At 45.9% G+C, this 71,796-nt stretch overlaps 2 protein-coding genes and 1 long non-coding RNA gene across 5 annotated transcripts in view; 1 reads left to right on the top strand and 2 right to left on the bottom strand.

Annotated features, from left to right (window-relative positions):
* The window catches only part of Adam17 (ADAM metallopeptidase domain 17), a 49,269-nt gene extending 46,238 nt beyond the window's left edge, over positions 1-3,031 (bottom strand). For all 3 annotated transcript variants that reach the window (XM_036170993.1, XM_036170992.1, XM_036170991.1), the window contains exon 1: positions 2,728-3,031. Coding sequence is in view for 1 of the 3 variants with exons in the window: in XM_036170991.1 (XP_036026884.1) it covers positions 2,728-2,824 (97 nt within the window). In the remaining 2 variants the exon portion in view is untranslated. The remainder of the gene's footprint in view (positions 1-2,727) is intronic.
* Positions 3,032-16,400: 13,369 nt separating this feature from the next.
* On the bottom strand, positions 16,401-44,661 carry Ywhaq (tyrosine 3-monooxygenase/tryptophan 5-monooxygenase activation protein theta). Its single transcript, XM_036171212.1, has 6 exons — positions 44,576-44,661; positions 43,852-44,186; positions 22,799-22,922; positions 20,441-20,604; positions 19,707-19,802; positions 16,401-17,468 (listed from the first exon to the last, which is right to left on the bottom strand). The coding sequence occupies exons 2-6, from the start codon at positions 44,143-44,145 to the stop codon at positions 17,409-17,411; spliced, it is 738 nt and encodes a 245-aa protein (XP_036027105.1). The 5' UTR covers positions 44,146-44,186; positions 44,576-44,661; the 3' UTR covers positions 16,401-17,408.
* Positions 44,662-59,485: 14,824 nt separating this feature from the next.
* The window catches only part of LOC118571378, a 14,789-nt gene continuing 2,478 nt past the window's right edge, over positions 59,486-71,796 (top strand). The window contains exons 1-2 of the long non-coding RNA XR_004943357.1: positions 59,486-59,545; positions 60,927-61,039. This is a non-coding gene — a long non-coding RNA (uncharacterized LOC118571378). The remainder of the gene's footprint in view (positions 59,546-60,926; positions 61,040-71,796) is intronic.

Here is a 71,796-nt window from a genome sequence, read left to right as displayed (position 1 = left end):
TAATAATGAGCTGTAAAATGGGGCTCCAGCCCAGGGCCTTGTACGGAAACGCTGGCACGCACTGTCCTACTGAGTTATATCACCACCCTAGATTTTTATTAATTGGGTAGAAAAAATGAGTCTCAGAAGAATGCAGTGATTTGTCCTGAGATGAACATAAAAATAAAAGCCTTGTGGACATTTCAAGAACAGCTTTTTTGTTTGTTTGGCAGTTCATGATATTATTTGTTGGTTAACCTAACCCAACAATTATTTAGACATGCTTGTTCAAGACCAACAAATAGTTTCATAGTTTAAAGACACAGGGTTTTATTGTTTTGTTTTGTTTTTTTCATTAACCTGCTTGGTTCTATATTTAGAATATAAATGTACTAAATATTCATTGGGTATATAATTTCCTGAGGGGCAAAAAGTACATAATAAACAGAAACTTGGCTTTTAAAGTATTCTGTAGGTCACCAAGAATGATTTCAGGAACTGTTATGAATTGCATAATTTAGGAAAGTTATGAGTCACATGAGCTTAGTCATGATATCATAGTGAAGTTGCAGCTGGGGTGCATAAGTCTCACTCTGATTTCAAAACTGTTTTTCCTTTGTGTTACTCCGAATAAAAGAGGATGTAGTGGGAGGAAGAAGTAGGTCACAGATTCTGTGTCTGAAACATTTTGAAATTTACCTTGAGTTTATCAGCAAGACACACACACACACACACACACACACACACACACACACACTTGCCATAAGCACATCCTAAAGCACTCCCTGTGATTTCAGATGTGTCTGTTTAGGTCTCTGAATGAGTCTCTTCCCATCAAGCCATCAACTTTGAAAGTGGTTATCATTTAATCTTTGTATCTCAATACCAGGCGTAATTCCTGACAGCCCCAATATGAGTCCTTCAAATTTTAGATCAAGAGATTATACCTATGGGTTTTGATTTTTGTTTTGTTTTTCTGGCATAGATGTGCTATATTTTGCTACTAAATTAAAAAAAAAAAAAAAGAAAGAAAGAAAAAGAAAAAGAAAGCAAGTAATCCAAGCATTCTGGAGGCAGAGGCAGATCTATGAGTTCAATACCAGCCTGGTTTGCATAACAAGTTCCAGGACAGTCAGAGCTATCTAGTGTGACTCTGTCTTAAAAATATTTAAAAGTCCTATGATCTGCAAATGTTACTGAGAATATATCTAGAAATAATGTAGTTTTCCTCTACATTGTATGATTCCCTAGGATTCATGCTTTTCTTTCCACCTGCAGATGGAAGAATGGTAATAAGTGATCAGAGTGCTGCAAAAATCACCTCAGTGACTCCAATGCAAGTTTATTCTTAATAGCATCCTTAAAATGCAGCATGGCCTTTATGCTTCGCTATCCATCCTGAAAATTTTTCCTTCAGTTAGTTTCAACTTAGATTTCAGCACTTCCTAACTAGCTCCTTTACCTTTCTTTAAAGCTGTCACTTGTAATTCATTTTAAAATGCAAACACACACAAGAAAGTTATTTGGATAAAAATAAAATACATTCAATGTCTGCATCTGTCAATTACAGCATCTGTTCAGTAAAATAAAACACAAACACAAGATCAAAGAACTAACAAGGCTGGGAGTGATGGTGTAAAGTCTTTAATCCAGCACTCAGGAGGCAGAAGCAGACAGAGCTCTCTGAGTTGGAGTACAGCCTGGTCTACATAGCAAGTTCCAGGCCAACCAGGGCTGCATAGTGAGGCCGTCTCAAAACAAGCATAAAGAAAACTCACAGGGTTTCAATCTGCATAACAAAATACTATAATGACAAGATCTTAACGTCACACAATGGGGAATGCACTGTTTCACACTTCGTTACTGATAAACAGAAATGTCTTAGATGGCTCCACTGGCAAACTAAAGTGCCCTAAAATACCCGGTAAGTCCCTATCACCAAACTTGACACCTCTAGCGCATGTCCATCCCTACCATCCGATCTCTCTAGAAAAGCTAAGCAGGAACCCTCTAGTTTCTAGGCTCAAAACTGTTTAAATAAGTCAGCTCTGGTAACTTGTTTAAAAGTGCAATAAAAGCATTCATGATGGCCAGTCTATTCAAAAGTTGGATTAGGAAGTTTTAGCCTCGCTGTCTCCACCAAGCACCTCTCCAAGAAAGTGCTTGGGATGATCTGGAAATCCAACTCCAAGACTCCAAATCCAGTCCGAAAATGCAAATGAAACTACTTCAGTCGGCGCCTTCCAGCCAGATTACTGCTTAAGTACCTCCTCCTTACAGAAGAAATTCAAGTTAGCCTTCGAGAGCCAGCCAGCGGTGTGGAGCTGTGGGCCCGTCCTTTCTTCCAGGGTCTTGCTTTTGGCAGAAACACCTAACACCTGAGATTCACTTACTAGCAAGCAAAGGATCTCGACCTCTCACGCTCCACACACGAACCATCCACATGCCTGCTCCTCTTTTCTGAACACATTCCAGAAATACAAACCTAGGAGACCTGACCCCTCCCGGGCCCTCGGTCCCTGGGAGAGACCCCGTCCAGGATGTCCTTCCTCACAGACGCACAAGCCCACCCATCCATCCATCTCTTTTCTCCAGCTAAAAGCCGACAGCCACACCCCCTTCCCACACTGGAAACTCGGGGCCGCGCCACTCTCGCCCAATACCCCGCCCCCAGCGCCCCCCAGCGCCCCTCCGGGCTCTCTGGGGCCAGCCTTAGCCAGTTTGTTCCCCCCGCACCCCGGCTCTTACCAAGTCTCGGGTGGGAGCCAGAGCCCGGTTCGTCCGGAGGTCGGGGCGCCAGGACCAAAGACACCAAAGTGGTCAGGAAGAAGAGACGCTGCCTCATGTTCCCGTCCGCCACCTCTGCGGGCAACCTTCTCCTGAAGCGTGTTCGGGCAAACTGCTCACATTGGGGAAGAGGCGCTGACCCTCCCGGCGCGGCCCCGCAAACTTCTCTTCCCTCCCGCGCCGCCTACAGGGAAGAACTAGAGCCAAGCTCCAGGCCCCGGAAGTGCAGGCGGTGCTCACCGAGAAGGAGCTCAGCCCGCTTCCGGCCGCAACCACAGAGCCCCCGGCTGCCCACAGCCGGAAGAGGGGGGCACCGCACGGCATTCTGGGAGGCGTGGCCCGCCCCGCCCCGCCCCGGCGCGGGCTCGCCGCCATCTTGTCGGCTCTGTTCCTTTCCTGGTCCCTCTGGGGCCTGCCTGGCGCCTGCCTGGCCCTCAGCTCGCGACGTCCTGACTCGACCCGGCCCCGTCTCGCCTCTGTCCCCGGGTGACCGCGGGGAAGGAAGGTGGGAGCCGATGGGCAGGCCCTGGGGCGCGTGCGGCCTCCTTCGTTTGCATTAGCGTCCCCTTGGGCGCCGTCATTAAAGGGGCCGTGCAGCCTGAGGTCGCAGGCGCTGGTGACCGGATGGGGGCGTGAAGCCCGCCAGTGCCCGGGGGGCTAGCCGCCCCACGCGGGTCCGGTGTGCACTTCAGCATCGTGCTGCCGGAGACCAGGCTCCACTGCCACTGAGCATGGTGCATTGGCTCCAGGCAGAGGGTCTCCAGGAACCGGAAGCCTAGCAAGTGAACGAGAGCGGCCGTCTACCCCCTAACTCGTGTGCACATGCTCGACCCCCCGAGTTTGGAGTCGTTTTCTGTTTGGTTAAGTTCTGTGTAGTGTACTGTTTGTGGTGCTGAATGTTATTAGCCCCGGTCAGATTTCAAGCTGTCTTCCTGAGAAAGATGAACTGTGATTTAAATTTGCTCGTTGTGGAATGTCCCAGTTAAATTCTTGTGTCGTGCTGGAGTGGTGGCTCAGAGGTTAAGAGCACCGACTGCTCTTCCAGAGGTCCCCAGTTCAATTCCCAGCACCCACGTGGTGGCTCACGACCATCTGATGCCCTCTTCTGGTGTGCAGGCATACATACAGACAGGACGCTGTATACATAATGGATAAATAAGTTTTTTTTTTTTTAAAAATCATGCATCATTTTCAACAGTTACTGAGTTTGTGCTTTTTTTTTTGGCGTGTTAGCTAAACCTCGCCTGTACATCCGAGGTATAAGATGCTTTCAACTACACATACACATATACATTCATGGCTTACTAAGCAAAAAGTAAGAAAAACAAGTTTGCCGGGCGGTGGTGGTGCACACCTTTAATCCCAGCACTCAGGAGGCAGAGGCAGGCGGATCTCTGTGAGTTCGAGGCCGGCCTGGACTACAGAGTGAGTTCCAGGAAAGACGCAAAGCTACACAGAGAAACCGTGTCTGGAAAAACCAAAAAAGAAAAAGAAAAAAAAAGTTCACCTCACAAACTTGGTATGACATCTGTGTATAGCTTTTTAATAATAGAACTCTTACAATATTTCTTCCTTTGAGTATCCAGGCTCCATATCCTCAAGTTTGTAACGTTAGTACACTGTAGATTCTGTTTGTGTCCCTTGCAATGCCCTGCTCAAAAAAGGCATTGAGCTATGTTTAGTAAATGTTAGTTGGTGGTTCTCGACCTTCCTAATGCTGCGACCCATTAATACAGTTCCTCAGGTTGTGGTGACCCCCAACCGTAACATTATCTTGTTGCTACTTCATAACTGTTAATTTTGCTACTGTCATGAAATGGTAATGAGGATATCTGAAATGCAGCACCCAAAGGGGTCACAACCCACAAGCTGGGAACTACTGCTGGGGGTTTTGTTTTTTGTTTTTGTGGGTGCCCACAGTTTTCCTAGTTGAGATCGGAGCTTGCTTCACACAGCAGAGCTGCATTAGGGGATGGCTGGACCACGTGCATGGTTACCAGGTGCCAGGGATGGTCTGCACTTGGCTGTGCTGGGGAAGGTCTTTTGCTCCACTGCTTAGCGTTCCTTTAAAAAGCCTTTTAGTAGACACAGAAGGGGCTGGTGGGTTTGATCCCAGGCCCTCCTGAGGCTATCCTGCAGTCTCTCCTCTATACTTTCACCTACATATTCCTCATTTCTCTCTGCTCAAGGGTACCCTGGGGGAATAAGAGGGAGCTGGTCTCGTTTTTTAAAAGCTCCTGATCCACTTTATTATGACGGGAAGCCCTATGTTTCTAGGGCAAGTCCTGATTTCAAGTAATCTTTTGACAGTCACAAGTCGGGATTGGAATTCTGATTCTAATTTGAAGTTCATCTTTGATTTAGCGGTAGTTGCCATACCTTCAGAATAAAAGAGCTCCTCTGGGGAACTGAAGGCCAGTGGACAGAGGGCCATGCTGCATGGAAGATGTGCTGGCCGGGACCTGTCAGCCCAGCGCTAGGAGGCTGACACACAACAACAGGCGGGGCTGTGGAGAGACTCTGAAAATCGGAACACTCACAGTCCAGTCTGGGCTTCAAGGGGTCATGGTTTGGGCATTTGTTTGGTCTGGGCGGGAGGGGAAGGTAACAGTTTGGTGTACTGTCTGAGCTAGGTTTATTTTGTGACCCTGCCCAGGCGTTCCTCCCTCAGCCTCCCAAGTGCTGATGACAAGGCATGAGCCACCACACTTGGCTTCACGCTTTTATTCTTTTATTCTCCGAGATTTTTAGAAATACGTTCCCACTAGGTAACTTTTTCATTATAAATGTAACTGGTTGCAACATTTGAAATTCCCTTCGTAAATGTACATACACTTAACTGCCAGGTCATCCTTTTACTGTTTGCCAGTAAAAGATAAATACTCCAGATCCACACCACTGTTGGATCCTCCAACACTGTCCAGTGACCCTTTTTATAGTCAGCCACCTCCTACACTGGTCATCCCCTTGCACTGTCGCTCTGTGTGACATACGGCATATCATATACATGCAGTAGAAATAATGGCATGAAGTCATTTCCACAGTTAGGTTTTGACATACTCTTCCATCTCACCTTCCTCCGTCTTTATTGTTACTGTTTTTTTTGTTGTTGTTGTTGTTGTTTTAAGATTTATTTATTATGTATACAGCATGTATGACTGCAGGCCAGAAGAGGGCACCAGATCTCATTACAGATGATTGTGAGCCACCATGTGGTTGCTGGGAGTTGAACTCAGGACCTCTGGAAGAGCAGCCGGTGCTCTTAACCTCTGAGCCATCTCTTCAGCCCGTTACTGTTTTGAGTCTTAGTCGTTCTGGGTAGTCTCAAAACTAAGATCCTCCGGTCTCAGCCTCGCTGGTGTTCTAATACTCCAGGTATATGCCACTGAGAAAAGCCAATATTCATGCTCTGACAGGAAACTCACAGAGGGATGGATAGGAACACAGGCCACCAGCCAAAGGTTTGAGTTTGACAAGAATTCTACAGCTGCAGCAAACTTCTGAGACCATTGCAGCCACACCTTATCTTCAGAAACAAGATCAGAAATGTTTACTGGGATGCAGAGATGCTCCACAGGTGAGAGACCCTCATGGTAGCTGACAACCAGTTTTAGGGAATCCGATGCCTTCTCAGCTCCAGACACCAAGCACACACATGGTGCACAGACACAATGCAGACAAAACACCCATAAAATCAACTGTAAAAAGATTTACTGTTTTATTATCCTACTTAAGATAATTGGATATAGACATTACCATGTTGTCTTGATCTGGGTCCATCTTAACATCTGAAATAGCTTTTACGATTTAATGAAGGAGCCTCTAAGCCAGGAGTGCTGGGAGGCAGAGAAAGCGGATCCCTGAGTTCAAGGCAGCCAGGGCTACACAGAGACACCCTGATGCTGGAGGATGTCTTTCTATATGCTGTGAATATATGTTGTTCCCATTGGTTAATAAATAATGGCAAGGCAGCTTAGAGACAGGCAGGAAATCCAAGGAGAGAGGCAGGAAAGAGAAAGGCGGGGTCTAGAAAGAGGCCAGCCTGCAGCCCACAGAGTAACATGCCAGCAGACCGGTAAAGCCACAGAACACATGGCAAAACATAGATTAATAGAAATAGGTTAATTCAAGATGTAAGAGCTAGCTAGCAGGGTTGGGGATTTAGCTCAGTGGTAGAGCACTTGCGTAGCAAGCACAAGGCCCTGGGTTCGGTCCTCAGCTTCCGCGGGGAGCGGGGTAGGCTAGCTAGCAAGAAGCCTGCTATAGGCCATACAGTTTGTAAATAATATTAAGCCTCTGAGTGATTATTTTACAAGTGGCTGTGGGGCCAGGCGGGACTGGAGAAAACCTTCCAGCTACACAGACTCAAAAAAAAAAAAAAAAAAAACCACTAATGAGGACAAGTAAAAGATTACTTGAAATTTGCTGATCCTACTCTATGAAATGAATTACTCAGTTAACAGACTGCAAGTCAATTTAAGTAGTACTTGTTAGATACCACATATATGTTCTGAATATATACCCCCACAAATACTCAACACTGATTTAAAAAACCTCTATCTAAATGAGCTCTAAGAGACCTGAGGATGTAGCTCAGTGCTTGCCTGGCATACATGAAGTCCTGTGTAACACAAATCTTAAAAGGTCTTACTAATAAAAACAAACCCAGAGCCAGGTATTGGGGTGAATGCCGAAAGATCTGAGAAACAGAACATGTCAGCCAACCTCACCTTGCCAATTCCTCAGCTGATCTCATTTCCTCAAACTAGAAGCTTCTGTGTCGTCATCCAAATGGATCTCAGCTGAACTGCTGCTAAAAGCTAAAAGCTTAAAAGGGCTCTAGTTCCTGGTCCTCATGCCTTATATACCTTTCTGCTTCCTGCCATCACTTCCTGGGATTAAAGGTGTGTGTCACCATACCTAGCTGTTTCCAGTGGGGCCTTGAAATCACTGATATCCAAAACGATCTCTGCCTCCAGAAAGCTAAGATTAAAGGTGTGTGTGCCAACATTTTCTGCCCTCTATGTATCTATTGTCTGTTCTGTTTGTTCTCTGACCCCAGATAAGTTTATTAGGGTGCACAATATATTAGGGAACACCATACCACCACAGTCTTGACCTTAAAAACCACTGCATTAACCAGGCCTGGTGGCAAATCCTACAATCCCAGCATTTGGGAAGGGAAAGCAGCAATCAGTCCAAGGCCATGCTGGGTTACAAAGGGAGTCTGAGGCCATCCTGGACATCTTGAGACCCTGTCTCCAGAAAAAAAAAAAAAAAAACAAACCCTAGAGAACTAGCTGGTGTAACATTTGTGTACCCACAAGATGCATGCATGTGGAAGAGAACTGCGTGGCTGTGGGGATTAACCTCACTGGGACAGTGAGGGAATGAAAAGATGACAGACTAAAAAGCTGGGGTTGAGTGGCCTGGGCTTTCTGATGGAGAAGCCACAGCATTACAAAAGTGCAGTGTAGGGGGCTGGAGAGATGGCTCAGAGGTTAAGAGCACTGGCTGCTCTTCCAGAGGTCATGAGTTCAATTCCCAGCAACCACATGGTGGCTCACAACCATCCGTAATGAGATCTGGTGATATCCTCTGACCTGCAGGTTTATATGCAGACAGAACACTGTATACATAATAAATAGAACTTTAAAAAAAGTGCAGTGTATTTATTACATACAGCAGAACAGGGAGGCAGGTTTAGCTAGTCTGTCAGAACAATTTCTGTCAGAACAATTTCTGTAAAGATGCCGGAAACATTGGCGGGATTGTGGGGGCTACCGTGGGTATTTTCTGCACACAGTCAACATTTGCACTCAAAAAACCTAAGGAAGGTTTTGTCACTCAAATGGGACTAAAGCATTGAGGTCCTTGACATGGACAGGCCTATGTCAACAACACCTTCACTCGGGATTTTACTTGCTCCCTACAGAGAACAAGTGGGTTCATGTGCATCATGAGAACCAAACTCATCTTATCAGGCTTGATAGCAAGTATCTACCAATGAGCCACCTGAAGCCCCACTTCTATGTCTTACCCTACCTGTCATAGAGCCTACACTATTTCTAAGATGCTAACTATTCCTTAATCTGGATGCATATTTTTTCTTTGCTGCTGAATAAAGTTGGTATGAATTCTCAAATCTCAAAGATGCTACTTTTAAATATGACTATACAGAGTTCATGTAACAAGAACTTATTTCCAAGGTTTTAAAGATTTATTTATTTATTATGTATACTGTGTTCAGTTTGCATATATCCCTGCAGGCCAGAAGAGGGAGCCAGATCTCATTACCGATGGTTGTGAAGCACCATGTGGTTGCTGGGAATTGAACTCAAGACTTCTGGAAGAACAGCCAGTGTTCTTAACCTCTGAGCCATCTCTCCAGCCCCTATTTCCAAGGTTTTAATTCAGACAGTTCATATATAACTGTAAGATCCTTTTAGAAAGAAAACTAGAAAACAAACATGGTACAAACTGTTCAAGGAGCCTGACTGACAAGCACATTATTCTCTGAGAGAACTTTCTTGAGACAGGGTTTCCTGGGTCCTATCCCTGCTCTTGTCCCTGCCTCTGCCTCGTGAGTAAGATGACAGGTGAGGTGTACAGTGCCCCATTTATGTGATGTGGGGTCATCCAGGGGTCAAACCAGAGCTTCCTTCGTGCATGCTAGGCAAGCACTCTACCTATGGAGCTACATTCCCAACATGGAAGTTTTTTAATGGATCAGTAAACCAGACCAACTGGAACTGGAGTCACATTTCTCTTCAAATTGGAAAAAAGAAAAATAAGTCATTTTATTGTGAAATGAGGCATAACATTATTTCAAGAAGGTCCATCTCTAAAATTTGAGCTTTGTATCACCTCCCCTTACACATTTTACAGAATCACCTGCAATGCATCCCCTTCTGAAATGCCTGTTTCCTTGGGAGCTCTGAGTAATTGGACCACATGAGAACTAAGCATAAGAGAGTAAATGGGAAGGAGCTTGATCGAAATTACTTAAGGTCTAAAGTGGCCAAGTTCTGACTTGGATTGATTGGCCCCACAGAAGAGACTAATTCTCCAGACAGTGGCCCAGGACCTTAACTGAAAGCCTGTTTCCAACATTCAGAATCTGCTAATATGAAAGAGACCCAGATCGTATCTTTGCCCTGATTCATTCCGGTTGGTTTGTGACAGGGTCTCCTGTAGCCCAGGTTGGCCTGGAACTCACCAGGTAGTTGAGATGGCCTTGAATATGCTCCTGCTTCTACCACGCCAATGCTGGAAATACAGGTATGCACCACACCTGGTTTACACGATGCTGGGAGAACCCAGTACTCCACACAGAGCAGACAAGCACTCACCATTCCTGCCAGAGCAGCAGGGTATTTACAGGAAGATCAATATAAACTAACAAAAGCTGGAGAGATGGCTCCTCTTGAAAGGACCTGAGTTGGTTTCCCAGTCCCCACAAATGGGTGAGTGGCAGGAACAGCCTGTAACTCCGCCTGCAGGGGATCTGACACCTGGCCTCCATGGGCACTTACACTAGCATACATATCGACATACACATAATTCAAATTGAAAAAAGAATAAACCCAACACAAATGAAATAACCGCTTTCTTAGAAAGCCAGGTCAAGCCTGCTTTTTTCTTTCACTGGGCAGTGGTGGCACACACTTTTTTTTAAAAAGCACACCTTCGATCCTAGCACTTGGGAGGCAGAAGCAGTCAGATCTCCAAGTTTGAGGCCAGCCTGTTTTACAGAGTGGGTTCCAGGACAACCAGGACTACACAGAGAAACTATGTCCCCCCCCACCCCCCGCCCAAAAACCAAAAAACAAAAAAAAAACAAAAAAAACCCTTCATTTTTGCATAATTGTACAGGAGAGCTAGAGCATTGCATTGTATTCCAGTTTGCTAATCACCTAGCATCCCTAATATGTGTGTACATGTAATATATATTGTCAAAACTAAGAAATTGGAGGTTGGAGAGGTGGCTCAGCAGTTAAAAATACTGGTTCTTGCAGGAGCCCAGTCCCAGGGGATCTGACACCTCTGCTGGCCTCCAAGGGCACCAGGCACACATGTGGTACACAGACATACATGAAAGCACAACACTCATACACAGAAACTAGAAAGGGAAAAGCAGCACTCGTATAAATGAACTGGGAAGTCTGATTTAAGGCCCCGGGTTGTGGCAGTTATGGTAGCCCCAGGACACTAATACACTGCTGAGTTCCCTCACACCTCTGCCTGCCTATATACATAGGCAGAGAGTCATGTTTCTACGGTGCAAATATTTGGGCTTTCAAACCCATTCTGACAGGATGATGCCAGAGACAGCAGAAAATGGGAATGTTTGCATGTTTCTCCTAGTTTCTGAATCCTGAGGCTACATCTCTTGTGATTAGTTTTGACGGAGTACAATACAACCTCTAAGTCCAATTGTTGCCCAGCAATTTAACCTCCTTCCTCTTGGTCCAAGGCTACTGTCAAGTAGCTCTGTCTGTCCTTCCCCTTCTCATTCTGCCCACTGGCAGAGAGCCCTCCTTAAGTCATAAGACATCAGCTAACACGTGCCAGGAGATGGAAAGAGGAACAACAAATTAACCACAAGTTTTAGTAAAGGGCCCTTCCAAAAACAGACCAGAATCTCAAAGGGCTTTTACATTTAACATCAGATGTTTTAAACAGATGTTGACTTGGAGCCAGAGGGGTGGTGATCCTCCCACTTTAATGCTCAGTAAATTTGGTGGAAGTGTAGAAATTCCTGGCTACTGGCATACAAGCCCATCCATCGATTCAAAAACAGTTTACTCCTAAGGACAGGATCGGGGAGCATCTGCTGCTGTAGACTCCCTGGTCAAGCAGTGCAGCATTTCCATTATAGCTGACATGGGAAGTACCACCAGAATTAACCAGGATTTGCTCAAGAAAGCATGTAGGATTTAAACTAGGCAAAAGCATTCAATGTGTGTTCAGACTGTGCATGTGACACAGAGAAAAACCCACACTTAGTGGGCCTTGGAGTCCCTTAATTCAGGTCCTGTGTTATCTGTGCAGTGTGGTGCTTTACTTTAGACTTACCAACCACCTAGTGGAGAGCCTTGGATAGATACTACCATTTATGTATTGGCTTACTTAGAAGAGTTACAGATCAGACAAATTCATGAAGAAGTAGACCATTGACTCATTACCTGTATAAGGGGCAGTCCTTGGTATTTGATCATTCTTTGATTTGTTGACATTTTAGAATATAAAAGAACAGTTGAGGGCGGTGGTGGTGCACACCTTTGATCCCAGTACTCTGGAGGCAGAGGCAGGCAGATCTCTGTTAGTTCGAGGCCAGCCTGGGCTACAGAGTGAGTTCCAGGACAGGCACCAAAGCTACAGAGAAACCAACTCGAAAAACTAAAAAAAGAATGAATTAAAGAAAAAAAAAATAGCTGGAAGGCCAGTCATCCACTAATGTCACCTCTACCACCTCATAACAGGTCATTCAAGTTAAGCACTTAATGTAGAAGTCTAATGAGATCTATTTTGGGAGATGTGAGAGCAGCCATGCTCTTAACAGTCAAGAGCTCTTAAAGAGGTAGAGGACTATATGCCCTTGAGATCTGTCTTAAAATGGAGTGGGAATAGGCTAAGTTAGATATGAAATGTCATCCAATTTTAAAGACTAATCAATGTGCATCTCATTGAAATGTGTACATTAGGCTCTTTGAGTTTTGTCAAATGCGGGAAGTTGCGCCTCTCTTCCTGTAACTAAACGGAGTCTTTCCATCCACTTCACAGTTTAGAGCTCTTGCAGAGAACCTGGGTTCAGTTCCCAGCAACTGCCTAAAACTCCAGGTCCTCTCCTGGCCTCCATGTGCAATGCTCGCACTCTACACAATACACACATAGGCAAGATACCCACACAGAAGTAAAAATAAAATCCTGTCTGGATTTTGTTTGTTTGTTGGAGACAGGGTTTCTCTGTGTAGTTTTGGGGCCTGTCCTGGAACTCTCTGTAGACCAGGCTGGCCTTGAACTCAGAGATCCACCTGCCTCTGCCTCCCTAGTGCTGGGATTAAAGTCTGTGCGCCACCACTGCCCAGCTCAAGATAGATTTTTTATTGCCTTCATAATTTGAAGTCTCTGGAAAAAACTTGACAGTCTACAAATACTGGGAAAAATTTATCTTTTATCATCTAATTTAAGCAGTTTCTCAGGTACCAATGTCCTCCCTTCAGCCTCTCACGATACAACCCAGACTGGAATCACTGTATCTTCTTCCCAGCTGTGGGGATACAGGCATGTGACACCATGCTCAGCCATCTATGAGCTGTTACCTGGTACCCAATACATACAACTCGTTTTTTAAACAGGGTAGCCTGTAGCCTTGGCTGTCCTGGAACTCTACATATACTAGACTGGCCTCAAATGCATAGGTATCCACATACTTTTGCCTAAGTGCTAGGATCATAGAGATGCACCACCATGTCCAGCTCAACACTTAACTCTTTGATAACTGCCTTGAAGAGTGTTTTGTAGCTCAGGACATCCAGGTCAGTGTTTACTACACATATTAGCTACGCAGAATGGAGTTATATGTTCACCATAGAGAATATATAGTAAGAACTAAACACACACACAATGTGTGTGTATATATATGTTTGTGTGTATGGGTAGATTAGACAGAAACTCATGGTGGGGTGTGTGTGTGGGGGGGGGGGGGGTGAGGACTAGAGATGGCTCAGTGGTTGAGCACTGCCTGCTCTTCCAGAGGACCAGGGTTCAATCTTAGCACCCACATCACAGCCCACAACTGTCTGTAACTCCACTTCCAGGGGATCTGATACCCTCACAAAGACATGAATGCAGCAAAATACCAATGCATGTAAAAATATTTTTAAAAATCTCATTATTAGGGGACAAACTTGAAATCATTTTCATTACTAACAGCTACAACAGTGGGTGCCCCTCCCTACCTCTTGAAAACAGTCTCTGTGCAATCCAGTCTGAGCCTTCTAAGTGATAGTATTTACAGGTCTGTGCTAATGTAAGACACGTAAACTTTTTGCTGTTTTCGAGACAGGGTTTCTGTGTAGCCCTCACTCTATAGACCAGGCTGGCCTCAAGATCTGCATGCCTGATTTTTTTCTAACTTAGCAACAGAACTTTCTCCTAGTTTTCCATCAGAGGACGCTAATTAGAAGCAAAATCACTGCTTAATAGTTTTGTTTTTTTTTTTTAAACCTTTCATTCCCAAGTTACAGTCACTTTCTGTGTCTATGTCCTTGACAATCTAGGGCAATAGGTCTGCCTGGTACAGTAGCCAGTTTCCACTTTATTAGAACCCTCTATTCTAATTCAGGCTGTCCTGATATACCCAAGACTTGGCATGGAGGAAATCCTGAGATTCACTGCCAGCCCTTTTATTTTGAGCAGCACTTACTTTTTTCAGACAGGAGGGTCTCATGTATCCCAGGCTGGCCTGGAACTCATTACGTAGTTAAGGATGGTCTCTGCCTCCAAAGTACTGAGATTATACATGTGCCACCTGGCTCAGAATGGGTCTTTCGGCCTCTGCTTGAGTAACTGGAATTACAGGTGCTTGCTACCTGCTCAAACTATTACTCCTCCGTTCTAACACCCACAATCCTCCACACATCTGGAAATTCTGATTAAGTCACAGGCAGGAGAGGTTGTGCAGGATAAGGTGGCAGCTGTGAAGCTGGGTGGATCAAGTTCTGATACCTAGTCCCTGACCCCAACACTCGTGCCTTGAGGCTGGTCATCTCTCTCCACCATTCCACCAAACATCTTTCACTCAAGTCTAAAAGGTTACTAACCTCACCTATTTCTTCTCATAGTCCAAGATCTCAATGGGGTCCAGAGATCTGGGGTAAAAAATCAGATCATGGTGAACGGCTTCAACAAAGGGCCTGGTGAGAAGACTCCCGGGGATGAAAAGAGCAGCACTTAGTACTAATTCCAGATGGAAAGGACGGGAAAACAAACCCCTAGTAATGCCTCAGCCTGCTACCCTTCAAAAGCTCACATTACTGGGCTAGGACAGCGAGGAAGGATTACACAAGGTGACTGGTTACCCGGGATTTTTGCAAGTACTGTCTGCTTCTAGTCCACAGGAAGGGGAAGCTACTTACAGCCCCCTTTACTAGAAAAGAGCAGAGCACAAATTTCAGTTAGGTAGGCACCCAGCTGCCCCAGAAGGCTCCACTGCCATTACACAAAGCAAAATATGTAAATTTGTTTTTGCTGACAGGATTTCTCTGGGTAGCTTTGGAGCTTGTCCTGAAACTCATTCTGTAAACCCACCAACATGGCTTTAAAGCCTCCTAGCACTCCAAACCCTTACTTACTTATACCCTTTCCTACGGGAAGCCGTCATTTTTCCATGTAATGCTGGGGGCCATAAACCAGGTCAAAGACTCCAGGACTTTAGATAACAAGTTCCCCTAGATGGAGAAGACATTCTTACTTCTCAAAGATTATTCTTCTATGTGTGTGCACACACAGACCACAGCCCAAGAAGGCACCCTAGGGTAGGAGTTTCGGTTAGTTGTCAGTTCTGGAGACCAAATCCCAGTGCTCTGAAAAAGCAGCAGGTTTTCCAACCTTGCAAGAAGACATTCAAATGTGGAGCTGGGTACAGAGAGGCCACCCCAGCAGTCCACCATCTGACTTAACTCACCATTTACAGCTCAACAGTTCAAATGCACAAAATTCTCATGGTCACTCAAGTACCTGTAACTTCAAAAAGAGTATCCTACACATTGAAATTCAGGGGGAACAAACTCCTATTAACTGTCTTGTTTTTCTTTCTTTGCTGTTTTTGTTTTTTGAGGCAATATGGATCAAACTCAACTGCCTGCCTCTGCCTCCCCAAGAGTTGGGATCAAAGGCAAAAACATAATGCCTGGCTACCCAACTAGCAGGGACCATCTATTATGGGACCATCTTAACCTTGTAAGTGCTGTTAAATGCTGTGTTTTGATTCCCTCAATAAACAAGTTCAAGGAGCTGGGAATGCACCCAAGTGAGAGATACTCTAGCTTGTATGAAGCTCTGAGAGGGGAGGGAAGGGAAGACAGAGTCAAGAGAAATGGAAGGGAAAGAGAGCCAGAGAGCAAGCACGTAACAAGTGCAAATGGAGCCTTGGTCTACATTCCTATTTTAGAAAATTAGGAGAATAAACACAGGTTAAAAAACCCACTGGTGGTGTATAATCAGCATGATTTGAATGCACAAGTGGCAGACAGAATGCTTACAAAGTGGGCTACCTGCAAACTAGAACCCCGCTCTTACACTGCTCATGCACGGAAGCACAATTCCAATTCCGGCCAAGGCTCCTGGGCACAGGAGTAGCTTTTCTAGTTTTCAAGGGTCCGCTTTACTGCATGACACCTAACCACATCATCATTCACATCTGAGGAAGAGATGACCCACCCGTGAGAGCACCTGAAGAAATACAGATCAATTGTACCCGGTGCCAGGCACCCCACGGTATAACACGATGTAGAAATACGGGCATCACCACTACATTTCACATAAAAAGAAATAACAATAAACTCCAAAAAGTAGAAATTCACCTGTTCCTTAAAATATGGGGATGCAAATGGTACAAAGCCGTAATAAATGGTTTTATAAAATGTAGTTTTATTTTATGTTACTCTGCTGTTACATAGGGCATAACATTTTCACAAGGCTTTTTTGGGACTACAGTCAATGATTAGCAACACACAGCTCTCTGAAGAACAATCACTGGACAAACTGGACACCCTCACATGTGCACGAATCTGCATGGAAAAGTACTCAACTTTAGACTTGGACTTGTGTACTTATTTCCCCTTTCCAGTGGATTAAGAAAGGACATGCATTTTAATTTGCCCAAAGCAATGCTTATGTTCTGGCAGCAGCATGCTACTTCTATTACAAGGTCAAGTGAATACCAGAGCTACAAAGGCAGGAGGTCTAAGTGATTTTTATTGGGAAGAAGGGAGTTGTCAACTCAAACAGCAGCAACTGAAGAATGCATAAAGGAAACCCCCTGCTGTCACAGACAGACATAACCCCCAGAATACGTGACATAGGAGACACTTCCATCTGTGACCTCCAGACTGGATGCATGAAGAGCTTTTCCCGTTCAATCTAACACTTTTGGATTCCTACTAAAAAGGAGTATGCAGTAAGAATATGGAAAAGTTGCTTCTGAAAGGAAACCCCCAAAGAAGGGTGAGAGAGGGAATGTAGAAATCAGGAAGTTATTATTACAATGACTTTCAATTGTAATGCACTACATTTCCATATCTTCACAGTAATACAAACACAGCCACTTGCAGAACTGGCTCAGATGACTTAAATACCAATGCGCTGTCAGTCCTCTGCACAAGTGTCTGGAAGTTACTCGTGTGTATGAAATGAAGCTATCGATACTTTTCTACAGCAGTAACTGCACACCAGGAAGGCTGAGACAACACAGATCAAGGGATGGAGTGTTCCCAAAGCTGCAGTGTGAAAAGACTATAAACAGTTGATCCCATACACATGAATGGGCTTCCTTGCTAGAGGAAATCCAAGTAGAATAAGGAATGGAGATGTAAAAAGGTTTTCTTGAGGGGACGGAGGACAGCACCCGGGTGCCCTTAGTTTTCAGCCCCCTCTGCTGCATCACATTCTTCTCCTGCACTGTCCGATGTCCATAACTACAGGAGAGAAAAAACAGAAACACACAGGAGGTTATTTCTAGCCGGACATTCTTGAAGCCCCTGACAAGAAGTCAATCCTTTAAGCAATAGAGGATGATCAAGACAGTCCTTTCTCAAGACTGAAAACCATCACCCCTTAAAACTGAATGCACCAGGCAGTGGTGGTATATGCCTTTAATCCCAGCACTTGGGAGGCAGAGCCAGGTGGACATCTGTGAGTTCGAGGCCAGCTTGGGCTACCAAGTGAGTTCCACGAAAAAGGCACAAAGCTACACAGAGAAACAATGTCTCGAAACACCCCCCCACCCACCCCAAAAAAGAGAGAACAGAACCAAAGCAGTGAAGACAGCTAGTCCCGAGGCCACAGAAGCAGTGGGGTAAGGATCTCTCCCGCCCACAGGGCTGCAGCTCTGCCAACATCTAACAATGCCCAGTGCTTTCCTAATCCCCTTCTCAGTGGACTGGACAGATGTGGAGCTTAACAGAACACAGCTACAATAATCCCAGTAAAAGCTGCAGCACCACAATCCAGGGCAAGGAAAACTACATCCCACTAAAGGGCGCCATTCCCCTCTTCCCTTCTGTTAAGTCTAAGATATTACCCCTGTTATAGTTTAGGTCTGAAATGTCCTCAAAGGCCCACATGGTCACTGTAGGAGTGCCTTTAAAGAGGACACTGTGACACAGGTCTCTTTCCTGGGGCTGCCAGGAGGAGAGACACAGGCTTTCACCCCATGTATCCCCATTAAGCTCTTCAACACGACATGGCCAAGCCACTATGGACTAAACCTTTAAACTCAGGAACCAAACTCAGTGTTTCCTTGTTTTAAAGTTGTTTAGTCCTAGGCACCTTGTCACAGGAACAGAACACAAATATGTCTTTTACCTACTGTTTAAGGAGGAAGGAAGAAAGCCGGGCAGTGATGGCACATGCCTTTAATCCCAGCTCTCGGGAGGCAGAGGCAGGCGGATCTTCTCTGTGAGTTTGAGGCCAGCCTGGTCTACAGATCAAGATCTAGGACAGGCTCTAAAAGCTACAAAGAGAAACCCTGTCTCGAAAAACCAAACCCAACAACAACAACAAAAGAAAGCATGGAGAAAAACCAAAGAAAAATATAAAACAGCACCTTAGCATGCAGAGGTAGAGTAAACTTATGTACAAGCTTACCCTCTGTACTAATTAGTTTTTTTTTTTTTTCTTTTTTCTTTTCTTTGTCAAGTTGACATAAGGCAAAGCCATCTGGGAAGAGGGAACATTAATTGAGGGAATACCTCCATCAGACTGGCCTGTAGGCATGTCTCTGAGGACATCTTTTTCGAGACAAGGTTTCTCTGTGTATCTCTGGCTCTCCTGGAACTCTCTGTGCATATCAGGCTAGCCTCTTTGAGAACATCTTCCTGACTAATGATCGAGGGCCTCACCCGTCTATGGGAAGAACCATCCCTGAGAATGTGCTTCTGGTTTACACTAGAAAGTAAGCTGAGCAAGCCATGAACAAGTCAACAAGCAGCATTCCACCGCGGCATCTGCTTTCCAGGTTCCTGCCTTGATCTCCTGCCCTGACTTCACTCTATGATGGACGATAAACTCTAATCTGAAATAAATCTTTTCCTTCCCAAATGCTTTTTTAGTTATGGTGTTTTATCACTGCAATAGAATACAAACTAGGAAACCCTCCATCAAATATGCAAATGCAGAGTTCCCAAAGTATCCTTTACAGGGTTAGGTACTGCCTGTAGACCAAGTGTGTGCAATTCCCATGGAGGCCACAAGGGGGCCAGGGTCCCTCAGGACTGCAGTAAATCCACTGTGAACATCTATGTGTACTGAGACTCGAACCCAGGTCCTCATGGACAGCAACCAACGTTTCCTCTCTAGCGCTACCAAGTAAACTTTTACTACAAGCTGTTTCATGATTTTAGGAGATCGCAACACCTATAGAACCCCTAACTTGCTTTACCTAGTTTACCCAGAGAAAGGAAATACTAATTACACAAGCTCTACATTAACTGTTATCAACATACTCAACCAAGCCAAATACTAACACTGTGCTCCTACAAGCACAGCCCCTTTTCCAGGAAGGTCTGATATGTCACCTTATCACCATGAAGACCTTTCTCCAAACTTTGTGAGAGAGACTACAGCTCTTCTTTAACTGCCCCCAAAGACAGGAGGATCAAAATAAAATGACTGCTGTTTCTGGAAACAAAGCCACAGAATAGTGAAACACTCACTGTTAAGTTGTCTCTAAGCAACTGCATGATGAGGGTGCTGTCTTTGTAGGAGTCTTCATTCAGTGTATCGAGCTCTGCGATAGCCTCATCAAAAGCCTGGGGAAGTCAACATTCACAGTGAGCAGCACCAATACAACTGCGTGTACGGTCACACTAACTAGGAAGGACTTGCTGCCTTGGAGGCCTGGTTCAAGACTCTATGAGGACTCCTCACTTAAGTCCCCCCACCTGGAGGAGCTCTCTCCTTACTCTTCTTCATTCATCAATACTTGCTCTGCTTTTTTTTTTTTTTTTATAAAGAAAGAAAAGAAAGAATTCGTATGACCTGGAGCCTGCTGTAAACATTTACAGAAACACGTCTCTTGGCTCTTTCACAGGATACGCAGTGTATTAGCAGTGCTTGACACAATTCTTACAGAGCTAGCATGGCCTTGAGACATTTGGGGGTACAGGTTTTTAGTGCTCACACTCGGCAGGCAGGCAGGCACTCCTGGTTTCTAGTTACTTTGACTTCTCTGACCATGTTGCCTTCCAGGCTCTTCAGTCAGACATGACTACTTAGAATCACAGTGAGAGCGGAGTGTTTACAGGGGAGAAGCAGGCAAGACAGTAATAAAAAAGAAAACACAATGCAAAAGAAATGGCCTCCCCGAGCATCCAAATACTTCAAAATCAACAGACTTAGTTCTCCCCCCTCGGCCCAAGAGGTTTGCGGATCCTCCACACAGACCTACCGTTTTGGCCAATGTGCAGGCAAGCTCTGGGTTATTAAGGATCTCATAGTAAAATACAGAGAAGTTAAGAGCCAGCCCCAAGCGGATCGGGTGTGTGGGCTGCATCTCTTTCTTGCTTATATCGAAGGCCTCTTGGTAGGCTCCTTGGGAATTATCTATCGTTTCTGTGAGTTGGAAAACAAATATTAAAGTCACAACAGCAAAAATATCTATCCGGTATGTAGCATGCTAACAACTTTAACATAGGTACCAGCTCTGAGTCATTCTGAGTCACAGTAGCTCCAGTATATTTAAATAAAACCCACGGGGGCCAGAAAGATAGTCACTGAGTTTGATCCCTGGAACCTACATGATAGATGTCCTCTGATTTCCACATGTGTGCTGTGGCATCCAGGAACACACAGACACACACAGAAAAAAAAAAAAAAAACAAAACTGACTAGTTAAATTAAGAATTCTGAACAAACCATACACTCGTCTTACCTCCCTCCCTTCTTTAAAACTTGGTTGTAAACAGCAATGCTGTGCCCCTAAGAGCCTTAACAGGCCTGTATGCCTAGCTACTCGGGAGGGTAAAACAGGAAGACCAACGTTTAACCGCCTTCCTCAACTAAAGTGAGTTCAAATCCAGCCTGGTAACTTAATGAATCCCTGTCTCAATTGTAAGTGAGGCTAGGAACACAGTTCAGTGGCAGGGCACTTGCCCAGCTAGCATGCTCTAAGTTCAACTTCCAGCAAAATAATAATAACTATTAAAATTTTAAAAAGAACTGGGGATATAGTTTCAGGAGTAGAGTCTTTGCCTATCATATATGAAGCCCTGGGTTCAAATGCCAGCACACACTCACACACAACATCCTATTTCTATGTCCTATGAAAAATATAAAACTGATTAAGTGTGTGTAAAGAATTGTGGAGCTAAAAATATGACAAACAAAATCCCAAAGTACGAACAATTAAGCCTGTTTTAATGTCAAAGTGTAATTAGAGTTCACCTATGAGCCCAATTTCAACACTTTTCTTTTTTTGAGGCAGGGTTATCACTTACAGTCCAGGTTGATCTAAAAACAATCAATCCCCCTGCTCCAGCCTCCTGGTATATTTTCATTTTCAGTAACATAGAGCAACATTCAATTTTCTTGACATAAAAAAGACTTTTGAGACAGGGTCTCTCTACACAGCCCTGGCTGTTCTAGAACTCACTCTGTAGACCAGGCTGGCCTTGAACTCACAGAGATCTACCTGCCTTTGCCTAAGTACTGGGAGTAAGGATATGCACCACCACATCCAGCATTAATTTTTTTTAAAAGATTTATTTATTTATTATGTATACAGCATGTGTCCCTGCAGACCAGAAGAGGACACCAGATCTCATTACAGATGGTTGTGAGCCACTATGTGGTTGCTGGGAATTGAACTCAGGACCTCTGGGAGAGCAGTCAGTGCTCTTAACCTCTGAGCCATCTCTCCAGCCCCAGCATTAATTTTTTAAAATAGTATTTATTTATTCTTTGAAGGGGCTGGAGAAATGACTTCGTGGTCAAGAGCATCAGCAGTTCTTCCAGAAGACCCAGGTTCAATTCCCAGCCCAAGGCAGCTCAACCTTCTGTAAACTCTAGTTTCAGGCACTAACTCCAAGGGCATTTAGGCCCTCACAGGTACAGACACACATCCAGACAAAACATGCATACACAGAAAATAAAATATATCTGAAATTTTTCAATACTCTGTTTATTCTTTTAAATTTTCATATATCCGTACACCGTATTCTCCTTCACCCCCACGAGGTCATGGCCTCTCTTTCACTGTTATTAGTAACCTGAGTCTAATTAGTGCTGCCATGTGGGCATGGGTGTGGGCATCTACTGGGACAAGACCCATGATTTTTTAGGTTGCAAAGAGCCTGCAAACTACCTACCGGTTATTGTCCTATAATGTCCCCATTCATCCTGTTGTGGTTTGAACATGAACTGTTCCCTAAGACACCTGTGTTAAAGACTGGGCTCTAAGTGGGCAGGCTTGTAAGGACTACATTCTGAGGTGCTGACTGAATGAATGGGTCAGTGCTCTATGGAAGTGTCCTGAAAAGCTACACCGTGTCTCTAGCTAGTAACTCAACCCTCTTGCTTCCTGGCTGCACAGAGTTGAGCAGCTCTGTTCCGTCATAGTCAAGTCTGCCTACCTCAGTGTCCACATGAATGGAATTAGTGAACCATGGGCTGAAATCTCAGAAGCCAAAAAAAATCTCTTCTTTAAGAAGCTGTTTGTTCTGGGATACTCTGTCACAGTGACAAGTGACTGCCCATTCCCACTCCTTTTTATATATTCTGTATTTGCCCATAGGTCACAGATACGTACGTTTTCGATCATCGCCACACGCTACTTCAGCAAGATACCGGAAATAATCTCCCTTCATCTTCAGATAGAAGACCTTACTCTCTGGATTAGTTGCATTGGCTATTAAATACTTATCCAACAATTCCTGAAAGAAAGAAATCAAACACTAATGAAAAGCCACTCAATCACAAGAACTTACAACAGTACACTTGTACCTATCATTCCACTCTGGACCTGAAGCATGTTCTTACAACAGAGTCAGGTTGTTGTATTCGCTTCCCGGAAGGCCTTGCCCATGGTTCACAGTAAAAACGTAGATACACCAAACACTGTCATTAAAAAAAGCTTGTCCTTTTAGTAAGACATTTACCCAATATTCACTGCTTAGGTGCCATGTACTGGATTAACTATGTAAAAAAGCATGAAATGAAATCCATGCTGTCCTCAAGAAGTGGTCCGCAAATATCACCGGAATTGGCTGCTATCAGAACTGGAGGGGAACAACCTATGTTGGAGACAATACACACTCTAGTCACAGGATGTACTTGTTAAAAGTTTATTGTCGGGCTGGGGATTTAGCTTAGTGGTAGAATGCTTGCCTAGCAAGCGCAAGGCCCTAGGTTCGATCCTCAGCTCAAAAAAAAGAGAAAAGTTTATTGTCAGCTGGGGAGAGAGAACCTCAATTGAGAAAATGCCTCCAACAGACTGGACTGTGGGCATTCCTGTGGGGACAATTTTCTTGATTAATGACTGAAGTGCTAGGGTCCAGCTCAGTAGGGGCACTGCCAACCCTAAAGCAGGTAGTCCTGGGTTATATAAAGAAGAGCAAGTCATGGAGAGTAAGCCAATAGTGTTCCTCCATGGTCTCTGCTTCACTTCCTACCTCCAAGTTCCTGCCCTGACTTTCTTAGTCACGGAGTGTGACCCGGAAGTTGTAAACTGGTAAAATACCCAAGCTCCTGTAAGAAACCCCAACAAAGCTTACTGGGTCATAAAAACACATAATTACCCTGTAAGCAGCAGGAAGACATAATGGAATTCAGCTACTATCACAAAAGCTACTACTTGGAAAAGTCAAGGACTTCTCCAAAGGTCAAGCCCTAGCTTAAGAAGTCTTGGTGATCTTTTAGCTTTTGTATATTAGCTGCTTCCTACAGTGATTTTCTTGTAATGCTATGCTTGCTTCCAAGAACTCCTAACAGTCTATTTCTCTAAAATACCTATCAAGCATCCCAAGCCAAACGAAACAACCCCTGTCTCCTAGGTCAGGAGGATAGCTTTATTTCTTGAGGAAAACTCTTGCCTGCCTTTATGTCCGTGTAAGAATTCAAGCCTGGTGACCCTGCTCTGCCAGAGGATGGCTATGGCTTGGGGTTATAACTGAACACCTCCGAGACTGGGGGAACTGAGGTGTAAGGAGAACGAAGAGAGGACTGAGGATTTTGGCTGGAGAAGATTTTTGACTAGAGAACTGGAGGTCAGATGGAAAACGAAGAGGAGCCAGCTGGGAAAGCACTGGCTGGATAAGAACGAGATGAGAAGGGCCCGGATGAGGCAGAACTAAGACGAGAGAATAAGTTAGAACTTAGAGAGGACAGCAGATGGAGACAAATCAGGCAAGGAACCAGGCTGGAGCACAGACCTGCAGCTGTGTCGACAGGATGTTATTCCACAGGACAAAGAGCTGCGCGTACTTAGAGTTATTTCCTGAAAATAAATCTCGCCATTCACACTTTCTCTTCTGAGCCCCTGGTCCTTAAATAATATACAAGATTAAAAAAAGAGGGAGGAGGCACGTACCTGAAGGGATTGCCTCAACGGTTAAAAGCTCTTGCTTAGGACCAGAGTTCAGTTCCCAGCACCCACATCAGGCAGTTTAGAACTGTCTGTAACTCTAGCTCCAGTGAGATCCAACGCCTCTGGACTTGAGGGACACCTTCACTCACATGCACATAAATATACACAGACAAATACTTAAAAAAATAAAAACAAGAATTTTTTGTAAAGGAAGAGGAGATGGGAAGGGACAAGCGAGGGTGGGGATGAATATCATCAAAACATACGACAAATATGAAAATGGCATGCTATATCATGTAAATGAATATATACTAATTTTTCCTAAAGGAAAGGCTGTTTAGAGAGAGGGTACCTTGGTTAAGCTGGGCACAGTTGCATGCATCTGTAGTCCCGGCTACTTGGGAAGCTGGTACAGGAAAATCACCTGATTTCAAAAGTTTGAGACCAGCCTATGCAACACAGTAAGACACCCCCACACACACAACTGAAAAATCAAGGGAACAGGAGGGGGGGCGCAATAATGCACTAAGAAGAATAAGAAGATGTGGGGTCATTTTAGAAAGGGAACATCAAATATGAGGAAGAATACGTCTAGACAGCAAGCACAAGTGACTCACTATGGCTCAGAATGGTGCGTTCAGTGTCCTCTGTCCAAAGAGAGATAAGCACAGGGTCTGCAGACTAGATTTGGAAATGTGTACAGCAGTTCGAGAACAACTTATGTCAACTGGACCTAAACTATTAGCTTCAGTAGAGTAATGCTGAGGGCCAAACTGGTGCATATGCTGTGTAGACAGGCTCTCATCTACTGGACCACACAACCCTCCACTGCTAAGTCTATTTTATATATTGTTTACTTACTTACTTAGCTATGATTTATTTAGTTTCCTTATGGAACCTAGCCATGTTCTAGTCCCCAGGGGATCATAGGTGTATGTCACCATACCTGACTGACTTGGCTACGTCTCTTACCCGATTTCATACAATGGCCATTTCATGGAAAGCAATGACCTAAACTTAAGTGTTTGTGCTGACTATCTCTTTAGACTATCCATTATACTTGATATTAAATCATTAAAAAATAGTATGGTGTCAACACATAATAGGTGTTCTCCAGGAACAAATAAAATCAAAAGAAGTCAAAGCCTAGAAGAGCATCAAAAACCATGAACTGACCAGCTCCTCTGCCTCAGCTCAGTCTGAGGAGCTGAGCAAAGAACAGAAGTTCATGTTTGCACTCTTGAAGAAAAATACAAAATCTTCTCTGTTAGCAAAGTGCCAACTATAATGCCAATTAAAAGTCTGGAAAATAACCCAGAATAACACTTTTAAATTGACACAAATGTATTACTAAAGAAAAAGATTATTTGACAGATCTCAAGTAACATGTAGGAAAAATAGATCTAATGAAAAATGCCCCCAACAAAATGAAACCACTGTATTCTTATAAGATAGTTTAATGAAAATTAATAAGAAAAGCATTTAAAAATCTTTAAATTAAAAAAAAAAAAACTTTAACATGGGGCTTTAGAGATGGCTCAGTGGTTGAAAACACTGTTACTCTTGCAGAAAACCTGCGTTCAATTCCCAACACCTACGTGGTGTTTCACAACCATCCAATCCAGAGGCTCCAATGCCCTCTTCTGACCGTATAGTACACATACATACAAGCAGGCAAAATACTCATACACAGAAAATAAATCTTAAAAAAAAAAACAAAACAAAAAACACTAGCTGGGCATGGTGGTACACACCTTTAATTCTAGCATTACAGGCAGAGGCAGGAGAATCTGTGGGAGTTCAAGGCCAGCCTGGTCTACAGCGTTGAGTTCCTGCACAGCCAAAGCTACACAGAGAAACAAAGTTTTCCTATTACTAATAACTATTTTGAATGTCACCCTCTATAGCTAATTCTAGTACGAGCAGAGTCCTCCTGCCTGAGACTCCAGACTTCAAGATCACAGGCATGAACCACACAGCTACTTCTGGATGTTATTCGTACTTTAACTCACTGTAAAGCCTCCCACTAGCGAACTGCAGGACCAGAGGAGGTTTGGAGACTCCCCGGGGACCCCTCCACCACTGGCATCACTTCACTGAGTGGATAGAAAGCAAGTAATATTAGAGCTGTAAGATATCATTGCACTGCTCACAACTACAAGACGGTCTGGTGGTGTTCCAATCTACATGGTCTTTTAACAATCAAAAAACTCAAAAAACCCAGAGTCAGATATTGGGGTGAAAGCTGAAAGATCAGAGAAGCAGAGCAAGCCACAGCTACCCTCACCTCGCCAACTCCTCAGAGGATTCTGCTTCCTCAGACTGAAAGCCTGCGTTCTCATCCAAAGGATCTCAGCTGAACTGCTTTAGTTCCTATCTCAAGCCTTACTTACCTTTCCCCACCCAGCCATGTCACTTCCTGAGATTAAAGGTGTGTGCCACCACTGTCTGGCCTCTACATCTAATCTAGTGGCTGGCTCTGTCCTCGATCCCCAGGCAAGTTTATTAGGGTACACAATATCACCACAGCCTGGTAACTGAGAACACTACACTCTAGATCAATGGTTCTTAGCCTTCCTAATGCTGCCGACTCTTTTATACACTTGCCCATGTTGTGGTAACCCCAATCATACCATTATTTCATTACTACTTCATAAATGTAATTTTGCCACTGTTGTGAATTGTAATGTAAATTATCTGATATGCAGAATCTCTTATGGGGTCGAGACCCATAGGTTGAGAACTGCTGCTCAAAGGACTAAGAGCTTCTTGACAGGGGAGGGTGTCCTGTCAAGAAGAAGCACCAGTGCAAACGTAGAGCAGCAATGTTTCCTCTTATTCCTTGTTCCCATGTCTGAGAAAGAACTAGAAGGAAAAAACAACCCCACTAACTCATAGACAGAGCCCCCTTTGCATGTCACAATCTTGCCATCATTTAAACAGTTTTACCAAAGTAGTCCACTTGCCTTGGTGGTAATGCTCTACAGCACTCAAATAACCTTGACCCTAGCTTCCTTCCTAAGTCCTTTGCACTGCTTTTAATTTAATTATAGAATTCATACTTTCTACAGATTAACCAAGAGCAGGAACCTGAAGAGACAGTAAACTTGAAAAAGAATAAACAGGAGCAAATGTTCACACATCTCCCAGTTTTCCTGCCACCTCGCTGAGACCCATTAATAAACACACTGCTGACATGGTAAATCCTTTTTTGTTTGTTTGTTTCTCTGTGTAATTTTGGAGCCTGTCCTGGATCTCGCTCTATACACCAGGCTGAACTCACACAGATCCACCTGGCTCTGCCTCCCCAAGTGCTGGGATTAAAGGCGTGCACCACCACCGCCCAGTGACATTGTCAATCTTTAATGTACACTTGGGAATTTCTTTTCCTCATTTAATAAAAACAAGAATATATCATAAGATAGAGCATATCAAAGAGGCCTAAGACAAAACCTAAGTTAGATGTTTAATCTCTTCAGTTTAATAAGGGGCTCACAACTGCCTGTAACTCCAGCTCCAGGGGATCCAATGCCCTCTTCTGGCCTCTGAGGGCACCTCTTCCCACCCTCAACACACACACACACACACACACACACACACACACACACACACACTGTATAAAACAATAAAAGAACGAAGTAAGGAGGCCAGGTATGGCAGTGCACACCTATAATCCAGCACTTGCAAGGCAGAAAGATCAATCACTGAAGGCCAGCCTCTGGTAGGCAGCAAGCTCAAAGCCAATCTGGGCTAAATGAAACCATCTCAAAAAGTAATTAAAAAAAAAAATTAAAGATTTCCATGGAAATAGACGCAAACCTTCTGAGCTAGTTGATCGATCAGCTGACAGTCTCACACAGCACACACCAGTCTTCTGGATTCAACCAAATCCTTACTACCTCATATCCCCCATGGTTAACATTTTTTTTTCACTGAGCCCATACTAAATTCCAAGCCCCCATAAAGTACCAATTAAGCAGTAGTGCTCAAAAAGAGTGGCTGTGCCCAGGTCTGCTTTACCAGTTTAAGCTTGCTGTTACAGTATGAATTACTCAAGTCATTTCTTTGCACTCTTAGAAGTATCTGGCTAACACACAATCATCCTGTGGATGAGGCATCCATGTTTTCGGTGCTGCGGATTACTGATGAAGTTCCTCAGCCATTAGCAGTGTCCAGAGAATTGGTTCACTATTGAGAACTTGCTCCACCATAGGAGTTGGAGAGATGACTCAGTGGCTAAGAGCACTTATTGCTCCTGCAGAGAACCCAGGTTTGATTCCTAGCACCTACATGGTTCCAGCAAACTCTCTGCAACTCCAGCTCTAGGCAATCCAATGCCCTCATCTGACCTCCACGGGCAACACATACGGGCACGCGCGCACACGAAGGCAAACAAAATTTTAAAATTCTTTTAAAACTTAAAAGAAAAAAAAACTTGCTTCATTAATTCATATTTATACAAAAGACGATAAAACTTCATACACACCAAGAATTACATTTTACAGCATCTACTACTTGAGCCACTAAAAAATATTTCCATTAGTGATGTGTGTGTCACGTGTACTGGCGCCAATCTTCAGAGGCCAGAAGAGGGTGCCAGAACCCCCAAAGCAGCAGGCATTCCAGTTGGTTGTGAGCCTCCTGGCAGGGGTGCTGGGAAGCCAAGCCCACACCCCAGAAGAGTAACTGTTCTCAACTGGGAGTCATCTATCTCTCTCCAGCCCTTAGAGCAGTTTTTCACAATTACACCCATTAACTCTAACAACCAACTGTATAGACTAACCTCATCGTGCCCAATACTGGACACAACTTGGGTGGATACTTCAGAGCTTTCACTTCAAAGTGTCTCTGCTGCCTCCTTCCTTCCTCTTCCTATTAGTTCTTTCACACAGCACACACACACCCCCGCCCCCCCGCCACCAGCTAATATTAAGGCTTTCTAACTGTCTTAAAATGAAATTGGCAGGTAACACACATCTACACAGATAAAATAATACGAATCTCACTATCTGACCTTTCATATCTAAACCATAAACACAGTGCAACCAGTTGTGTAGCCCTAAGAATTACAAAGAATGTAACTTTAGGGCTGGAGAGGTGGCTCAGTGGTTAAGAGCACTGACTGCTCTTCCAGAGGTCCTGAGTTCAATTCCCAGCAACCACATGGTAGCTCACAACCATCTGTAATGAGATCCGGCGTCCTCTTCTGTATACATAATAAAATAAATCTTTTAAAAAAAAAGTAACTTTAACTACCAACTTGTTCAAGTGTCATGAATGACCTCTCCAGTCAAGTTACAAAGCACGTACACATTTTTAACTAACATCTGCATACTATGTAATTTTTGGGTTATTAAAATATTATAAATTATATCTAAGTATTTCAGTGGAATGAATACTGAGGCAATATCTGATCCTAGAGTCAAGCAGGATCAAGTTCTAATAGTTTAATCTTTTCTATAAAAACACCTATAATGTATGTTAATTTTTTTTTTTTTTGAGCTGAGCGGGCCTTGCACTTGCTAGGCAAGCACTCTACCACTGAGCTAAATCCCCAACCCCATATGTTAATTCTTAAGTGTTAATTTTTTGTTTTTTTTGTTTTGTTTTGTTTTTAGAGACAGGGTTTCTCTGTGCAGTTTTGGGCCTTCCTGGAACTCACTTGGTAGACCTGGCTGGCCTCGAACTCACAGAGTCACCTGCCTCTGCCTCCAAAGTGCATGGCAGCATGTAGTTGGAGAATAACTGAGAGCTTCTATCTGGTCCACAAGCACAAGGCATGGAGATGTGTATATGTGTGTAAGTGGGAATGGAATGGGCTTTGCAAAACCCACCTATGGTGACACACCTCTTCCAACAAGGAATAGCTAATCCTAATCCTTCCCAAACAGTAACACCAACTAGGGACTGAGCATTTATTCAAATATATGAGCCTACGGGCACCATGCTCACTCAAACCACCACAGGGCACTTGCTTCAGCAGCACATCCACTAAAATTAGAAAAGAAAGGGACGGGAGAACAACGCAGCTGTGACACCTATCACGCAGCTGACTGGCAGAGTTCAGTCAGCAGGTCTTAGGTTCCCTCCTGAGGCTGCACACTCAAGAGTAACCTGCTGATAAGAGACAGGACAGGCCACGTTTGCATCACAGGTCTACGGCAGCTGTACTCCAGTACCCGACCCAAACTCTCAAGAAAAGGAAACTTGGAATTTGGGGAGACAAAACTTTTTAGAATAAAAAACGACAAAAACTTTGAAGTTTGATATAGCTACAAGAAAGTTAGCAAGGCAGAAAGTATATTCAAAACTACTCAAAACACACAGTATTTAATCAGTATTCCAACAAAGACTGAAAACCAGCTCTCCGGGAATCCTCCAGGACCCAGCAGCAGCCCAGGACTGCTGAGGCATCCAGCCTCAAGGACTAAACAGCCATTAGATTCTTGACCTTCCTAGAATGAGGCAGCCATTGCTGGAATACCCAGACCACCACATCCAGTAAGCCAGTGTAATAAATCTCCTTTAACATCTAAGATTATTCCATCCCTTCTGTTCTTGTAGAGGACCCTGACTAATGGACCTAATACAGACATTCACTCGAGATACTCTTGGTCATGACTGATTAGTGCCCACCTTAACGGTTCACAAGCCCATTCCTCCCCTAATTACTTCTACACTTCTGTACTTTGGTCTCTTTATCTACAAAAGTTACTGACAATCAATCTGCTTCACAAATGTTTGTAAAGATTAAATGAGTTAATAGAATACTACTTGGTATTTACCCTTCAATGCATGGACACACCTATCCAAAAGGCTGACTTGACTGCCTCCTAATGATGGACCTGTAGGTCAGACACTGGGAATTTCAACTCTAATTCTACTGTTCTGGGACAAGATCATGTAGTCCTGACCCACAAGTGGCCTCAAACTGATTATGTAGCCAGGAATGACCTTGAACTTCTGGTACTCCAGGATGAGCCGCCACAGCTGGTTTACATGATGCTAGGGGCCAAATGCCAGGCTGCCAGCCGTACATGAGACAAGCACTACCCACTGAGCTATAGGTACAACTCCTGTTCTAAAATCCCACCTTCCAGATCTAATCTACCAATGGTTCTCCTATCTTCTCTGACAGCGAGCACGCAGCTGACTCAGCCAGAGTCTGCTGTCATTCTACTGCTTCCTGTGGCTTTTATCTCCCTGCCTTCAGATAGTCACTGAAGCCCCAAAGTAATTTTCTCCAGCAAGTGAAGACTGCACTTAGAAACCTCCCACAAGGAATCATTAAGTGCATCCCGGTGACGCCTATGTCCGCTCTTAGCTATAAATCACTAACTGAAAAAGATTTAATCGTGGGGCGGTGGTGGCGTACACCCTTAATCCCAGCACTCGGGAAGCAGAAGCAGGTAGATCTCTGTGAGTTCAAGGCCAGCCTGGGCTACCAAGTGAGTTCCTGGAAAGTAAAGCTACACAGAGAAACCCTGTCTCAAAAAACCAAAAAGATTTAATCTTGCCTAGATTTTATATATGCATGTAAAATGTGCATATATAGTAAACTCTTAACCTAAGACGAGGGCAGCGGTGGCACACACCTTTAATCCCAGCGCTCGGGAGGCAGAGGCAGGCGGATCTCTGTGAGTTCGAGGCCAGCCTGGGCTACAGAGTGAGTTCCAGGATAGCCACGGCCGTTACACAGAGAAACCCTATCTCAAAAAACAAATAACCTAAGACTGAGCACATCAACAGATTAACAATATAGATGAGTCTTTCAGAACAGCAGGAATCACAGAGAAAGAGGACAGAGACAGACTAAAGGAAAAAGACCCAATGGTCCAGAGTGAATCATAATCAATGTACAAGACAAATCCATCCCAGCTGTGGAGATGATGGCCTTAAAAGCATCTCAAAGGCCAGCCAGTTCCCTCTAATCTAATGGCAGCTACTAAACCACGTCCCCGTTATGACTGGGTCCAGCGAGTCTATCTGCCTCCTCACTGAAAACACATCGACATGTCAGCACCGGCACGAGCATTTGTTGTGCTGCCATTCCATGGAAATGAGTAAAAGAAGGTTCTCAGTCATGAGAAAGGTGTCTCCTCCTAGATATGTCTGAGCTTCTAAGGCTAAGGGCAACACCCCACACCGCAGTGAACTGATCCCTCCAATTTCATCTACTGGAAAACACTCCCCACCCCAGTGTTACCTGTAGAGCATGAGCTCAGGTAAGAACCCTGACACAATTTTCTGCTTGGTTTAATATGCCCTAAACAGAAGTAAATGTCTTCCCAAACCTATGTCTATAATTACATTACTTATTTTCTACCCACTACCCACTCTGCCTCCTTGGCATCCAGGCTCATCACACCACCTTTGACTTCCCATTAGCGTGAACTCGTGTAATTCAGCACCTCTAACAACTCAGCACCTAACAAAGCCTTATCCCAAGGTGAAAAGGATCAATACTTCTAAAAGTGTTATTGAGCCTCCTTAGCTCCTATTGTGTTTACTAAAATTAAAGATCTAAAGCAGCCGGGCGTTGGAGGAGCACCCCTTTAATCCCAGCACTCAGGAGGCAGAAGCAGGCGGATGGATCACTGTGAGTTCGGATGGATCACTGTGAGTTCGAGGCCAGCCTGGGCTACCAAGTAAGTTCCAGGAAAGGCGCAAAGCTACACAGAGAAACCCTGTCTCAAAAAATAAACAAATGAAGATCTAAAGCACACTCATCAATGCCTGTCTGGGAAAGGGGAATTGACACCAGCATTTGTACAGCTGGAACACCTTAACTTCTGAGATTTGATTCTAGTAGTAACAGAAGACCTGACACCGACAGCAGCGGGACGAGTTGCTAAATGAGTGCCACGACTGGATGAGGGCTGTCTTCACAAGTCAGACTTAATATACTACTCAGGTCCAACAGAGCATGCACCTCCCCAGCTACAGCGAAAACAACCATCAACCAGAGGAGCCCATGCAGTCACTTGACTATTTTTTATGGTCAAAAGAGCTAAAATCCAAGACAGACAGACAGACAGACAGACAGAGGGGGAAAAAGCAGCAGCACATAAAAATAGCAAACTGTCCCTCACTCAAAGATCTCTCAATTTCAAATCTCCAGCCTCTACTACCACAGGCAAAGTTAGACTGGGCTTAGTATCAGATCTGGTTTGGCAGTGATGCTTCATAGAGACTAGAACAGTCCTTCTTATGAACATGGTGTACTCCCACCACATAAAAAATCAATCAGAGAGGGAAGTACAAAAGGAGAAAGAGGAACAGACAAGACAGAACACCCACCCCCCGCGCAAAGATGCTCTGGTGTAAAGACGTTCACCAGCCTCTGCTTTAATTTGCAAGCTGTGTGACTACTGCAGCGCTCAAGATCCGTAACAGGGTGTGGTCTCTGACAGGAGGCAATAAACTGCATGTGCACAATAAAGAAATCCTTTTTGTCTCTTCAAAGCAGGGGCACCAATTCTAGACATTATCAGAAAAAGGTCCTTCTGGACTTCTGCTGCATTCTCATGCTGGCAGCTGAGTAGCTCTAACTGCCATATAAACTCTCTCAGGAGTTTCAAAGAAATAACACTGGAAAAATATCCTCTGTACTCGTCAACATTTCTGGTTTGTGATAGAAAACAAACAAAAAACACCAGTGCCCATCCTGTCCCCTTCAGCCACAGAATTTCAAGGGAAAGGATACATGAAGGTAAGCATGTAAGTTTTTCTAGAGGAAGGGGAAGATCTTGGTTTAGTCATAAATAATCAAACTTGACAGATACTCTGATGCTTAAGCTCAACAGCAAATATGTCAAAACGGCTTGGTTAGATTACTAAATGTAGGTCAAGTTCTGCTACAATCTACAAGACATGAAATGACTCGTACTAGACTAGCAAGGACACCAGTGTGCTTTCATTTGGTCTGTCATCTGTTATGTCTACGATGAGTTAAAGCACTGCGGGCTACAGTGTGCACTGTTCTATCATCTGTGGCCATCCAGTACCCATGCAGCTCTGTTACAAGTACTCCTGAGAGCCATGTCTGCCAGCTCTCTCTCAGGGCACCCAATGGAAAAAGGCACAGCAGCTGCTGAGCACTGCTAACTATAACCTGCATAACCCACATGCACCATGGAATCGCCCTACAAAGTCAGTTCCTGCCCCTTCCTTGTCTACCCCTGCCAGTTTCTACTCTCATTCCCATCAGTTTCTCGTGTGTTAGGATTTCAGTAGAATTATATGCCGTATTTCATGGAATTTTTCACTTTACTTCTTGTAAATGATACTTCCCTGTTACCTTCATGACGTTCTTAAAAGTCAATGGTTCAAACTTACAAAAATATTTGTAAAAAGCTGGGTGGTGGTGGCTCATGCCTTTACTCCCAGCACTCAGGAGGCAGAGCCAGGCGGATCTCTGTGAGGTCAAGGCCAGCCTGGGCTACAGAGTGAGTTCCATGAAAGGTGCAAAGCTACACAGAGAAACCCTGTCTCGAAAAGAGAGAGAGAGAGAGAGAGAGAGAGAGAAAGAGAGAGAGAGAGAAGAAAACTTATAGTTCATCCACTGACACTTTTATTCTAGTCTATAGGTTAAACTATTTCTTGAAAGTATTATTACATATTGAATATTTAAAGGTAAAATGGTAAATCACACTTAGATTGAATGAGCTGTATTAAGGAGTATGAAATAATGAACTGAAATAATGCACTGAAAAAGCATATTAGCCTTTTGGTTTTGGCAGAATTCTTGGTTTTCTTCTCCTAAATGTTGCCAATCGCTCCACAATAGAAATATGCGTAGGAGGCTGAGGATGTGACAGGATAACTGTCTAGTATACATAAAACCCTGGGTTTGATTCCCAGCACCATATAAAACTGGGTATGACTGATGTCTGTGATCCCAGCACTCCAGAAATGAAGGCTGTAAGTGGAAGGATAGCCTTTTTAAAAAGGCAGATTCTCACCACTCGCCACCCCTTCTAAAAAGGGGAGCAGTGGCACAGAATGTAGCTCAGTGGCAGAGCACTTGACTGGGAGCACTACCTAACATCAGTAACAAAGAACAAACGAAGAGGAGCTGCCCATATGCCCAGTGAAGAGCACACGGGCTAGCTTTGGGCTGGGAATGCTCAGTTAGGAGAATGCTTGCCTCATATGCAGTAAGTCCTAGGTTCATCCCCACTATCCTCTGCTGGCACATACATGTCTGTGCCTGTAACCACAACACTTGGGAGGTAAAATCAGAAGTGTAAGTTCATTCTCAGCTGCACAGCAAGTTTGAGGCCAGCTTAGCTATATGAAAACCCTCTCTCTCAAAATAAATATAAAAAGCTCTTTTAAGGGGTTAGGGATTTAGCTCAGTGGTAGAGCACTTGTCTAGCAAGCTCAAGGCCCTGGGTTAAGTCCTCAGCTCGGGGCGGGGTGGGGGGGGGGGGGGGGGGGGGGCGCAGCTCTTTTAATACCATGCAGCTCTGATGCCACACAAGTCAAATTCTTTAAAAAATAAAACAGTGAGTTGATGAACATTCTCAATCCATTATATCAATTAAAGGACTAAAAGTATAACAAGAGGCCAGACATGATAAGTACATTAGCTATCATATATTATAAAGGGCTAACCTGTGGAAAACTTTATTTTAAAACACCCTGTGGGTAGTTTTTTGTTGGGACCACGTGATCAGCTCTGTTCTACCAGCTGCTTCCCAAATAAGTCTCACTCAGAGACTACTTATTAATTATAAATGCTCGGCTGATAGCTTAGGCTTGTTACTAGATAACTGTTACAACTTAAATTAGCCCATTTATATTAATCTACAGTCTGCCACATGGCGACCATATTATTTCTTAATTATGGTTTTAAAATTTTTATTTATCAGAACGCAGTGATTATACATCTCTGCTCTCCAGCGGCATCTTTTCACTCTAGTCTGTGGCACTGATACTCTCTACCAATCGATAAAGCCCCATTGCTTCAGAATGCCATTCTGACTGCTTACTAAGATGTATAGTTTGGACTGGGCAAGTTTGAGTGGCTTCCTTAAACTAGCTTTCTATATTCGAATTATAATAAAGTGATTTCATTAAATAAAGCAAAACACTTCTCTGTGCTAAGAGGAAATGACCTTTCTCAGCCTGTACTCACAACAACATAAACTCATGTCTGTTCAAAGGGATGATTTACAAACTTCACTTCTAGAACTTTACAAGCAAATCCTATCATAAAGCACACAAAAGACATGTTCTCCCCCACGTTGTTTATAATAGAAAAAAACTTAAATAGGGTTGGGGATTTAGCTCAGTGGTAGAACGCTTGCCTAGCAAGCGCAAGGCCCTGGGTTCGATCCTCAGCTAAAAAAAAAAAAAAAAAAACTTAATAAATGGAACATATGTAAAATTATGGAACACCATGGACCACATACTCTGACTACCAACAGCAGTTTTAGAAGAGGTGGTAAGGGGACACCTGCAACATGCATGCTTTTCACTGTCTTCCTAATGAGTCTGAAGCCAAGAGTTTCTTCCTGTGACAAGTTTGCTAAAAAGCAGATTTCAGGGCTTCAATCATAAAATGGCTTTTGAAAAGGACCTGAGATAAGTTTCTTAGCACAATAGCCAACAGTCTTGTGTATTTTGTTATATTTATCATCTATCCACAAGATAGTACACACGCACGTATGCACTCTCGCTCACTCACACAGGTAGGGGTTGAGGGGTAGCACACTCATTCCTCTCACTTCCCCCCCCCCCCCCCAGACAGGGTTTCCCTGTGTAGCTTTGCGCCTTTCCTGGAACTCACTTGGTAGCCCAGGCTGGCCTGGAGCTTACACAGATCTGCCTCCCGAGTGCTGGGATTAAAGACGTGTGCCACCACTGCCTGGCATCACTTCCAGGTTTTGACAACCAAATAATGTCTCCAGATGTTGCCAAACGTTCTCACAGCATGTTGGACAAAAACCCTGGTTGAGAAATACTGATATAACGTACACTAACAATATTCTATTCCATTTCTTTCTTTTCCCAGTGCTGAGATAGAACCAAGGGTTCTAAGAAAGCACGTACATGATATACCCAGTCCTCTCCACTCACTCTTTAGTAAAAACAAAACCTACAAAATGCTTGGCAGCAAGTAACTTACATAACTCAAGGACAAATACCAAAAGTCAAGACACCTTGGGTAATATGTTTAAGTCATTCTGTCTAAAGATCTGCCTTCTCCCTCCAAAGTTCTATGTGTTAACTCTGTATGTAGTAAAATGCCCAAATTCCCCAAAACAGAAAGTCACGCTGCGGTCTATAAACGGCTACCATGTATTTAGGAACTACTGTTTCATGTGGAGGCACACAGCTTGGGTGCAAATCTTTGGTCTACCCTTTACTCACTTGTGATCTTGACCAAGTTGCTAACTTCCTTATGCTTCAGTTTTCTCAATTCTGAAGTAGAAATACTACTAACAATTTAACTTATAAGTACACAAAATGTTAGGAGTACAGCGTGAGAGCACTTGCCTAGCATTCAAGAGACCCTAGGTCCAATTTTCAGCATTTAGAAGACACAAAGACAGACATACATACAAGACACTTAAATTGGACCATATCAGGAGGGGGAAAAAAAAGAATTTGCTGGGAAGTACAGCATAAACTTGAGAGGTAGTGCAGGACCACTGGAGCTCAAGACCAATTTCAGCTACACTATCTCCCCACTCTCCCCCACCCCAATGCAGCCATTTCACCTGCAAACCTTACAGATGAAGAAACACTGCTCTGGCAGAGCTCACCAAACAAGGCAATGCAGGAGCAGCGGCTTAAAAGCTGCCAATTCCAATGCCTGGCAATAGTTGTGCTTACCCTTAATCCCAGCACTCAGAAGGCAGATCTCTGAATTCGAGGTCAGCCTTATCTACAGAATGACTTCCAGGACAGCCAGAGCTACACAGGGAAACTGTCTCAAAAACAAAAAAAGCTGCCTGCCCACTCCAGACCCCATAATTTTCCTATTATACAAAAAAACTGCATTAAGATTAAGATCTATTACTAATGATCAAGAATAATATATATCTTAGGCCAAAATAATGACCAACATGAGCTATATATATTTTCATTAGGTAATTTAGGACATAACTAAACCTAAGATTACCACTGAAATAAGGTTATACAGCTGTTACACAAATCACAGCTTTCCAAAGCTATGTTTATTTTATGTCAAACAGGAGAGGTTTGGCTACACAGATTAGGAAGGGGTAGCTTTTGATGGAGATCCTCCTGAATACTAGGGGTTAAAGTTATACACTTCTCCATTCAATGTCCATGATTTTTTCTTTTCTTTTTAAGAACAGGGTTTCTCTGTGGAGTCCTGGCTGTTCTGGAACTTACTCTGTAGATCAGGCTAGCCTCAGACTCAAGAGATGCTGCCTCCCAAGTGCTGGAACTAAAGGTGTGTGCCACCATACCCTGCACATAACTCTTTTTCTCTTTCTTTCAAGGCTGGCTCTTGCTGCTCCCCAAACTGGCTTTAAACTCTCAAACCTGCTCCAACCTCCCAAATGGCTCACATTACAGTCACAATAACACACTTGCCTCTGGCTCTTGGGTTTTTGGTTTTTTTTTTTTTTTCCCTTTTTGAGACAGTATGTGTCACAGACCTAGGCAGGCCTCAAATTCACAATATAGTAGAGAGGTTGATCCTGAACTCTGATCCTCTATCTCCACTTTCCAAGTGCTGGGATTACAGACATAGGCCACCAAGCCAAGCTGATTCTTTTAAAAAGATCATAGCAAGCCGGGCAGTGGTGGTGCACTCCTTTAATCCCAGCATTCCAGCGGCAGAGGCAGGCATCTCCATGAGTTCCAGGCCAGCCTGGTTTATAGAGCTAGTTCCAGGAAAGGCTCCAAAGCCGCAAAGAGAAACCCTGTCTCAAAAAAAAAAAAAAAAAAACAGAGGGAAAAAACAAAACAAAAATCATAGTACCTACAGTAGGTTTCTGAAACTGCCCTGCATTACACAGACACTCACCTACTCAGTCTAGAAGAGAGGGTACCCCATGCTAGAGGTTAACCTGCACACTCTTCAAACAAGGTTTGTAAATGACAGATTTTGTTCCAAATCCCAGAGGGACTTCATAAATCCATCTGAATTCTTAAATCAACTCTTATCTTATTTCACATCAAGTTCTGAATTGCTCCCCAAAGTTTTATTTTATTTTATTTTATTTTTTGTTTTTGTTTTTGAGATAGGGTATCTCCATGTAGCTTTGCGCCTTTCCTGGAACTCACTTGGTAGCCCAGGCTAGCCTCAAACTCACAGAGATCCGCCTGCCTCTGCCTCTGCCTCCCGAGTGCTGGGATTAAAGGCGTGCACCACTACCGCCTGGCCCCTCAAAGTTTTATACCTGCTAATTAACCACTGCTTGACTTTTCACTTAAACTTTGCTCTTACCAACATTTAGATCGCTAATGACTTTTGCTCCAGTTCTTCACAAAGCCATCACACTAGTCACTAGATTTCCACCATTTATCTTTGATGACACATGCTTCAGTCTGAAAGTTATTTTAGAAGTTGTCTTTAGGTACTTTAGTACTACTGTAATAAGACACCATGACCAAGACAACTTATAAAACAAAGTATTTATTGGAGGCTGACAGTTTCAAAGGGTTAGAGTACACAATCATGGTGGAGAGAGCACATGGCAAGCAGCCCTGATGCTGGAATAGTAGCTGAGAATTCTATCTTGATCCACAAATATAAAACACAAAGAGCCAGGGTGGGGATTTAGCTCAGTGGTAGAGTGCTTGCCTAGCAAGCTCAAGGCCCTGGGTTTGATCCTCAGCTTAAAACACAAAAACTAAAATAAAACACACACACACACACACACACACACACACACACACACAGAGCTAACTGGGACCGACAGCCCCAGTGCCACACCTCCTAGTCCTTCCCAAACGGTTCCACCAACTGGGGACCAGGCAAATACAGGAGAGAGTATGGGGGCCATTCTCCTTCAAACTCCCAGAAATGGGAGTTAAAGGAGAGGTACAAGGGCAAGACCAAACTCAACTATGGATCGCCCCAGTTACACCAACCCTCTGTCTGCATAATCACACCAACAAGTAACCTGGCAAAACCTGTGACAGTAAAGTTGCCATGAAGAGTCTGGTTTTAACCATCTTGGTCCTTTTCTCTTCACGGTAGTTGGATTTTAATCTTTTCACTTGGAATGATGCCACAGTTTAGGAACCTTCAGGACAATGACTACCAAAGGCTGTTCATCTACATTCTGAATAGTTAAAATTATCTGTCTCTAGTCTACTCTGAAAGCAAGTCAATTGCTATTTTGAATCAAAACCCTGGCTGCCTCTTCACACCAAATGAGTCTCACCTTCTTCCCTATCAATTTCTCCTTCCTAGTCTCCCCCAACACACACACACACACACACACACACACACACACACACAGAGTGTTCATGTTCAGAAACTTTAAGTTTCACTCTTTCCCTCTTTTTCATAGACACCCTAGTTAATTACTAATCACAGAATAAAAAAATGTTTAAGGCTATGCCTATAGTTCAGTGGTACAGCACTTACCCTGGGTTCTAGCTCCCAAAAATGAATTACTCATCTGTCAATCATCAGATTCTTGTTGACTAGTTTATCACTTCCCTTCTATGTGTTCAGATTATAAACTAGCAGTTCACACTAAAACCATGAATTCTAGCTGTGGCTCCACCATCACAAACATCTACAGGTGGCTGGAGATATCACTCAGAGGCAGAATATTTGCCTAACATTTGCAAGGCCATGAGTTCAATCCCCAGTACCATAAAAAGAAAACCCAAAATTTCAATCTAGCTTCTCCTTTTGATATCCTTTACCAATTATGGTTCCTACCAACAGACCACCCTCTAGTCTCACAGAAAGCTTTCCCTTAAGCCTTATCCCAAATTCTCCCCACTGGCCTAGAAGAATGGCAGCCCACTTCCAACACTGCTCCCTCAACGTTCACCGCAAACCCACTATCTCTGTGAGTCTGTTTCCTTCTAACCACATTACATTTTGCTCATGAACACCTTAAAGAAATTACCTTATGTAATTTATATTTCCCTATTTATAAATTAGTGCAGGACAAAAATCAATGGTTCTCAGTTTTGTTCTTCCCTGAATTGCTTAGTGTTTCACTACACAGTAAGCTTTCCAGTAGGTATATTTGCCAACCTGGAGACATGCTTTCCCAGGATACTCTTTCCAAGGTTGGTCATCATGGCAAAATTAGGCTGAAGACGCTATATTAATTTTAATTTCTGCACTGGTGTCTCTCTCATATTAGCCCAACCTCCCTCTTCTACTTCTCTCGTGCAAGAAAAAGTGTTGTCCTAATTTCAAGAATTCTCTTATTTAAAGGATATGCAGAGAGGTCTTTGGTAAGTATCTGGTCACTCTTTAAAACCACATCATCAAAGGAAGGAAAACCTCCACATTCACGCTAGCATAAAGCCCCGTTCCCGGGGACAGAGAAAGGTCCAATGGTTAGCAGCACTTGCTGTTCATCAAGAGGACCCCAGCTGAGTTCCTGCCACCCAAGCAGTGGCTACCAACCAACTACCTTCATTTCCAGAGGATACAATCCCTGACCCCTTCCTCTGGCCTCTGGACATCCTCATGGATAGTACACATGCATACATGCTGGCAGAACACACACACACACACACACACACACACACACACACACACAATCTTAAAATAGAATTGTAAGAGCTGCAAGGTGAAATAAATATTCTTTTTGGTTCGTTTTAAACTGCTAGAGAACCTGAAAAAACCTGGCAATTCTGAACTGCATGGGTAAATAAACCACAAAGTGGTAACAACAGCCATCAATATATGCTATTAAAGTCTGACATTAATCCTCAGCTCCAAAAAAAAAAAAAAAAAAAAAAAGTCTGACATTATTATCCAAGTCAGCAGCTCTCTTGAATACAAAATCTCAGACCAAAGAGTTACCTCCTGTGTGTCAAGCAGGGACTCAGGAGCACATTACAACAAAATCTCACTGGTCTTCAGAAAGCAACAGAGCTGTCTGTACTTTACTATGAACTGCCCCTAACATCTGTATCTATCATGATTTTGTTCAGATAATCCGTGTTTTAGAAAAACAGGTTTAGTTTTACACAACAGCAAACAGAAGTTCGAGGTTCCATTGGTTTGATGTGAAGAAAGAAAGGCTGGGAGAGGAGTAATTTTTTTCTTCTCTCAAGAAAAATCACCAACCTAGCATGCTTGCCTTTTTTCAAAGGGCACCTAAACACAGTATTGATCGAGCGTGTCAGCTCTTATAAAGATGGCATGCCAAGAGCAAACCCGGCCGCTACTGCCCAGAGGTTTATTACTGCATCTGCACGAGACACGATTCACAGAAATAACTATTTGCAGCATTAAAATATTTGACACTCCACGATGTGCGACTATTTAAATTGTAGAAACTTGCTTTACTGATTAAAGGATCTGTGCAACGACCCGAGCTTAAAAAAACAAAAAAAAGACCGCTCCCTCTAATAAGGGTGAATCACAACAGTTACCGCCCATGCTAGGACTGGATAGTTCAAAACCTAGAAAGCTTTCCTTGCCCATTCACACCACAATCGATTTCATTTCAACACACCCGGGCTTAAGTGAGGCAACAAGGAGAAAAGAAACGCTACTAAATAACGAAATTGCCCAGGACACTGTATTCTTTCCATCTGTCTGTATCCTTTTCATTCAATGAACTCCCCCCCCCCGCCCCCCCACACCTTTAGCACGGAAAGGCTCACACCTGAAAAAAATGAAGCTATATTTAGTTTCCCATCCCTAATCGGGGGGGGGGGGGGATACTAAAATCACTTTTACGAGTCCCCGTGCCTTCCCTGTACGACACGAAGCCCCCAAAGTGCCTGATCGCCCGTTCTTCACGACCCACCTCCTGGCGCGAGGCTACATTAGACCTTTTTCGGTTTTTGTGCATGCCCACGCGGATGTTCCCAAGTTTCTGTAACCCGGAGCCTGGGAAAAGATCTACTCACCCTCGGGGTGGGAGGGTGGGGGGGGAAGCTCTGAAACAAGGGATGAAGGGAGCAAGCCAGGGGCTCACCTCCTCAACCCTCCACCCCACCGGCGGCGGCTGGCCACCGAGCGCACCACACAAAAGGGTCTGGTCTGGGCTCCCGCCGCCCTACCGCCCCACCGCCCCGCACCCCACCGCACCCCACCGCACCCCACCGCGGCGGGCGCCGGCTCCCGGCGCACTCACCAGGACCGTGGTGCAGATGGACCTCAGCTCCGACTCCACTTTCTCCCGGTAGTCCTTGATCAGCTGCAACTTCTTGTCGGAGGCGTCGGTCTTCTGCTCGATGCTCGAGATGACCCTCCAGGCGGACCGGCGGCCCCCGACCACGTTCTTGTAGGCCACCGACAGCAGGTTGCGCTCCTCGTTGGAGAGCTCGGCGCCCTGCTCCGTCACGGCTTTCATGCAGGTGGCCATGTCGTCGTAGCGCTCGGCCTGCTCGGCCAGCTTGGCCTTCTGGATCAGCTCGGTCTTCTCCATGGCGAGCGAGGGCGAGCGCCGAGCCGGATCCGGGAGTCCTCCTGAGAGCCGCCAGGGGCGGGGCGGGGCGGGGCGGCGCCGGCGAGGACAAAAAGCAGCGAGGGGCGAGCACGTCAGACAATGCGGCCGGACGCCCCGGCTTTGTCTCGGCGCACGAGGCCGCGGGCCTCACCAGGGGCCGCCGCCTTCCGCGCGCGCCCGCCGGCCGGCCCGCCCGCCCGCCGGCCCGCCGCGCCTCCCCGAGGCCGGAGCGCGGGCTCCGCCCGGCCCAAGATGGAAGCGGCCGTTGGCGCCGCACCTTCCCGTCCCAGCCCGTCCCTCGGGCGCGCGGTGGCCCAGCAGCCCCGAGGACCGCGCGCCCCGCCACCCCCGGCCCCGGCCCCTCCGACGGCCGCAGCGGCGGCCGCGCCTCGGCGGCGCCCGGACTCACCTTCTAGTCTCCGCGGCCGCGACGCGAGTCCCACCACTTTGATCTGCTTTGGGGCTTTAGCCGAGGACCCTCCCGTCTCAGCCTAGCGCGGAGCGGACGAGCGCGCCGCCGACCAATAGCGTCCTGCACCTCCCCGGGGAGTCCCGCCTCCCGGTCCCCCGCTGGCCAATGAGAAGCGAGCGCGCGGAAGGGGGGCACCGGGGGGCGGGGCGGGAAGCGAAGCGGAGGCTCGGAGGGTGGGTCGGCTCGGGTAGGTTCGGTTGGCCCGCAGGCTGCGGCTTCGGCCACGGGGTTTCCTCCAATTAGATCCAGGGTGAATGGACGTCACTGTTGCCATGGCGATGCTTTTACCAACTCCCCTCATCCTCCCCGCCAGCCCGGCACTCCTGGGTGCGGCACGGGACCCGGAGGTGCGCTGGACCTCCGCGGCTGCGGCCGCGTGTCCTGCTGCAGCGGCCACTGCAGATGGGGCGTTGCAGCTCGCTGGCTGCAGCGGCTTGCGGCTGGACTTCGCGGGGTGACATAATTGGCCGTTTTGTTGCACAAGCGTCTTTCTTGCCTTCCACCTTCCTATTCTTGACAAAGGTTTGGACCCCCAGGACGCTAAAACGCAACCTTTATGACTTTTCCTGTTCCGGCTGCAAATTAGCAATCACCCCATCTCCCATTAAAAAAGAATTCGTTCCCTGAGAAAGTGGCTTAATTCAAGTTTTTCACGCAGACACCCCAAAGCCTGGAATTCCCTCGCGGAAAGATAGATCCAGGAGGTCCGGGCAGGTCCGCGTGGCAGCTTCAGAAGCTTTAAAATGGGAAATGACATCAAGCACGATTTGGAGAAACACAGCTAGGACTACCTGCTTTTCGAAGCTTTTTTTTTTTTACATTTTTCCTACTTTTCCAGGTTAATTTCTAAATACATGTGTGTGTGTGTGTGTGTGTGTGTGTGTGTGTGTGTGTGTGTGAGAGAGAGAGAGAGAGAGAGAGAGAGAGAGAGAGAGAGAGAGAGAGGAGCATGTGTACGCGGTTTTGGGTGTGGTGGGTTTGTTGGGTTTTTTTTTTGCCTGATATTTTTCTTTTTTTCGAAAATCCTTGTAAAGCCCAAATTCTCTCCTTGTGTTGACTTCCGATTTTCTCCGCATGATAAACACCCTTCTGAAATGAGAACGCTTGCCCGGATGCTGTGTCTTCAGGGTCACGGCTAGCATTCTCTTTTCCTTTTAAATCGCACTTTCTCTCCCGGCCCTTCAACCACCACCCCGACGCCAAGTGGGGTGGCTGTCCTGCGGGACTCGAGAAGGAAATGGCACCTGGGCTCAGGCAGCCGAGATAGTCCCAGGTCCCGTTGTTCCTCCAGGGTTCAAAGAACGTCAGCGACCGCCACAGGCAAAGTGGATTCAAATGCTAAGTGGAAGAAGCCAGCGGCTCTGGAGACTCCAGAAAGGAAGGTCTCACAGAGCAGACTGGGGCGGGGAAGACGACAAACTTTCCAGAAATTCGGATTCCCTCCCAGCCGCCCCTCCCCAGCCAACTTGTAAAGGTTGCTTTGTGCTTTGAGGGGAGAGGCCTGCTTGGAAAGTGACTCTGTCTTAGTACAGAAATGCCTTACTATGCTCCAGCGCTCTAGCGGAGAGCCCGATGTTATTTCTGGAATCCCTGAGGCCAGGCTGCAGACACACAAGCGTTTATGGCCCTATGGGTTGGGTGGAGCTGGACACATAGAAATCCCCAAGGAAAGAATTTACACGTGGAAGGTCAGATAAAAATGCCTTCTACACATACAGTGAATTTCAGGATTCCCTAAATTAGAGCCGCAAGCCCTGGGCGTAGGAGATGGGGGGCGGGGGGTGTGAGGGGGGTGTAGTTGAATGGAAATTGTCAGGGTTGCACTTTGGAAAGGTACCTGGACTATATTATTTATCAGTAAGTCAGGATGCTCTGGCATCTCTCCAGGTGGCACTGGGCAAGTTTTTGCTTTTCTTCTGTACCCTACCCCCTAAAACCCCTGCTTTCATCCAGATAACTTATTGCACACCAGCTTACATAGTGATGTGAAGTCAGAAACATTGACACATGAAATTGTAATATATGGAGACTCCAGAGAATTCTGCCTCTGTGTCTGAAGGAAACACTTGAAGTCCCAGGACACAGAAAAGCTGACATTTATTGAGTAGTAGCAAGTGTCACACATCATTTAAGTACTGCAAGGGTGAACTCATCCAATATACTTAAATGCCACTAGAAAACAAATACAGTTGTAATCCTCATCTCTAATTCAAAGAAAAGAAAATGAGGCACTGGTCACCCAGCTATTCAGCAGCAAATATATGTGTGTGTGTGTGTGTGTGTGTGTGCGTGCGTGTGTGTGTGTGCACGTGTGTGTATATATGTGCACATAGATGCACACACACACACACACACACACACACACACACATATATATATATGCACTTATGCAGTATAGGTATCAAAGTTCATCCCTGAATCCTTGCTGAGGGTGCTTCACCCTGGTCCTCTCGGGCTCTGGTAGGGGTTGTAAAGACTCGAGGAAGGTTCTGACTAGTTTCTCTGTTCTGTTGGAGTAGCATCCATGTATTCAGTGTCACACGAGCATACTAGGAAGGATTCTAGGGAACACACAGCAGAGAGTCCCAAGCAGTTACCTTATTTTTTCCTGAAGGCCAGCTAAGAAGTTGTTACTGGGACAGAACAAGACACATTCATCTTGCAGCCAGACAACCCTAAATCTCAGCCCTGATATTTCTGATTTGATCTTGGGCATCTTGGTCCTGTTTGGGCCTCCATTCCTATACCTAGAAACTGAAAAAGAGTTCGTAACTCCCAGAGTTAAGTGGACTCTCCCATACGAAAATACGGGATGTCTCACAAGTATCCAGTGCGTTTTAGCTTTGCTGTTTCCTCCTTCCCTCTGCTGGGGCTGGGGAGGGTGTCCTCCCACATCCGGGAACCTTGGAACCCAAAGAGAAATGTTAATGAAAGCCTATCACTTGTAATAATTAGCACAGGCGTGGACTGCTGGAAGGCTACTTGCAGTATCAAATGTGATCTGCGTATTTCCATAAAGATGCTTTTTGTTGTTGTTGTTTGATTTTTCGAGACAGGGTTTCTCTGAATAGTGTTGCGCCTTTCCTGGATCTCGATCTGTAGACCAGGCTGGCCTTGAACTCATGAAGATCCGCCTGCCTCTGCTGGGATGAATGGCATGCGCCACCAACGCCCGGCTAAGATGCTTTTTTAAATGAGACTGACATTTTATTTTATTTTGTATTGTTGTTTTGTTTTCTGAGACAGGGTTTCTCTGTGTAGTTTTAGCTGTCCTGGAACCCACTCTGTAGGCCAAGTAGGCCTAGAACTCACCTGCCTCTGCCTCCTGACTGCTGAGATTGACATTTAAATTAGTGGACCTTGAGTAAACAGATTACCCTCACTATAGTTGGTGGGCCTCATCCTCTCAACTGAAAGCCTGCATAGAGCAGAACACTGGCCTCCTTCAAGCGAGAGGGAGTCCTCCAGAAGCCTCCATTTGGGGACCTTTGGACTGGAACTAGAACATCTCTGTGGCTGAGCTTGTTGGTCCAGCCTGCACAATAAACCAGTGACTTACAACCAATCCATCTCTCCTGTTTTTAGACTGTGATGGTTAATACCAATTTGTCCACTTGACAAGATCTAGAACTGTAGGGGAGACAAGCATCCGGGCATGTCTGTAAGGGGTTATCTAGATTAGGTTAACTGAGGGAGAAAGACCTGTCCTGAATGCGGGTGGCGCCACTTCACAGGCTAAGGTCCTGTTCTGCACAGAGAGGAATCTAGCCGAACATTTGCGTTTCTGCCTCTATCCCCTCCAATGGAGAGCTGAAATAAACACGTTCTAACTTCCTTCAGCCAAGTGTTTTGCCACAGCCTGAGAGAATTAACTAATACATGTATTCTATATGATTTCATTGGACTGCCCTGACTAACACTTCCAATAACGCTTTCCACTCAGCAAACTACATGAACATCTTTCCATAGCTTTCAACGTATACCCACAGGTGCCCACCTCCCCTCTCCCTTACTGGACCACACACTTCCTGAAGTCCAGGGATTTTTTGTTTGTTTCTTTTGTTTGTTTTTGTTTTCCTATCTCATCTCTCCATGCCCTCTGAACACCCCCGCCGTCTGGTTGGTTCAGAGGAGGCTCAGACCCTTTAAATCACCTACCCAATTGGTAGGCCTTAGAGTAAGGAGTCAGAACCAGGTCTGTCCGACTTTTCTACAACAGCTGGAACTCTGAATGCTTGCAGATAAGCCACCACTGTCTTGAGAACAATGCTTAGTTATTTGAGGCTGGTGGGTGGCTAAGTATATATCTACTGGTGAGTTGGCAGCTGTTTTTATTTTCATATGGGAGCTCTGTTTCACTCCCAATGTATCTAGAGCAAGCGGGGCACCCTCTGATTCCTTGCTTGTTCTCTTTGATGGTTTCTGAATCTCTCTTCCCAGTTCCAACCTCCTGTCTATGCTCTTTGAGAGGGCAAAATCAGATCTCACTCCCTTGTCCCTATTGACTTTTCTTGCCCACAAAAGTCGTTCTGTGGAGGTTTGTTTTGAGAGCCAGTTCAGGCCATCAAGGCATGGCCATCATATTGACAGTTAGTGTCGTGTGCTCACTGTGTGCCCACCCACAGACGAAGGCACGGGGATACTGCACACAGAAGCCCAGAGAACAGAGCTGTGCTCAGATACTCTGTGAAAATAGGATTGTGCCGAGATCCTTGAAGCCAACGCAGAAGATCCTGGATGCCGCAGGGAACACCTCAAAGATGAGGAATTAACGCACACCCAAGTAGACTGTCCAAACCCTGACTCAATTTCTCATTGATTCATCCAAAAAATTCCTTTTTTAAAAAAATTTTATTTCATGTGCATTGGTGTTTTGCCTGCATGTATGTCTGTGTGAGGATGCCAGATCTCCTGGAAATGGAGTTTCAGACAGTTGTGAGCAGCCACGTGGGTGCTGGGAATTGAACCTGGGTCATCTAGAAGAGCAGCCAGTGCTCTTAACTGCCGAGCCCTCTCTCCGTGCCTCAAAAGGATTCTTAAGGGTCTATCACATGCCAGATGCTGTCGTAGATGTTGGAGTTTTTGAAACTGTGCCTACAAGGAGTTTGGAAGAGAGTATAAGAGGTAGAACACTTACCCTGGAGCTCAGTAAAGGGCCAAGGAGGCACCCCCTCCCTCTCTTGGCAGTTCATCGAGGCCCTGTCGTGCAGGATTATCCACTGAGCCCAAACAACCACCATCTTTGAGAGTTCAGTTGTGTCCACTTGTAAAAGATCATCCTAGCTAGGCTAGTTGACGATTGACATCCCCTAATAGGAGGGTCAGAGAGAGTCACAGGACCCTCAGCTGAGTACCCAGCCACTCTCCCCCCTCTGTGGTAGACAAGTCCGCACTGATTGCAGTGTCTCGGGGAGGGGCTGGAGCACATAAGGCAGGAAGGACTAGGTTTGTGGGGCTCCACCTGGGCAGCTTTGGGAAAACCATCCCTGTTGGGAAAAGACTCTCCAGGGCAGTGTTTTGGGGGAGAGCGCCCGCACTCCTGTAAGTAACCTTTCATCTACACTCTGTTAGTAAGCCTGAAAACCTCTTTGGTTTCCCGTACTTTGGTGAAATCATATCTCAGTTGTCATTGGGACATTAGGAGAAGGCGAATACATTGTTGACTGGGAAGGACTTTTTGCAACAGGCCCACTCAAGTGGTTCCTAGCCCACAGCCACCCAGGAGTGGCTAATCATAAGACATAAGCATCCTCTCCCCTTTGCCAGCAGGTGGTTCTGAACGGAACTCAGGTTTGTTTCAAGGGCTGCCCTGGGATCCAGACGCTTTTTTTGTTGTTGTTTTGTTTTTCGAGACAGGGTTTCTCTGTGTAGCTTTGTGCCTTTCCTGGAACTCACTTGGCAATCCAGGCTGGCCTTGAACTCACAGAGATCCACCTGCCTCTGCCTCCCAAGTGCTGGGATTAAAGGCGTGCACCACCACCACCGGCCCAGATGCTTTTATCAAAGCAATCACTTGATAAAATAGAGACAACAAACTTACTGAAAGATGTTGAGAAAAACCTAAGAAAACAGGAGCACATGCCCATATAGCCCGGGGCCTCCACGCACAGCAATGAACCTTAATAATCATACATACAAAAGATGTTCGTTATGCTCTCAACCAGGCACATTCTACATATATGTGTGTATATGTGTATTTAAATTTTAAATTATTATTTATTTTATGGGTAAGAGTATTTTGCCTAGACATATGTATGTGCACCATGTACCTTCAGAGGTCAGAAGAGGGTGTTGGATCTCCTGGAGCTGAAGCTACAGATGGTTGTGAGCCACCAGGTGGGTGCTGGGAATCCAACCTGGGTCCTCTGGAAGAGTAGCCAGTGCTCTGAACTAGTGCTGCATCTCTGTGGATATACATACATACATACATACATACATACATACATACATACATACATACTGCATGCATACATGTTTCTTAAAGATGGGGTCTCCGGTAGCCTAAGCTGGCTTTAAACTCACTATGCAACCAAAGATGATCTTGAACTTGGGATCTTCTTCCTTCCCTCTCTCTGAGTGCTCTGCAAGCCTAGGTTATGTAGAAACCAGCCCCAGGGCTTCATGCTACATACAGTCACAGCTCTAATGTACACTTTTTAATTTTTAGAATTTTAATAGAGCTCTATACCAGTTTATTTTAACTCTTCTGCCAGAGCTAGGGGTGGGTGTGGTGGGGTCAGAGACTGCCTTAATTTCCCTACATTGTCCTTATTTGAAAACCCCCCAAGGTATAAAGACATTTGTTCTACTCAACTTCAAACTTCTCGTTATCCAATTTTTTTGTCTCCCTCTTGGCAGTTTGCATCTTTTCACGTGACTAGGAGTAAAAAACCCTCGGTTCTTCAGTTTTCTAGCTAAGGGTAAAGAAGGGTGCAGGGAGAGAGTGTGGACAAGCAGAGCAAGCAGTCAGAGATATGCTTTTTAATGTCCAGGGCACTGGGGTTTTTAAGTTTTTATACATAAAGCAATAAACCTTGAACAGTCACCCAAATTATGACTCATCCTCAGACACTTTGGGAGAGCTGCACGGATGAGTGAACTCAAAACAGAGAACAATGCACACAGGAGTCAATTGTGTGTGCCTCACAATAAGCGCCATGGGAGTTGAGAGAAGGGAGAGGCCAGTGTGGGCTGGAGAGACTGATGAAGAGATTTCAGGCATCGGGAGGCTGCAGAGTGAAAAGGGCCACAGTCGGAAGCCATGAGAGCCATAGAGTCAAGAGTCCACACCTCTACCCTTCCTGCCCTAGTAGAGCGGCCCCTGGGGAGGCCTCTTGTGCTGCATTTACATGAGGCCCAGCCCAGGAAGGTCCTGTCACTGCTATGTCAAAATACCTCACAACATACTTCACGAAAACCAACGGCTCAAGGATACAGGCTATCATGACAGGAAGATCCTGGAGGAGGACGTGATTTAGGAGGGGTAGCTAGCTGGTCACATCAAATCCATGATCAGGAAGCACAGAGAGGGATGAACAGTGGTGCTCTGCCGTACTTTTTGTTAAACCCAGGGCCTCAGCCCTGGCCATAGTGCTACCGGCAGTTAGCAATGGTCTCCTCACCTCAGCTAACACAATCTAGAAACTCCCCTAGAGACACACCCAGAGTCCAGATCCTTCTTGTCAAGCTCAGCCCAGTGTTAGCCATCACAGTGACTTGGATGAAATGGGGGGATGAAGATCACTCAGATTTCTTCCCCCTTCATTATTATACCACAGCAGCTGAGTCACCAAGCTAGTTCATGGAGGCTTTAGCAAGCGCACATTGTGCGGGAGAGACCGGATACCCTCTCACCACGTGCTCCCTCAGCAGGCCCATCTTGTTACCAACGCAAGGCCTTCCTATTCCTTTACCACATCAGTTCTGTCACTGAGACTCAGCTCAGCGTGTTGGGCGGACCCAGAAGCCAGATGGCCTGGGGTCAAAGTAGGAATCCATCGTGCATTTGTTACAGCATCTTTTGGCAGGGTGCCTGGCCACTGAGTACCTCAGTTTCCCTCTTTGTACAGTGGGGATGGTGACAGTGGGGGTTCCCTGCCTCCCAGGGTTGTTCTGACGGTTGGGTTCCTTTCCTGTCTTAGCTCCTGGCTTTCCTTCTGGGAGCCTCCTCTTCTGGGCTCTGGTCCTGCTGTCCCCTGACCCCTGACATTTTCATCTGGCTACCTGCTCATCTCTCAGTTCTAACGGAGATGACACTCCTCTGAGTTACCCTTCAGCTCCTGGCCCCTCCCAGCTACCAGACAGCTCAACCTGTCTTGTGTTTCCTGAGCAAGAAGTCACTTTGGGTCAGCTCTGGTCTGCTCACCCACAGGCTGAAGGTACCTCAAGGCCAGGGCTCTGTCTGTGTGACTTGCCTACACAGCCTCAGTGCCTAGCTGAGCGCTGGGTGGTTACACTGGGTGCCAAGAAAGGGATGGTGAAAGGGATGAATTAACAAAGGCAGGAAGGAGGAACCCAGGGACAGGGTGAGCTGCTCAGGATGGCTTCAGGATTTGGCCCAGGTCCAGCCACAGCTGGAGACACCCGTGACTCTAACTGGGTGGGGGTGGGGTGGGTGCGTGGGGGAAGATCCAGGCAGCCTCTCCCACCCTCCTTCTCCCAGTCACAACCAAACTCCCAACTCCCCAGAAAGTCTGGCAACTAGAGATTCCCCAAGAAGAGGCCTTTTGCAGAGAGGGTGAAGTTTTTTTTTTTTTGGGGGGGGGGTTTCAAAACAGGGTTTCCTCTATGTAGCTATGGAACTTGCTCTGTAGATCAGGCTGGCCTCAAACTCACAGAGATCCGCTTGCCTCTGTCTCCCAAATGCTAGGATTAAAGGTATGAGCCATCACTGCCAGGCTGGAATGAGGCTTTTTTTTTTTTTTTTTTTTTTTTTTGTGTGTGTGTGTGTGTGTGTGTGTGTGTGTGTGTGTGTGTGGTTTTTGGAAACAGGTTTTTTCTCTGTAGCTTTGGAGGCTGTCCTGGAACTCGCTTTGTAGACCAGGCTGGCCTCGAACTCACAGAGATCCACCTGCCTCTGCCTCCTGAGTGCTGGGATTACAGGCGTGCGCCACCACTTCTGGGTTTCTTTAAGTCAGGATAAGTCCAGACAAGAGTACTGAGGGTCTTATACACTAAAATATGATACTCTGTAGCTTGACCCATGGAAAGCTGCCCCTGGAAGAAAGGAGATGTCCCCACCCTGCTTGGCAGATAGTACACCATGAGCTGCTGGCTTCGCTGCCCGGGGTCAGCGATTGATGCAATCGATACTAATGAGTAAATGATTGCCAGCCATTCTCCCTGCTCCTCATCAGCCACCAGACCAGACTGACAAACAGAGCCTCCCTCTGAAGGAGTCTACAGCCGGCGAGCTGCTGGAATGTGTTCAGATGGAATCCGGTGGCAGCGGCCGGGCTGGTGGTTGCGCAAACTTCCTGAAAAGAAGGGAGAAAGGCAGCGACTTGTCCCTTCTGGAGCCAATGGATTGAAACCATGAACCCAAGTGAGAGCACGCGCGCGCGCGCGGGTGGAGGGGAGGGAGCAGGGAGTCAGTGTAACAAGAGCTTAGCTTACCAGGGCAGAGCAGCAGGCAGGCTTGGGTCTGCAACACCGGAAGTTGTAGCTGCCGCTCCCTCGCTCTTGCAAGTCAAGAGCTGAGGTCTGGAGGCTCATTTTGAAGTTTTGCTGCAAATGGAAGCAAATGAGTAGAGGTGGAAGTGACTGGGTAGAGTCAGGGGCCTGAGGTCTGGCTGTTCCCTGATAGAGTCATCATACAGGGGTCCTCCGACATCCATGAAAAACAAACAAATGAAGACCCTTAAGTTCCTTAGCTGGATTTTTACCTAATAAGTGCTCAGAAAATACATGTTTTGTCCTGGCTAGTTTTATGTCAATTTGATACAAGCTAAAGTCATCTGGGAGACGGGAACATCAATTAAGAAAATGCCTCCATAAGATCAGGTTGTATGCAAGCATATAGGGCATTTTCTTTCTTTTTTTAAATTTTAAATATATTTATTTATTAAAGTTTTTTCCATTTTACATACCAACCCCAGTTCCTCCTCCCTCCCCTTCTCCCGCCTCCTCACCTCCCTCCCACTCTGCCCCCATCCACTCCTCAGAGTGGGTAAGGCCTCCCATGGTAGTCAACAAAGTCTGGCATATCAAGTTGAAGGAGAGCCTAGCCTCTCCCCATTGTATCAAGGCTGAGCAAGGTATCCCACCACAGGGAATGGGCTCCACAAAGCCAGTTCATGCACCTGGGATAAGTCCTGGTCCTGCTGCCAGGGACCCCACAAACAGATCAAGCCACACAAGTGTCACCCACATTCAGCAGGCCTAGTTCGGTCCCATGTAGGTTCCCGAGCTCTCAGTCCAGGGTCAGTAATACAGGCTTACAGCACAATGGGGGAACCCTGGAGGGCAGAAGTTCGCTTCTGATGTTTTTGGTTTTGGTTTTTTGGTTTTTTTGTTTTGTTTTGTTTGAGCTGAGGATCGAACGCTGGGCCTTGCGCTTGCTAGCCAAGGGCTCTACCACTGAGCTAAATCCCCAACCCGGCTTCTGATGTTTTACAATCTTGCATCTAAGCTGTTAACCTGGATACACAGACAAGGAGCTTCCCTTAAGCATTCAGGAGGGTGGAATCCCGCAGGGAATTAGCATAGGGAGGATATCAAGGTCAAGGTCAGCAAGCAAGGCCTTCTCTTTTTCTTTTCTTTTCTTTTTTTTTTTTTTTTTTTTTTGTTGTTGTTGTTGTTGCTGTTGTTGTTTTTGGTTTTTCAAGACAGGGTTTCTCTGTATAGCTTTGGAGCCTATCCTGGAACTCACTCTGTATCCCAGGCTGGCCTTGAACTCACAGAGATCGGCCTGCCTCTGCTTCCCAAGTGCTGGGATTAAAGGTGTGTGCCTCCACCACCCGACAGCATTTTCTTAATTAGTGATGGATGGGGGAAGGGCCCAGCCCATGGTGGGTGATACCATCCCTGGGCTGGTGGTCCTAGGTTCTATGAGAAAGCAGGCTGGGTAAGCCATGAGGAGCAAGCCAGTAGTCCGTTTCCCCTCCATGGCCTCTACATCAGCTCCTGCCTCCAAGTTCCTGCCCTGTGTGAGTTCCTGTTCCAACTTCTTTCAATGATAGTCTATGGTGTGGTAGAGAAAGCCCAATAAACCCCTTACTCCCCCAGTTGCTTTGGTCATGGTGTTTCATCACAACAACAGACACCCCAACTGACATGTTCCCTTTACCCTTTCTGAACGGGGACCCAGCTTAGTCTACATTAGTTACTGAATCCCGAAGGATGGGTATCTCAGCGGTAAAGCACTTGCCTAGCATGTGAAAGACCCTGGGTGTGCTCCCCAGCACAGAAAAACAAAAACATACTTCTCCTATTATATATAATAAAACCCTACTCCCTAATTCTTACCGATGGTGAGGGAGAATAATGGACCAAGTCAATGGAATAAGGAGGCCCGAAGGTGGCGGTTGGCTAAGCTACAACCAGAATCACCCTGAAGTCCTTGCCCAGATGAACCTTGTGGCTTCTGCCAGCTGGTATAGAACATACTGCCCTGATTCTCTGGATATGAGGCACCAGACCTTGGATCTCATTCCCTGCAATGGTGCCACCCTCATTGGAACCCGTGGCACCAGTGTAATGATGCACCTAAAGACTTTCTCCATGATCCCTGCTCTTTAAGGGCCTCACTCCAGATACTAAACCTTGGAATGGGATATGACCATGCCTGAGTCCCTGGTTACACCTAGGTAACAGGTCATTTGGGAAAGAAGTCTCTGGAATACGCACCTTCTAAGAAGGTGGGCTTTGCCATCCACTAAGATACAGGGAGCAATGGTGCACAGATTGGCTTCCGCGGCTGGGCAACCTCCAAATAGCACACAGCTTCTACATTTATATTTGGGCTTTTGGACTGAATGGAGGAAAAAGGCAACAGCTTTGGGGAGCCTGGAAAGGGCGCAACTTGGATGTCACCTTCCCCTCTCTAGAAAATGCAGGGGAAACATGACTGTTATTGAGGCCTCTACCTAGGATCCTCTGCCCAGCTCAACTCAACCCTTTCCTAGACTCACTAAAAGCTCCCCTTGCCGAGGAGACTATTCTACCACTGGATTACATTACATCACACTTCTTTGGTTTTGTTTTCTTTTGTTTTAGCTGTGGCTCCACCCAGGGCTTTGCGGTTGATAAGCAAGCACTCTACCACTGACCTAAATCCTGAATTCCATCATTTTGTGAATCTTGTTCAGCTCCGCTATCAGAACAAAAGTGCTATTCACTAAAGAGCTAACAAATATTTATTACTGTCTGCTGGGCCTTAAAAGGATTGAGGGGACAAAGACATGCCTGGGTCTGGGAGCGGAAGGTCATATCCAGGTGGGAAGGTCTGCAGAGAGGAATGATATCTCCCAGAGTCTGCGGCATCTGAACATTTGGTCCCCAGTTGGTAGGACTGTTTGGGTACATTCAGAAGGTGTGGCCTCCTGGAGGAAGAATGTCACTGAGGGTGGGCTTTGAGGATTTAAAGACTTAAATCATGTCTAGTTTGTCCTTTCTGCTTGCAATCACGAAGTAAGCCCTCAGCTTCCTGCTTCCTGCCATCGTGTCTTCACGCTCCCAGCATGGAACAGAGGTTCTCAACCTGTGGGTCAAAGCCCCTTTCACAGGGGTCACCTAAGACCATTGCAAAACACAGGTGTTAACATTACAATTCATAACAGTAGCAAAATTACAGTTATGAAGTTGCAACGAAGATACTTTCAGGGTTGGGGGTCACCACAGCATGAGGAACTGTATGAAAGGGGCACAGCCCGAGGAAGGTTGAGAACCACTGCTCCAGAACCTAAGCACAAATAAACGCTTTCTTTTGTAAGTTGCCTTGGTCTTGGTGGTTTGCCACAGCAATAGGAAAGTCACTAAAGCCAAGAGGAGACTTGGTAAATTGGTCTTGACATTAATCTGTTCTTAGCCCTTGAGAAGAAGAGGGGAACCTTCCAGAGAAAAGGAAGAGTAGGTGAGGAGAAGAGATGAGGAATCACGATGTGTCGACCACTTTTCTTCTGCTGTGATAAAGCACTGTGACTAAGGCGTCTTACAAGAGGAAGGACCTATTTCGGACTTCCACTTCCAGGGGTTAAGGGTCATAATGATGAGGGCAGCATGGCAGCAGACAGCAGACATGGCAGCTGAGGACTCACATCTGGAACCACATTTGGAACCACAAACAGGAAGCAGAGATAACAAACTGGGCTAGGTGTGTGGCTTTTAAAACCTCAAAGCCCATCCTCAGTGACATGCTTCCTCCAGCAAGGCCACACCTCCCAAACCTACCCAAATAGGGCCAGCAGCTGGTGACTGTTGTGGAATATATAAATTATATTGTATCTATTTATAAAGCGTGTTGCATGTTTTCCTACTGCTTTTGTTAACAACGCAAAGATGTATTACATTCATTTAATTAAATAAAATTAACCTGCAAGCAGGAGGCTGAGTCAGCAAGTAGCTGACAGGACTTGGTAAGGAGGAACCATGTGTAGCTAGAGTTCTTAAGTGGGGGCTGAGCAGGACACCTGGGTTTTTTGGAAGACACAAAGGGGGAAGGTTAGCTACTTGCTGTTCAGCCTCTCTGAGTGAGCAGAATTCCACCTCAACATTTGAATCATGAGTTCTTTAGAGGGATAGAGATCTAGATAAAGTTTCCCTTAATAGCTTTGGGAAGAGTGGGTGCCCGAGGAAACAGATTTCCCTCAGGCTACGGCCTTTTCAGCCCAACCACTACTGGTAGCTGTGGGTTGTAGTCATTGACTAGAACAGCGGTTGCTTAAGGGGACGTCACTGTAAAGAATGATAAAACAGGCAACAACAGGTGACCAAGCATTCATTCAAACTGCCATAGTGAGGAAGCATGGTGTATTGGGAACAGAGTGTTTAGAAGAAGACAGTGTGTATGGTGTTGATGGAGTGGAGTATGAATTGCTGATGGAAGTCTGAAGATCTTGAACATTTCCCTGATGTTACCAAAGGCTTTTTTTTTTTAATTAATTTTACATTGTGTGTGTGTGTGTGTATGTGTATATATATATATATATATATATATATATATATATATATATATCTCAGAAAATTTATCATTTTAACTATTTGTATGTGTATGTGTGATTTATGTTTTCATGTGATGTGTGTGGTGCATGTGGAAACCAGAGGTAGGTATCAAATGTCACCTTCCACCATATTTTTTTTTTAATTTAGATAGATGGACTTAGTCTCTCTCTTGTGTTTTTTTGAGATAGGGTTTCTCTGTATAGCCCTGGCTGTCCTGAAACTCACTCTGTAGATCAAACCACCCTTGAACGTAGAAATCCGTTTGCCTCTGCCTCCCTGCCTCTGCCTCTCGAGTGCTGGGATCAAAGGCGTGCACCACCACTGCCCAGCTCAACAGAGTTTCTTTACTGAGCCTGGAGCTCATAGATTGGGTAGACTGGCTTGGCCAGTGGGCTCTGGGGATTTGCAGCCAAGAAGCATGACACCATGCCCCCTCCCTTTTTTTCTTTCTTTCTTTTTTTACATTGAATAGGTGTCGGGGATCCAAACCCAGGTCCTTATATCTAAGCAGCAAACCCTTTATTCACTGACCACCTCCCCAGCCCCACTGTAACTATTTTTAAATGGATAATTCAGTGTTTTACATGTGTACATGTCATGCACACTCATCGCCACAACCTTTGCGGTTTCCCAAACAGAAACTCTGCATCTCTCCCCTTCCCTCACCCCTCCTGCTGCTGCTGAGACACTAGCAAGAGAAGCAGTCGGTGTGACTTTCTAGAAGGTTCTCAGGCTACATCATGAAAGGTGAGTTAAAAGTCCTGGGGTAGGAAACAGGCTCAGTGCGCTCCAGAGGGACAAGGAGGCCTAGTGAGGAACAGTCACAAGAGCAGATGAGAAGGGACGTGTGAGGAGATACCGCAGAGTTGTTAGTGAGATGTTAGAGTTCAGAGGCACCCATGGAATTAAGAGGTCTTTTTCTGTTTTCTGTTCACTATCTTGACCCCGTCCCCTCTTGTATGAGGAAGGGCTGAGGTTATGATCTTATAAAATTGATTTTTAGACAATTCTCCGTTAGTTCACTTCTGTTTCAAAATCACAGGCTGTTGTGGGTGGGTGATTTGCATCCTCACATCATGAAATGCCCAGAGCTCCTTGGGGGCAGAATTGCCCATTGCATTCTTTGATCAGTTTCACGGAAGGGAAACATGTGACAAGATTACTTTGTATTTAGTAATATGTAGTGGCAATTTAAAAACAGTTCCTGTGCTGAGAAAAACTATTCAAGGCTTGTGTACTGGCTGGTTTTGTCTGTCAACTTGACACAAGCTAGAGTCATCGGAGGAAGGAGCCTCAGTTGAGGAAATGCCTCCATGAGATCCAGCTGGAGGGCATTTTCTCAATTAGTGATTGTAGGGGGAGGGCCCAGCCCACTGTGGGTGGAGCCATCCCTAGGCTGGTGGTCCTGGGTTCTATAAGAAAGCAGGCTGAGCAAGCCACAAGGAGCAAGGCGGTGAGCAGCACCCCTCCGTGGCCTCTGCATTAACCTCTGCCTCCGGGTTCCTGCCCTGTTTGAGTTCCTATCCTGACTTCCTTCAGTCGTGAACAGGCAACGTGGAATTGTAAGCTGAATAAACTCTTTCTGTCCTAACTTGCTCTTTGGTCATGATGTTTCATCACAGCAACAGAAACCCTGACTAAGACTGTTATGCCCAGATCTTGGGGACCCTCAAAAGACCACCAAGGAGACAGAATCCCATATGTAAAAGCAAAGAGCCTTCATTTCAAGCTCGGAGCTTGGTCCCTCTGTCTGTCTGACACAGCGGTGAGAGCAGAGAGCCCTGAGCTCAGGTGGGGCAGAGTTTTTATCATAGTAGATAGAGGTTGGGGTGAGGGGATTTCCAGGGCCCAGGACCCTGATTGGCTGACAGTTGTCTAGGGGGTGTCTGTAAAACAAAAAGAGGTGTGTGCTAGACTCAAGGACATCTGGCCACCTTATCTAATGGTTGGAATGTTTGGGATGTCAGGTTCTTCCTCACCCCTGGGTAGAACCCTGGGTAGTATCAGCTTTAAGCTTTTCCTGGATCTGGGTGTTGCCTGCCAGTAAGCCTGTCACAGAAGCCGTGTCTAGGCCTCTAAGCCAGTCATAGCTGCTGTGTGGTCAAGCTATTTTGGGGTCCCTTCACAGACAGCAAGACAGCTTGTGTTCAGAAGATGGCTGACTATCTACAGGAGCTGAGGTAGATCCCAGAAGATGTGGGTTCCAATCCAGCTGTGCCTTTCCCTAGCTCTGTGACCTTGGTGAGTTTCACCCTCCTTACATCTCTTTCCTCTTTTTTTTATTTTTAATACTTTATTTAGTTTTATTTTATACACATTGGTGCTTTGCCTGCATGTACATGTGTGTGAGGATGTCAAGTCCCTTGGAGCTGAAGTTCCAGACAGTTGCAAGCTGCCATGTGGGTGCTGGGAATTGAACCTGGGTCCTCTGGAAGTACACACTGTGCTCCTACATGGAGTGCTAAGACGAGTGTGTGGCCCATAGCAAGTGCTCAGTTCATGTCGACGGCTGCCATTTGTCTGTATGACGGTGATCATGGCAGTCCTCCATGGGGTCTACAGGTCCCCTTATAGAAACCAAAATCCTCACGTTCACAAGCCCTTATATGACCCCATGAGGCATTTGGAGATAGCCTATCGATGTCTTTCAGTACACTCCAACTCAGCTCGAGATTATTTGTGACAGCTAATACAATGTAGACACTATATAATTGTTCACTGTATTGTTCCAGAAAGGGTGACAACAGCCCTTCCATGTTAAGTACAGATGTCATTTTAAAAATAAATATTATTTTTAATTGTGTGTAGGGGTGTGTGTGTGTGTGTGTGTGTGTGTGTGTGTGTGTGTGTGTATGCATATATGGGTATGAGCATATGAGCACAGTCACCCAAGTAGGCTGGACGTATCATATCCCCAAGAACTATAGTCACAGACAATTGTGAGCCGCCTAACATGGGTGCTGGGAACTGAACTCAGGTTCTTTGGAAGAGCAGCAAGTGCTCTTAACCACTGAACCATCTCTCCAGTCCTGACAGGTGTCACTTTTTAAAGTTTTTAGACTTACTTATTTTGTATGTGCCTGTGTGTGTGTGTGTGTGTGTGTGTGTGTGTGTGTGTGTGTGAGCACTCATACCACAAAGCGCTTGTGTGTGTGTGGAGGTCAGAGGACAACTTGACAGGAGTTGGTTCTCACTCCCAACCACGTGGGATCAACCTCAGGTCATCAGGCTTGGTGGCAAGTGCCTTTCCCGTTGAGCCGTCTCACGGACCCACAATTTGAAACATATATTTCCCGTTGTAAGTCAGCTGAACGTGAAGGGCTCGCTCAGCAGTGACACTCTGTACTTTTCAGTAATCTCGAAAGGGAGATAAAACTCCGTTCCTGGGTGTTTCAAAAGACGTAGGCCACATTCCTGGTGGGGCTCCCCCATCCCAGCTCCGACTCTTCTCTTCTCACTCGCTCTGGTCACGTGTAGCCCTCCTTGGCCTTCCTTAGCAGCTGGGCCGTTTCCTTTCCTCCCATCACAATGCCAAATCCTGCTGCGGGGGATTTGTGACCAAGGCAGTGGAGACAGAGTGGGGCCTTTGTGCAGGAGCACAGACCCCTCTCCTTTCCTTAACCATGCCACTCTCCTCAAAACTGTCCCACCACCTTCCAGAAGCCCCGACCCCTTGCCTTTCTGTAGCTCAGGATGCTCTGTAAACTTGAATCATCTGGCCCTTCTTCAGGGCTCACTCATTTTGTGAGACTCTTGTGCTTGTGCATGTAATTAGGTATGTTTTTCTCCTGTTAGTCTGCCTTATATCAATTTAATTTGTAACTCAAAGAACCCAGAAGGATAAGTAGGGGGCCTCTCCCATGCCTCCCTTACAGGGGTGTGTTGCTTTGTAGGCAAATCTATAGGGCAGGACATGCATCTAATGGACTAATTGATTAAAGAATCAAGTACATGTTGAAGAAAAATGCTTTAAAATGCTTTTAAAATTTCTTATTGGCTGCCGAGCAGTGGTGGCACATGCCTTTAATCCCAGCCCTTGGGGGGCAGAGGCAGGCGGATCTCTGTGAGTTCAAGGCTAGCCTGGTCTACAGAGTGAATTCCAGGATAGCCAAAGCTACACAGAGAAACCCTTTCTCTATGTCGCACCTAGATTACTGGTTATTTCTCAGGTCCTAACAGCTTTCGCTGTCATTACAAGGCTAACAGCTCACCTGGTGCCTCGGCGGTCCTCCAGCTTAAGAGTAATGACTGCGTTTGCCCCTTTTCCAGCACCTGATACAGCGTTGAGTGTACAGCAGGTACCCGGTAACTGCTAATATCAGGAATCTGTAGCAAAAATGAAGTTATTCCCTCCAGACCCAAACTGCCTCGACTTGGTCCCTTCTGTGACTGACTCCTTGGTCTGAAGAAACAAGACTCCATTAGCCACCATCCATGGATAGGCCCACCTGTGTTCTCTGGTGTCTTCCTCAATTCCAGGGTGGCCGACAACAGAGAGGAAGGTGGTGAGCTGCATGGAGGGAATGACTCTTCCTCAGTGCCTCTCCTCACACTGTCTTCCGTAGTCAGGGAAAATTCTAGAACCAGACAATGCAGACTTCTCTGATGGGAGCCCCATGAGTGGCAGGAATTTTGAGGACACTTGTATTGTTAGCAAGAAAGGATACTTCTGAATGGCAGAGGCTCCACCCCGAGTCTTTGTTTAGTCAGACCTGGACTCTCCCCACTCAGATGTGTCCTCACTGCCCTGTTGCTAGAAGGTTCTTTTTGTTTGTTTTGTTTTGTTTTGTTTTGTTTGGTTTGGTTTGGTTTGGTTTGGTTTTTTGAGTCAAGGTTTCTCTGTGTACCCCTGGCTGTCCTGGAACTCACTCTGTAGACCAGGCTGGCCTCGAACTCACAGAGATCAGCCTGCCTCTGCCTCCCAAGTGCTGGGATTAAAGACGTGTGCCACCACCGGTAGAAGGTCCTTCAAGAGCATCCACTCCACCCCCTCTAATAATGTATGGAAACAAGCCTGCTTCATGAGGAAATAATCGAGGAATAACATTCAAGCCCCATGAATGTTCCCCTGTTGTTCCAGATCCTTCTCTGGAACCCCAGACACTCCCCATCCTTATCAGTAGGAAGAGGGGATGGAGCTGGCCGGTGGTGGTACACGCCTTTAATCCCAGAACCAGGCGGATCTCTGTGAGTTCGAGGCCAGCCTGATCTACAGAGGGAGATCCAGGACAGGCACCAAAACTACCCAGAGAAACCCTGTCTTGAAAAAAAAAAAAAAAAAAAAAAAAAAAAAGGAAGAGGGGATAGAGTGGGGGGTGGATGATCTGGCGCTACTCCTGTTGAGACCCTGACACTTGCATAGTTAAACGTCTTGGCTGTCACTGTGCACATGCATCTGTACAGGTGCACAGGTATATATGTACTGGTGCACAGGTGTGTGTACAGGGGCACAGGTGTATGTACAGGTGTACAGGTGTATGTATAGCTGCACATGCATATGTACAGGGGCACAGGTACATGTACAGATGCACATATGGAGGCAAGAAGAGGGTATCATGTGTTTGGGGGACACTTAGCTTACTTGGCAGATGCTGGGATCTGATCTCTGGCCTTTATGATTATGTAATGAATATCATTAACTACTGAGCCTCTTGGTTGTCACTGTTGTTGAGATAGGGGCTCACTATGTAGCCCTTGCTGGCATGGTGCTTGCTATATAGATCATGCCAGTCTCAAACTCACAGAGGCCTTCTTGCCTGCCTGTTTCTGACCTCCCTGTGCTGAGCTCAGAAGTGTCCAGCACCGTTCTGTTCGTTGTTGTTTTTTTGTATTCTTTCATTGTTGCTATTTTTAGATATGGACTCCTGTAGCTTAGGCAGGTCTTTATGTTGCTACTTCACTGCGTAGCTAAGGATGACCTTGAATTCCTGATTCTCCTGCTACCAAAAGCAGGAATATGGGGAACGCTCCACCACTCCCGGCTCTGCAGTGGTGAGTGAGGTGGGCTGCTGCAGGCTGATCTGTGGGATATGGTGGCAGATATTGAGAAACTCCCACAGTAACACACAATGGCGCTTCACCTGCAGAGAGCTGGGAGCTTGTGGCAGACATTGAAGAGTGACTGGCAGAGAGAAGGAGGAGGTTGCCCCAGGTTTAAATCCTTTTCGTGGCTCTCCTCCCTACAGAGGAGACTCAAAGGCCTTGTCCACATCTTCTCTCCTTCCTTGGGGTGTGGGGGGTCCTCCAGCCCTCAGCCCCTCCCCTGACAGCTCCCTCTCCGAGCTGTGCTTGTCTCTCTATAAAAGCCTGCCCCTTTTGCCACCACAAGGACCCACTCATCTTTTAAGCCCAAAGTCTCCTTTTTACAACTCTCCCTGTACTTGGCCATGGTTGCTCACTCCTATAGTCCCAGCCCTTGGGAGACTAAGGTCCCAGGATCACTGTGAATTTGGGACCAACCTGGAATACATAGTGACTTCAGTGCCAACATAGCCTGGTCAGATAAAGACCAGATAAGTAGGGAATCTGGGGGGCCCCTAATGGGCTAGTGGCAGAGCAAGGGTTCAACCCAGCTCTGAAATCTTCCCAGTACCAAGTCCCGCCCCAGTTCCTACACTATGTATGCAACACAAACCCATTGGGGAGAAACCGTCTCTTGGTCAGTTATAAATAAAGCGGGTCATGGTTCTTGGGACAAAGTCCAGACTCTCTGGTAAAAATGCAGGCAATCAGGGGTAGGCATGAGATGTCAAGCAGGTTTGTTTCTTTTACACACACAGGCAGAACTCTCAAAGCAGATGATTTGCCTACAGAGTGCTGACCTTCCCTGATGTCACTGTCACTGAGTGAGCTGTTTCAGGCCCCCTTCTGTTCTCTCTCAAAGTCACCCTCAGATGCCATCCATCCCACCGGCCTTCTTGGCCAGCTGCAGTTGATCTAGACTGCACTGACAGACAGCAATATTGGTAGGTTAAAGCTTGTGCTCAGTGGGGGCTGGGGAGGTGCCTCTGTGGGTAGTGCTTCCATGTCAAAAAAAAAAAAGAGCCAGTCAGGGCAGCACATACCTGTCACCGCAATATTGGAGGGGAAGTCAGGTGGATCCCAGGGGCTAGCTGGCCTACCAGTCTACTTGAAAGAGAGGGTTCCATGTCCAATAAAAGACCCTGTGTCAAAAAATAGGGTGGAGAGTAATAAGATGAAGATACCCAATACTAAAACATTAACGTCTTGCCTCCATATCACACACACACACACACACACACACACACACACACACACACACACACACACACACACACACACACACACACTCACACACACACACCACATATACACACACATACACACATACCCACACATAAACACACCACACACACACACACACACACACACACACACACACACACACACACACACACACACACACACACACACACACACACCCCCGCTGTGGATATCACTCTATGTAAATAAAGTTCTGATTGGCCAGTAGCCAGGCAGGAAGTATAGGGGGGACAAGGGAAGAGAATTCTGGGAAGTAGAAGGCTGGAGAGACACCGCCAGCCGCCGCCATGAGAAGCAACATGTAAAGACACCGGTAAGCCACAAGCCACGTGGCAAAGTATAGATGAACAGAAATGGGTTAATTTAAGATAGAAGAAGTAGATGACAAGAAGCCTGCCTCGGCCATACAGTTTCTAAACAATGTAAGTTTCTGTGTGCTTTCTTGGTTGGGTCTGAGTGACTGTGGGACTGGCGGGTAAGAGATTTGTCCTGACTGGGCCAGGCAGGAAAACTCTAACTACACACACACACACACACCTACACCACTGGCTTTCTTGCAAAGTTCTGGGCCCTATAATTAGATGTAGTGTGCATTATCAGATATAAGGGCACAGTGGCCTAAACTTGGGCAAGTAGTCACCAGGTACCAGCTTCAGGGTCAATATTGTGCCTGCATCTTCCTGCCTCATCCCTCTACCATCACCCCAGGGCACCATTTTTATAGTCAGGAACTGGGAGTCTGCAGGCAGCCTCTTGACCTGCTGTGTGGGATGCTTGGAGTGGGACCTAGAGGTACACTCCAGAGCCCTAGACGTGTGTGATTCACGGGCCAGACCCAGGCTTGGGGTCAGACCGATAAGGTTCCCATCTCAATTTTCTGCCTGCTCCTAGGTATGTGACCTTCATAAGGTCACTTGCCTTTCTGAGCCTCTGGGTCTGTTTTTTTTTTGTTTGTTTGTTGATAGACATTGCTGTGTAGCTCAGGCTAACCTTGAACTGCCTCCTGGGTGTGGAGAGTTTAGATACAAGCTGCTCCAACTGGCTCTTGAGCCTTTCAGCAATCAGTGCGGATTTATACTCATGGCTGTGGTGGACCCTGTGCCAGGAACGGAACACACATGCTAGATTCCCAGCGTGCCTTGGAGGACAGGTGTTGGAGGCCTGCACAGCATCCATGAGAACTCTAGGGATAGCTGACCTCCTGACCCGCCGCACTCAGAGGATCCCAGACTGCTCGGGGATGGGCAAACATGGCAGATGACTGTCTCCTGGTGGCTTGTCCAGGGCCCCACGATCACATGTGGGATGGGGAGCCAACCGCCATAAGTGTGAATTGAGCCAACAGAAGCTGTAGTCCTGGCCCTGTCAGGAACTTCACCCATGACCCTGGGTCAGCTCGGCAGCCACTCCTTCCACACCTCAGTGTCCTCACCTGGAGGGCAGACTAGCCTCCCAGGGCTCCTGCCAAGAGAAAATGAGCTAACACCTTTGAGGTGTTTAGTATTGTCCTGGAACTTGGCAAACACAGGATAAATATTAGCAATGACTTGGCAGGGCCCAGGAGAGTTTTGTCCTCCCACGTCCCTGTCTCCTCCATGTCAGGGAAAGGCTTTATGTGTATCCCCATCACTTCCTGTCTCCTCAGACACCAGGTACCTCTGCTTTTCCTCGTACTCAAGTGTTCTGGGCTTGGAGACTGGTACTGGGTCAGGGCTGCGCCTGGTGCAGTTTGAGTTAGTTACTTTGGGAACCGGGTGACTGTTGATGAGGGTGGTTTGAGGTAGCTGGAAAGGTGACAATAGCTAGCTGCTTTAGATAGCGCCCTTCATGGAGGATGGATGGCTGCCAGTTAGATCACAGGTTCTCTGAGCAGGAAGCGGGATTAGAGCCAGTTTGAATCTCCGGGGTTTCATACATTTTGATGAGTAAAGAATCATCTTTCTGAGCGAAGGTTTACCCGGAAGATGCCTCAGCAGAACTGAGCTGACTGAAACAGCCCTCAGCTGCCCGTTCTCCAACCCCTGGCAGTCCCAGAGACCTGTAGCAATACCCTCCGGAGATCTGCATCCCATCTCAGTAGCCAGTTGGAGGCAGACTCTGGACAATTTTTATCTCTCCCGCAACAGTGCTCTCTTATGGCTAGTTTCTCAGTTTTTATTCATGTATTTCATTTATTCGTTAATCAAATATTTATATACAGACCGGTGAATACTTATTTGCATGGTATTTGTCATATTAGGTAAATCTGGGTATATTAATATATTATGTGTGTGTGTAAGAATAGTTAAGAGCATGAGTCACCTCAGTGAAATTCTTTAGCTTTTCTATGCCTCAGTTCCCCCAGTCTTAAAACAAGGATATCTAATAAGCCTGGCAGTGGTGGTGCACACCTTTGATCCCAGCACTCAGGAGGCAGAGGCAGGCGGATCTCTGAGTTTGAGGTCATCCTGGTCTACAGAGCAAGTTCCAGCACAGCCAGGGCCACACAGAGAAACCCTGCTTCCAGAAAAACTGAAACAAACCAATCAAACAAACAAACAAACAAACAACGCCCCCAAGAATATCTAATAATGCCTTCCTTAAACCTATTGTGAGTCAGTGAGTGGAAAGTTAGGTGTGTGTGTGTGTGTGTGTGTGTGTGTGAGTGAGTGTGTGTGTGTGCGTGTGTCTGTGTGTGTGTGCACTTGTGTGAGCATGTGCTGCGCCAGGGAGTGAGTTCTGCTGATAGAGAAGGCACTGCAGCTAGACCAGAGGTTGTCAGAAGAGGAGCTGCGAAATCACTGAGGTTATCCCAGCTCCTGGCACAGACCCAGAGCAGAGCAAACGCCTCACTATGGCTTCCTTTTCTCTATTCTGAGCCATTTTCCAGAAATCCCGGAAACCCATGTCCCCTGTGGGAGAAAGACTGGTATATTCCACCTAGCTCAGCAGGAGAGACTAGGCGGGACTTCCAGGGACAGAGAGGAACTAGAGAAGAATCTGAGACGTGTGAGAGGCACCACGAGACAGGGAGGGAATCAGACATACAGAATGAAGGGGAGGTAAAACCGTGCGGCAGAACACGGATGAATAGAAGCAGGTCAAAAGTTATCAAAGCTAGTGGGACAAGCTTTCATAATAAGTCTTCAAGCCGTTATTTGGGGGCTGGTGGTCCTGACAGGAAAGACTCACCATGGCTTCTGGCTTTTGGTTCCGAGACCTTGGCCCACAGTCAGGTGGCCTTGTTGGAGTGGGCCTGTGTTAAAGGCAGAGCATCGTAGTGGAAAGGAGACTGTGGAGCACCATGGCTGCCTCATGGTGGCCAGAGAGCGGAAAGGTAGAGAAACAGCAGGAGCCAAGGTGGAATATACCCTTCAAACATGGATTCCTCCAGTGACCCACTCCTCCAACCAGAACCTGCCTCCTAACGGCCCATTTATTATAACTTCACTATTAGGTGAACGCATTGATGTAGTTAGTGGCCTCCATGATCTCCACCACTCAATGATTGGATCTACGGAGGATTGAGCCTCCAACACATGAGCCTTTTGGGGAACAGTTTATATACAAACCTTACCAAGAGGAAAGAATAAAAGATAGGTAGCTCACTAGCCGTCCTTTTTTATCTAATGGAAAGAAAAGAAAAAGGGGGAGGGAAGGAAGGAGACAGAGAGGGAAGGACCTTGAGGATTACTCAGGAAGACTTGAAGAGGACTTAGATGCTTTCTGGGCTCTTTTATTTTTCATTATGAAGAGATTTAAGTCTCAGCTTCCTGTTTGCCTTCTAAAACACACACATACACAGAGAGGAAGAGAGACAGAAGGGCATACACATCAGTGCCTCCCTCTGAAAGAGGCTCCCTGCTAGCCAGCTGTTCACTGGACTACAACCTAGGAGGATGGACCTTCCTGAGTCTCTGGGCTGGCCTCTCATCACCCTCTGGTCTACCAGTAAGGGAACCTAAGTCTGGAATCCAACAGGAGCAGGGGTAAAGAGAAGCAAGCCAGAAGGGATTTGGAATCATGGCACAAATCCTGCAGCTGCTCCAACAGTGTCCCTCTGGAATGTATAAGGGTTAAGGAGGTGGTACGGTGTCTCAGAAATCCACAGGCATTAGAGCTGAGCCTCTTTCAGGGGTGAGGAACCTTGAGAGAACTCAGCAGAGCCCAACTGAGCAGCGTGTGGAAAGAGCTCTTCAGGTGCCAGATGTGCCAGATGTGGTCCTACAAAAATGAGATTTGGGCTGGAGAGATGGCTCAGAGGTTAAAAGCACTGCTTGTTCTTCCAGAGGTCCTGAGTTCAATTCCCAGCAACCACATGGTGGCTCACAACCATCTCTAATGAGATCTGGTGCCTTCTTCTGGCCTGCGGGTGTACATGCACACAGGACACTGTACATATAATAAATAAATAAATCTTAAGAAAAAAGAGAGAGATTCAAATCTACCCTCAACAGCCTCTTACGCAGCAACGAGAATGGGGTTGGGGGAGATGGCACACAGAGACTTGCCTAAGATGGCAAAACCCGTTTGTGGAATTCGCTGTAAGGTACATTGAAATTTGTTTACTAACCATATACAGAGAGTCTGCTTGGGTACCTGGCCTCATCGAGATGCTTGGGCCCAGGAGAGGACTGCAGGGAGGGTCTCCCACTCTGGGAGCCTTTCTCTTTTAGGGTGAAGTGAGATGTCCAAGAGACGAGGACGGAGCTCCCACAGACAGGGACCTGTCTACTTTTTTTTTTTTCTCTCTCTCACCCTAGAGCTCAGGGCATAGCATGTACTCAGTGAACTTTGCCAACTTGCAGAGGAGGCATACCACATAGGAGATGCTGGAGACAGTCTGTCCTCAAAATGTTATAGTATAACGCAACGGCAAAACTGCAGGGCGGGATAAGGACACTGCCCTTCCCTCCTCCCACCTGCCTATCTCTATGGTGACCGTTGCCAGCACCGGTCAAGGTCAAACATGGTCAACCAAACAGCAACACTCCTGAGACCAGGGAAGCTGTGTTTTAGGTGAGTAGCACTGCACGGAGATCTTTTGTATTTCACATCCATTTTTGTTATGGCGTCAATGTGATAAAAGCCTTAAATATATCCTTAAGAAAGGCAAGCCACCCTGTTGCCTAGAACTGATGTAATTTTTCATTTTTCTCCTAGTCTTTGTCTCCAAGCCTGTGCGATTTAACTCAGCAGTAATCACAATGAACATGTAATTTTGTATTCTGTTTGCGATGTTTTTTTTTTTTTCTTTTTTTTTAAATAAAGCATTTGTTCTTTCATATAGATGTGGTGCTCGGGGCCAATCTTTGTTGGCACATCGGTTTCCGCTTAGCAGCTCAGCACTGAAAAGACAATAGGAGATGTTTTCATTGCTTTTATCTGGCGTCTGAGAAAGGCTTTGTGCTCCAGAGCTCTGCAGACTGAGGAGTTAGCGCAGGAACAGAACAGAATAGACTTTTCACACAGATTATTTGTATTATCTAAACGGGGTGTTGTGTTTGTACGGGAGTGCCCACAAGTGTCAGCTCGACAGCCTGAGCCACTAGGACTTGAATTTGGAGACGGTCATTTGCTCTCTGTGTGACCTTGGGCCGCGCCCTTAGCCAGTTCCGTCCTCAGTTTCCATCTCCTGGGGAGTGGAGAGAGGAGAGGACTGGAGGAGACAGTCGCTCTGTGACTGCGCTTAACTAATACAATGTTCCCTGCAGGATATATATTTGGTTTTAAAG

Source organism: Onychomys torridus, chromosome 21, assembly GCF_903995425.1.
Source record: "Onychomys torridus chromosome 21, mOncTor1.1, whole genome shotgun sequence".
Taxonomy (NCBI): domain Eukaryota; kingdom Metazoa; phylum Chordata; class Mammalia; order Rodentia; family Cricetidae; genus Onychomys; species Onychomys torridus.
The sequence above is the reverse complement of the archived record's forward strand: the minus strand, read 5'-3'. Positions and strand labels throughout refer to the sequence as shown.

Excerpts from the sequence above, each read along its gene's own strand:
- Ywhaq (XM_036171212.1), bottom strand. The coding sequence starts at position 44,145 with ATGGAGAAGACCGAGCTGATCCAGAAGGCCAAGCTGGCCGAGCAGGCC. Across the intron at positions 19,803-20,440 it reads CCTGCACATTGGCCAAAACG|GCTTTTGATGAGGCTATCGC; the intron begins GTAGGTCTGTGT and ends TGACTTCCCCAG. Across the intron at positions 17,469-19,706 it reads TGCTTAGAGACAACTTAACA|TTATGGACATCGGACAGTGC; the intron begins GTGAGTGTTTCA and ends TCTCTCCTGTAG.